Here is a 67,695-nt window from a genome sequence, read left to right on the forward strand (position 1 = left end):
CCTGCTATGTATCGTTTTTGGCCCGATCTCCCAATGGTGAAGAATCACTTTAAAAATTATAGTAGCCGGATCCGAATGCGGATCTTCATCAAAATCTAATCATTTCGTCCTCGTCACATACACTACTTCTCTGTCAAATTTCAACCGAATCCGTCCACAACTTTTTGAGATATTTTGTTCACAAACAAACAAATAAACATACGGACAGACAGACAAACAGGCAGGGGTGAAAACAATCTCCATCCACCTTTGGTGGCGGAGGTAATTACATTGTCTCTCCAAGTTATCATCCATATAGACGTATGAAAGACTATTTCAAGGCAGGATATGCTTTGCTAGATGATGGTAACAACATAAGACTTTCAGACTACCTCCTAGTGGTGCAGGGCTAAATGTCTGGAGGATCTCGGAGTAAGCTGGTACCCTAGAGGTGCAGTGTGCATGGCCCTCCATTGTGAGGACTTCCTGTGACACTCACCATTCCAACCAGGGTAGGTGGAGCTCTTTAGCCTTGGCAGGCAATCTACTTAGGAGAAGGAAACTCTGATTGCTAGCCCCTCCCCCCACCCATGCTGCCTTGCAGAGTATGTCTCTTTAGATAGAGGCCTGGTCCACAGCTGATTCTGTGGCAGCGTCAGGAAGGGCATCCGGCCACAAAAAACATGCCTTTTGGTGAAGCAGCAATTAAGTGAATCACGGCTTACACATGCAAGCATGGAAACGGCCGTAAGACGATGATGATCATCACATATAGCTTGCAGTCTGACCTTGAAGTCTTTCAACCTTTGATGTTGGGCTACATTCATCAATCTTCAGCTCTGGGATTATGTTCAGTCATTATGGTTGAGCAAAAGTAGAAGAGAACGCGAGATGTTTACCCTCTACCCATGGGCTCCACACGTCACGGTTTATCGTGAGGAGCTCAGTTTTCCTCATCTGCTTAACTTTTGGCAAAATGTTGAAGGGACTGAAGATTTATGCTTAGATCAATCTCGTCTGTGACGTCAATTGTCAGGTTTATTATTTACATACGAGAAGCACCTACTCCCAACACGAGCGGCCAGGGGGGATATATTATTATACTTATTCACACGTCTAGTTCACAATACCTCTTGCTGCAAAATTCAAAACATATTGCAGGAATATTGACTGCACTGCAGAGTGAGACTTGTAATACCCTCTCCCACCTGGAGTGGTGCTACCCGATAACCATTCACATAGAGAATTTTGCTTCGCTCCTTTCGCCGCCACCACCCTCCCTCAAGACCACCGGAAAAGATAAAAACATCCTTATACAACAAGCGTTACGCCTAGGTCCCCCGTCAGTGAAGTGATGTGAGTTGACAAAGTGGAAGACGCAAGGCGGCCATCTTGGATTTTGACGTGGCGACCCAATTTTCAATAGCGTTCTTCCTTATGCCTAGATACACCCACACACCAGATTAGAAGTTGATACTTCGCTTATTTTTCAAGATATTCCGCTCACAAGGTTCAGACATACATGGCGGCGGCCATCTTGGATTTTGACATGGCGACCCAATTTTCAATAGCGTTCTTCCTTATGCCTAGATAAACTCACACACCAGATTATAAGTTGGTACTTCGCTTATTTTTCAAGATATTCCGCTCACAAGGTTCAGACATACATGGCGGTGGCCATATTGGATTTTGACGTGGGTTGCACCCACAGACCAAATTAGAATTCGGTCCTTCGCTTACGCACGCACACACGCATGCACGGACGGACGGACGGACGCACACACGGACAGAGGGGAAAACCATAGTCCCCGTTTCGCTCCGCGGTGCGACGGGGGACAATAATTTGAACCGTGCTGATCCTATCTTGCAAGTCTGGATGGAATCGGCCCAGGACTGTAGGAGGAGTAGCGCAACAAACACAGACCACTTCATGAATTATAGTAAGGATATGTCTTAATATACTTTCATGTAAGTGTGTCTGTCCCCTTCTTGCACAAGGGTAACCCAACAAGGTGAAAATAAAACAACCAAGGTGGGGATTTCACTCATAAATTTATTGAAAGCTTCACATGAGGCATTCAAAAAAAATGCTTTTCCAATACAGCTGGTGGATGGCAGAAAACTATGGTGAAAAATGGAGAAAATGGAAAAAGAAGAAATTCAAGAAAAACAAGCAGAAGGAAGTAGGCAAAGTAATAATGAATAGCTTCTTTACTTCGGCAAACAACTGGCAACATGGCAAGGTCAAAGTTTTCAATACATACTTCGTCAGTACCTGGAGCCAGGATCTGACACCCTGCCCTTTATGCCAGAACGCTCGTCAAGAATGGCTCAGCAAGGAATGCAAGTGCAAGATTTGATGTAGATGTAAGACTTTGTCATCTCCGTGCCATTAGGGCATTTCAGCGTGGCCGAACGCTCTTCGACGTCACGTTCCTTGCAGCAGTTACACATGTGTGATATGCGGCCCATGGTTACGTCGTAGCTGCAGACAAGAGGGAGCATACAATGGTTACATCATATTATGGCTTTTTAATTTTATATTGAGATTTCGGGCACAATTAAGGTGTGGGTCAACCTTTTAGCCGTCGCCGTTAGTGAATGCGTATTTTGAGCGGGATTCAATTATTCGGCTTACTGGGTGATTGCATCATATTTAGGCATTGTTGTGCCCATGATGGAATGCCCATGCACATTATGGAGGGAATTTGGAACTTGTTCAGGATGCCGGTGATAACTCCCCTACTCTTTGTGAAAGACACCGTGGGATCTTTAACATCCACCAAGTAACGCGAACAGATGGGTTATCCGGCTTAGCATGAGTTCATTTACTCATGGATACAACACCTGTTTGCAAAACACCACGGTGACAGTTCATGGTCTGGTTGAGGATTGAATCCAGACAAGACAGCTTAAGAACAAGTGCACTACCTCAAAGGCCCTAGTTATTTTGAAAGGTTGATGCTGATGGTGGTGAAGATGATGAGGACGATGATGATCGTGATGACGAAAAGGAGGAGTAAAATAGTAATATAGAGGTACGTACCTGGAGCGAGAGCTACAGAATCCATTGCACTCTTGCAGTGTAACTGACGAGCTCGTCGTGCACAGGTCATCTTGCAACACCTTCTGTATCTGCATCGGTTGGCATTTCTCAGAGATTGGCAGGCCTGTTTGTGATGTGAGGTGGTTAGTAGCATCACCACAATTAATTGTCCCTTTTTTTGGTTCTACTACCAAAATCATTTATTGAAATCATTACTTTTGAGACTTTCTAGTATGAGACTCCCATAAGGGTAACGTACATATTCCATAATTAACGATGGGGCAAAAGTTGATTTCCTTCAGGAAAGGGAGTGGTCTATAGTTCTGCCACGTCGCATACGTAATATGTAAATGGACACCACGTTATACATTGCAGTAACAACTGGACTTTCTGTGATGCAGATGGTCAGCTTGGGAAATTGCAGATTTGAACCCTGAGCCTTTGCCTTTCGGAATAACGATGTAAAATGCTCGCTAAGGTACTCACATGAGATGGGACAGCAGCCGCTTGAATCGTACATAATCGGGCCCTGGGACAACGGAAAGAAACTCATTCATTTTGGATCATTCAACATTGCAGGTTTTATTTCTGTAAATTGGAGTATAGGTCTTATTCATTCAAGATGTTAGCATACTTACTGTACAGTTCAATGTATCCACAGGGCCACAAACGGTTGTGGATTCCGAGATTTTAACCACATTATCAAAAGGGTTGCAGTAGTAGTGCGTGCACTTTGAAGAAGGGTCTGCCCATCTGTCCCCAGGCTGCCACACAAGGAAACAGTTCAAAATAAACAAACATACATTACTTTGGTGTGGTATATCAATCTGATTTATGTCATTTCATTAACTCCTGATTAATTTGGGCTAGCGTTTTGGGCTAATTAATTTGGGCTAATTTGGGCTAGCGATTAGGTTGGGCTAGCGGCTAAGGTTCCGGCTTAGGATCCTAGGATCCTGGGTTCGAATCTCGGTCGATCGCCGAATTAATGCCAGGGGGGTTGACTCAGCCTGTCATCCTTCCGAGGTCGGCTAATTGAGTACCAGTTCACTGGTAATTCCCTGTTTGTCGTTGAAGGCGGCAAAAAGGGTTGGCGTCAGGAAGGGCATCCGGCCGTAAAACATTGCTTCAAAAAGGGGACCGAAAAACAACAACAACCACGGTCCCCGAAAAGGCCAACCCCCGCTTTGCGGGGAAAAATGGCCTCTAAACGGTGGTATTAACTCCTGATTAACCCTTTGAGTAAGCATGACGTCCAGCGCCACAACCCGCGAAAAGGTTTTGTGTACGGATGACGTTACTACACGTCATCGACTATACCTATAAATAGATCGTCAGTACGTGGTTGCATTCCCATATCAAAATGCCAAATTAATCCCGTACCGGGGTATTTTTATCCCCCAAAAAAATCCCGTATTCAAAGGGTTAAGTTAATTGACTTTCATTCATTAAATTTCCATTTCATCAACTAAACAAATATGTTCTCCAAGTCAGGTGCTACTTGCTGCAGGGTCGGGTAGTCGCCGACTAAACCGACCACCCTCACTGGCTTGCCAGTGGGGAGAGTGACCGTGACACCCCGCAGGACTAAAAACATCACCTATCAAAGGGCGGGCGAGCTCCCTTAGTGAGCCAACGGCCATCCAAGTAAGGAGATGGTGTCTCCTAAAAAAAACCACCCATCCAGTTGGACCGGTTTATTCGATAGTAATTTGTTGACAGCAACCGCTCAGAGTGGTACTACCGTTCTGAATTAGGAGCGTTAAAGTGGTGCCCGAAACCACCTTACACTCTCCGTCTCAGGATTGCTGAACTTTCTTCCTGTCTCCCTCAAACTATCACTACTGGGCTAGCTTTAATCTCTCTTTCTTGCTGAAACAAACATTATACACTTTTCATCATACACTTTTCATCATGCACTTTTCATCATGCACTTTTCATCATGCCCTTTTCATCATTCACTTTTCATCATTCACTTTTCATCATTCACTTTTCATCATTCACTTTTCATCATTCACTTTTCATTATTCACTTTTCATCATTCACTTTTCATCATGCACTTTTCATCACGCACTTTTCATCACGCACTTTTCATCACACACTTTTCATCACGCACTTTTCATCACAAACTTTTCATCACGCACTTTTCATCACGCACTTTTCATCATTCACTTTTCATCACGCACTTTTCATCACGCACTTTTCATCACGCACTTTTCATCACGCACTTTTCATCACGCACTTTTCAGCATGCACTTTTCATCATGCACTTTTCATCATGCACTTTTCATCACACACTTTTCATCACACACTTTTCATCACACACTTTTCATCACACTTTTCATCACACACTTTTCATCACAAACTTTTCATCATGCCCTTTTCATCATGCACTTTTCATCACGCACTTTTCATCACGCACTTTTCATCACGCACTTTTCATCACACACTTTTCATCACACACTTTTCATCATAAACTTTTCATCATACACTTTTCATCACACACTTTTCATCACACACTTTTCATCACACACTTTTCATCACAAACTTTTCATCATGCACTTTTCATCACGCACTTTTCATCGCACACTTTTCATCACACTTTTCATCACACACTTTTCACCACACACTTTTCATCACACACTTTTCATCACACACTTTTCATCATGCACTTTTCATCACGCACTTTTCATCACACCTTTTCATCACACACTTTTCATCACACACTTTTCATCATAAACTTTTCATTATACACTTTTCATCACACACTTTTCATCATAAACTTTTCATCATAAACTTTTCATCATGCACTTTTCATCATAAACTTTTCATCATAAACTTTTCATCATGCACTTTTCATCATACACTTTTCATCATAAACTTTTCATCATAAACTTTTCATCATGAACTTTTCATCATAAACTTTTCATCATGCACTTTTCATCATACACTTTTCATCATGAACTTTTCATCATAAACTTTTCATCATGCACTTTTCATCATAAACTTTTCATCATAAACTTTTCATCACGCACTTTTCATCGCACACTTTTCATCACACTTTTCATCACACACTTTTCATCACACACTTTTCATCATAAACTTTTCATCATAAACTTTTCATCATGCACTTTTCATCATAAACTTTTCATCATAAACTTTTCATCACGCACTTTTCATAATAAACTTTTCATCACGCACTTTTCATCATACACTTTTCATCACACACTTTTCATCATGCACTTTTCATCATAAACGTTTCATCATAAACTTTTCATCACGCAATTTTCATCATAAACTTTTCATCATAAACTTTTCATCATAAACTTTTCCTCACGCACTTTTCATCACACACTTTTCATCATGCACTTTTCATACTCATTTTCACTCTTTTTTTTTTTTTTTTTTTTTGTGTATACAAGATCGAGGCTCGTGAAAGAGCTAACATTAATCACACAAAAAGACAAACCGACACACAAAACACAAAAAAACCAGGGAAGTGGCAGACAAGATGGGGAGAGAGGGGGAAGGACACAAAAGAGAGGGGGAAGAGGGGGAAGGACACAAACACAACATTTGAGAGCAGGGACATCGGGAGGACTTGGGGGGAGGTGGGAGAGGAATAAAACATATGAACACTGCAAGGACTCTGGGGTGAATTACCGGGGGTAGAAAAGATCAAGGTTTTCGATGGGGGAAGATAAGAGATGGTGGTGAACAGCTGTTTTAAAGACCTGGAGGGAGGAGTGGGATTGAAGGGAGTGGGGGAGTTTGTTCCAGAGGCAGGAGAAAAGGGGAATGAAAGAGTGAAGGTGAGCAGAGAGCCTAGACTTTGGCAGTTTAACCATAAGAGGGTTGCAGGCAGATCTTGTGCGACCTGAAGGAATATTGGGGGGACAGAGCACAGAGAGAGCTGGGGAAGCAAGGCCGGAGAGGAGTCGGTAGAAGACAGAAAGACCACCAACCTGCCTGCGGTGAGTGAGTGAAAGGCCCTCGGTGTTGACTACATCGCAGGAGATTCCAATGATTCTGAAAGCTTTGGCCTCAACAGCGTGAAGCCGAGCAAGGTGTGAGGCAGGAGCACCAGCCCAGAGGGGGGAACAGTATTCCATTGAGCTGCGGATGAAAGCCTTGTATGTGGTGAGGAGCTCAGGTGTGCCAAGGAAGGACTTCGCACGACGGAGGATGCCCAGTCGGCGACTGGCTTTGGAGGCCAGCTTGGAAATGTGGTTTTCCCAAGAAAGATCATGGCAGATAGTGAGACCCAAAAGCTTGAATGACAGAACTTCTTGGAGAGGATTGTTGAGAAAGTAGATGGGAGGGTTGTCCAGTCGGTCCTTTCGGAGAGACATTGTAAGAGTGTGAGATTTGTCAGGATTGAAAGACATGTTCCACTTGTTTGACCAGTCTGTGATTTTGTCCAGGTCTGCAGAGAGTGAGGAGGCTGCAGACTGCCGATCTGAGGGATGAGGAATGGAGCGACAGAGAGTAGAGTCGTCAGCAAAGAGATAGAGAGGATTTTCAAGAGAGTCAGAGAGATCATTGATGAAGACCAGAAAAAGCACAGGGCCCAGAACACTACCTTGGGGAACTCCAGCCTGAACAGGAAGAGGAGATGAGAGAAACCCATTCAAGGCCACACGTTGACTATGACCAGAGAGGAAGTCCGCCAGCCATGCGTGGAGATTTCTATGGATACCATGGATTTTCCATGGATTTCCATGGATCTCTTCACCTTTACTTTCACTCTCCTTTACTCTGCTTTCCCCTAATTTCCTCAAAACATCCAATGAAATATGAAAACGTCTGAAAAGTTAATGGACCCTAGTTCCTGGCATTATGGGGTGCGAAGAATGTCCGGTGACCTGCCTGGCTCAGCTGCCAACGAAATGGGGGTGGGAGGGGCTGTACGCCTTGAATCTCTCCAAACTCTGGGGAGGTTCGAGCTCCACATACTTACGACACAGAATTGACTCCAAAATAATCCGACTTATCAACTCTCCCATTCTGACCTAAAAATCAACCCGCTCGAATTACGTCGCAAGGTTTGCTCTCTTTCTCTTTTCTACAGATATTACTTCGGTTTCTGCTCCCAATAACTTTCTGCTTGTGTACGTCCGCCATTAGTGAGACCACAGAATACTCGACAAGCCACTACATCTCATGATTACTGTCTGGCCATTGGCAACTCAAGGGTGGGCCGTTATGATGTTTGTTTCTTCCCCTCCACTGCCAAACTCTGTAACTCTTTACATTCTCATGCATTTCCAAACACTTATGATCTTCCCCTTTTTAAAAATCTGATTTTTTACTTTCTCAAAAACTCTTAGACGATTCTCTCTTTTTCACTTTTCTATCAATGCAGCCCTTTTATTTAGGCCTTGCCTGAGGACTATATAGTCCGTGCCTGGAGCCTTCAACATAAAAAATAAAATAAAAACTCCATTGACAATTCAAATGCATTTTGACCATTTGAGGATTCAAGGAATTCCGTCTTTTCAAAAATTGTAACTTATCCCAACAAAATCTGGAGATAATTTTCAGTACTCCAGATAATGGCAGGTGCTTCTGGATTGTATAATATATTGTTTGCCACTTATTGTCATCCTTCAGGTTTCTTGAAGCTTGGTCTTACTTGCCTGTTTGAACCAATCAAAGAGTGTTCGACCTCTTTTGTGAAGTGCAAGCAGAAGAAGTTGACGAAAAATTACTGAATGAATGAATGAATGAATGAATGAATGATCGTTTTAAGGCCATTTTCCCCGCTAGAGCGGGGGTTAGCCTTGCGGGCCCCATGACAATCATGGTTCCCTGTTTGAGGCAATGTTTTTATGGCCGGATGCCCTTCCTGACGCCAACCCTTGGTCGCCTCTTACGATGCGCAGGGATACGGTGTACCTATTCTAAACCGGGGTACACACCGTGATCATTCATCCCAGCAAGCTGGTACTCAATTTGCCGACCTTGGAAAGGTGACAGGCTGAGTCAACCCCTCTGGTGTTAATTCAGCGATCCGACCGGGATTCGAACCCAGGATCCTAGGATCCCAAGCCGCACACCCTAACCGCTAAGTCAACACCAGGCCTCAAAGAAAAATTACTAACGTGTTATAATTTTTAGCTCACCTGCAACGAAGTTCGGGGGTCAACGTGGGTCCAGGTTTGACCCACCCAAAATAGGTATTTGCTTTCTTCTCTGAAACTACACACATAATTTTGATGAAACTTCACCACAACCTTCACCACTTGTGCTGTACCAAAGTTTGTTCACGGCATTTAAAAAAATCTGCCCCTTTGGGGGTCTACAGGGGGGTTGCCCCCCCAAAATAGGTATTTGCTTTCTTCTCAGAAACTACACAAACAATTTCGAAGAAACTTGACCACAACCTTAATCACCCATGATGTATCAATGTTTGTTCAAGGCATTAGAAAAATTGGGGTCTTAGAAGGTATTTGGGGGAGCGGGGTATTGCCCCCCAAAATAGGTATTTTTTTGTTTGTTTGTTTAAAGTCTTATGATTATGTTAGTATGATTCTACATGCTGCCCTGTCTTCCAGCAACCATTGAAATTGGTTTAAAATACCTTTAGTCAGTGCAGTATACTGTTTATTCTACCAGGTGAGCGCCAGGGGTATTGCCCCTACGTTTAATATTACACGTGGTTGTGCAAGCAGAAAATGTATGGGTTGTACATACCTGGTAAGTTACTCCTTCATGAATGCACGTAGCTGCACACATCAGAGGGAAGGGGAGATTCAAGACAAGATTACTGTGATTGATTTTGTTTGGAGGTTTTTCTTATCTGCCGCAGCTTTTGGGTATCTGACATATACAGTGTATCTTAATAGTGCTAATGCACGATTTGGTAGGTGTCAAGTATGTTCGTCAACACTTATATGCAGGAGGGAGGGACATATGATTTACGTAAAGGTGGCTTTACCATTGACTGAAATAAATATTAAGTTAATGTTCAAAGTCTTCCCATACTCTTCACAGAGCACTACGTTTATTCATTTATTTATGTTTTGTATACGAAGTCGAGGCTCGTGTAAGAGCTAACACATAGAACATATAATAAAGGGAGAGGGAGACAAGAGGGGGGGGGGGGGGGGGGGAGAGAGAGGGAAGCACAACAACAGTGGAGAACAGGACCATCAAAGCATACAATATACATTCCTCAAGAGTTGCAAACATTCTCGCTGAAAAGCCAGCCATAGACAGGTCACCACTCTACATTTCTTGTGCTCAATAAACATCTTTCTTCAGCAAACCACATTTCAAAGTTGTCCTCCAGGTCCAATCGATGAATGGGCATCATACATCGTGCTTAGTCCCTCCTTGGCACACTTTAACACTTATCCACCTAAAAACCCTTCATCCGCAGTTTGATGGAGTACTGCTCTCCCTTCTGGGCGAGCGCCGCTGTCTCACACCTTGATCGGCTTGACGCCGTGGAAATCAAGGCCTTCAAGACCATTGGACTCTCCTGCGATGAAGATGACTCTATGGCTCATCACTTTGTCATTGTAAACAGGAAGGTAGTCTCTCTGTATTATATCACCTCCCTCGACTCCTTTTTGCACCCTACGCTCTTTCTTGCACCCTACAGACAGCTGTCCACCAGAATCTCAGATCATCCCCCATCCAAAGCAACGATATTTTCTACCCCCGTTAACCCTTTCCCCCACAAGCCCACCTCCTTCCAAATTTCCAATCTTTCCTTCCTGAGAGTTTGCTTCTGTATCCATCTTGTTCAGCCTGTGTGACCTCCCCTTCCCAGAATTCAAACTTGTATCCTTTGTTTGAGCGTCCCCATCTATTTTGTCCCTCCACCATACTGTTAGTCCTTCCCCCCTCGCTTTCTGCTGTTCCTTTTATTCTGTTGTGTCCTGATCCATTCTGTGTTCTAGCTCTTCCACGAGTCTCGACTTTCCTTCCAAAAAAAAAAAAGGACTCAAAGGTGAGTTCACCACTTACTTATGAGCAAGCCTGCCAGCTGTTAGGGTTTGGGGAAGTGGTGTCTCTCAAAAAGCCGAACTTTGTTTTCTGGCCCCAATTCCATCAACTTGGATGTGTTAGAACAAGTGAATATTCTTTAGTAATTTAAGCCTCTTTGGCAGCTTATGTGTGGTATTTGGGAGGGGAGGGGGGGGGGAGGGGAGGGGGATCAATTTGACAGGTCTAATACAGGCTTATTAAATATTTGCCTTTCTTTTCCGGGGGACATCCATTTAGGTACAGCAGCTTGATCATTATTGTCCAAGATCTGGCATTTTCCAAAATATAGTTCAACTCATATTGTGGGAGTTATTTACAGTGTACAAAGCGTGTTTGAGCAAGGCAAGACATACGACATTTGTAGTCCGGGCAGCATTCTCCTTGCTGTGGTGGGAGTGACCACAAGTGGTAGGTCGAATAGACAGTTCAACGATGGGATGGGGCATGGTGCAATTTCACACGTCGTCTTCTGCCCAGGGTTACAGGTGCACATGGAACAACCCTCTGTCCATCTTTCACCAGCCTGGAATCATAGATTTGTAAAATTAGGTCAAACTTCAAAAAGTCCAAGAACAGAGTCCCAATTTGAAGAAGACAAATCAAGAATAGCAGTTAAAGTTTGCGTTGGGGCTCTCATTAAACAGATTCCATGTCAGGAGATAGAGCATGTCGGGAAGTAGAGTGCATGTCGAGAAGTAGGGTTCGTGTCGGGAAGTGGAATGCATGTCAGGAAATCATGAGTATGAGAAAGTAAGTGTGTCCGGAATTAGAGTGTATGTGAGGAGTGAAAATCTGAGTCGAGATATATTTCGGTCAGGAGTTATAGTCTGAGACAAAGAATAGTGTCTGAGTCGAAATTGATTGAATTTACAAAAAGCAAAGGTTACACATTAAACGTACCACTTTAGGTGTTCCATCACTGCTGTAACACTCTGAGAAACACATAAAAAAACAAGCATTAGTATACCTGAACTGTCACACTTTTATTTATTGCTTTTTGCATGCATATCAGGCTCTAAATGCATTATAATTATGTACGCCAGAAAAGTACTGGTGCGGGATTCAGTAAAAATCTGCGTGATCAATGTAAAATCCCAACGATGAAAATAAATCGATGGATAATCACGAAATTAATTTTATGATATTGGAAAAAAGTTGATCAAGCAAATTCTCAATTTTACAAATCATCAGACGCAGCATTTCAGCTTTCAGCATGACGATGACCTGAAGCACACAGCCAAATCTACACTGGAGCGGCTAAGGAACAAAAAGACAAATGTCCTTGAGTGGCCTCGTCAGAGCCCTAACATAAATCCCATCGAAAATCTGAAGCTTGACTTGAAGATTGCTGTCCATCAATGAATGCTCCCCACACAACTTGACTGAGCTTGAACAGTTTTATACAGAAGAATGGGCAAATATTGCCCAATAAAGGTGTGCAACGTTGGTAGAGACCTATCCCAACAGACTCACAGCTGTAATTGCTGTTAAAAGTGCTTCCACAAAGTATTAACTCAGGGGGGTGGACAATTACCCAACCAAGATATTCTAGTTTTGTATTTTAAATTAATTTTCTGACATTTGTAGAAATTCGTTTTCACTTGGAATTTGTGGGTTACGATGTGTAAATAAAGGTGGGAAAAGTCTAATGTAATGCAATTTAATTCCAGTCTATAAGGCAACAAAAGGTGAAAATTTTGAAAGGGGGTCTAGACTTTCTTTCGGCACTGTATATGTATGTGTGTATTATGTATGTATGTATGTATGTGTGTATGTATGCATGCATGCATGTAATGTATGTATGTATGCATGTATATATATATATATATATATATATATATATATATATATATATATATATATATATATATATATATATATATATATATAAACAGGAATTAAATTCCTGGGGGTGCTAAGTGTGAGGAACTCTGACTCAACACGGGACTCAAACCAAGGGCCTCCATCACTTTCGCAGTGACGGCCCACTGCACTATAGAGCCAGCCAAAATCTCCTCAGAAATTTTCCACACTTAACACTGCGAGCTATGTATATATGTATATATATATATCTGTGCAGTCTGTGGTGTCTTGTCACTGAACCAATCCCTCAAACTTTTGTGAAATCGTCCCAAACTTCTGGTATGCACCTACCTCTACCTCTTCTGGTATGCCCTAAGGGTATTTATTTTGAAAAAAAAAAAAAAAAAGTAACTAAAATCTTCAACTTCACTTGTTTAAAAAATGTAATATCACGTCGTACATTTGTGCAAAATAATTGTTTGTATTATGATTGGTGTAAACCATGACAAAACAGCAACTCAGGTGCAGTCATCTATCTATCAATATATCTACCTGAGTTGCTCTCTGACAGACTGTACCCGAGTTGCTCTCTGCTCACCTTCACTCTTTCATTCCTCTTTTCTCCCGTCTCTGGAACAAACTCCCTCACTCTCTTCAATCCCAATCCTCCCTCCAGGTCTTTAAAACAGCTGTTCACCACCATCCCTTATCTTCCCCCATCCAAAACCTTGATCTTTTCTACCCCTGCTAATTCACCCCAGATCCACGTTTTTGAAATACCAACTTCTTTCCTGGAAGTCCTTGCAGTGTCCATGTGTTTTATACTTCTCCCACCCACCCCCCTCCCATCCAAAACCTTTATCTTTTCTGCCCCCGCGAATTCACCCCAGATCCACTTTTTTGAAATACCAACTTCTTTCCTGGAAGTCCTTGCAGTGTCCATGTGTTTTATACTTGTCCCACCCCCCTCCCCCCCCCCCCCCCCCCGCTTCCTACACCTCCTCCCCCCCAAGCCCTCTCCCTCCTACAGATCTCCTGATGTCCCTGCTCTCAAATGTTGTGTTTGTGTGCTTCTCCCTCTCTCCCCATCTTGTCTACCGCTCCCCTTATTATATGTTTTATGTGTCTGTTTGACTTTTTTGTGTGATTAATGTTAGCTCTTTCACGAGCCTCGATGTTGTATCCAGAAGAAGAAAAAAAATCTACCTATGTGGGCAGTGTCTGTTGTCACTGAACTACTCCCTCAAACATATATTTCCGTGGGTGTGAAGTGTTTTGAATTACGTGGTGGTGAGGCGTTTTGAATTATGTGGTGGTGGTGTTTTGAAATACGTGGTGGTGAGGTGTTTTTAATTATGTGGTAGTGAGTAGTTTTCAATTACGTGGTGGCGAGGTGTTTTCAATTACGTGGTGGTGAGGTGTTTTCAATTACGTGGTGGTGAGGTGAAGTACTTAATATACTCCACATATACAGTCATGTGAAAAAGTAAGTACACCCCATGTAAAGTTTTGACTTCTTCAACATATTTCAACATGCAGCTATTTGATCTTCATTTCAACAATATTGACAGATAAAGGTGATATAATATAACAAATATCATGAAACATTTACATTTTGTAGTCCATTGTATAATTTAAATAAACATAAATGCAAATTTCGCATGTGGAAAAAGTAAGTACACCCCGACATTTATCACCCCTTCAAATACCTAAAATTAGAATCAGGTGCACCAGCTCAGGTGCAAATGATTAGAACATTGTTAGAGAGGATCTTGGAGGAACCTGTCTTATTTAAACCTCAGACATTTCGTTTGGTTTGCTCTTTGTTGTTGAAGTGTGTGGCGTCACCATGCCTAGATCAAAAGAGCTCTCTGAGGCCTTCAGGAAGAAGGTTATAGACGCCTACGAGTCTGGGAAGGGATTTAAAAAGATCTCCAAACAATTTGAAATCAATCATTCGACTGTCCGGAAGATCATCTACAAGTGGAGAAGATTCCAAACAACTGCCAACTTGTTCAGGCCAGGCCGCCCCAGCAAGTTCAGCCCGAGAGCAGGCCGCAAGATGCTGAAAGAAGTCTCTAAGAACCCCAGAATGTCATCACGGGACCTACAGGTAGCTCTTGCCACTGTTGATGTCAAAGTGCACGAGTCTACCATTAGAAAGAGGCTGCACAAATTTGATCTACATGGGAGGTGTGCCAGGAGGAAACCTTTGCTGTCCTGAAAGAACATCAGGGCAAGACTAGTTTGTCAATGAACACCTAGGCAAAGACCAGCACTTCTGGAACAATGTGCTCTGGACAGATGAGCCAAAGGTAGAGCTATTTGGCCACAGTACCAGAAGACATGTTTGGCGAAAACCAAAGACAGCATTCGACCACAATAACCTGATACCAACTGAAAAGCATGGTGGTGGAAATATTATGGTTTGGGGCAGCTTTGCTGCATCAGGGCCTGGGCAGCTCACCATCATAGAATTCACTATGAATTCTTCATTGTACCAGAGGGTGCTTGAGGCTAATGTGAGGCCATCTGTCGGCAAGTTGAAGCTCAACCGAAGGTGGACCTTGCAACATGACAATGACCCTAAACATACCAGTAAATCCACCAAGGAATGGTTGAAAAGAAAGAAATGGGGGGTTCGGGAATGGCCAAGTCAAAGCCCGGATCTAAATCCCATTGAGATGTTGTGGGGGATTTGAAACGAGCTGTGCATGCAAGAAACCCCTCAAACATCGCACAGCTGAAAGAATTCTGCATGGAGGAGTGGGCAAAAATTTCTCCCAGTCGATGTCAGAGACTGGTAGACAGTTGTAAGAAACGCTACTTGAGGTTGTTTTTGCCAAAGGGGGCAATACCACCTATTAGAGCCAAGGGTGCACTTACTTTTTCCACAGAAGGAAATTGCATCTCTGTTAATTTTTTGTTGAATAAATTATTGCAAAGTCAATTATATTCATTGTTTTTTGTTCAATCAGATCACCTTTATCTGTAGATACTGTTTAAATGAAGATCAAATATTGATATGTCCACAAATGTTAAAAAGATTAAAAAACTTTACATGGGGTGTACTTACTTTTTCCACCTGCGAATTTGCATTTATGTTTATTTAAATTATACAATGGACTACAAAATGTAAATGTTTTATGATATTTGTTATATTATATCACCTTTATCTATCAATATTGTTTAAATGAAGATCAAATAGCTGTATGTTGAAAAAGTCAAAACTTTACATGGGGTGTACTTACTCTTTCACATGACTGTATATATACACAAGATAAAATAGATTTTTATATTGACTATCAAGTTGCCCGTGCATGGGATTCTCAACGGTGAGGGGTTGAAGGCACCAAAAATGCAAATCGCCATCGAGCCCGGCAAGCTGGGAGCAGCAATTCACATTTGCTGCCACATCTAATGTAATTTAAATGTTCTAATGTAATGCTGGTGAGGTGCTCCATTTGAAACTGCTTGTTCGATACATGTAGCTTCTTGATGCCTATGGTCCAGAATAAAAATTGTATTGTGTCGAAGCCAGTGACCAATGGCAAATTAAACGTAGGATTAGATGTCGATATGAAAGGCTTAACGGACCAAACACACAAAATCTATTATTAAATTAAATTAACATTTTGATTTTGGCTGTGAGATCGAGACTCATGTAATTGGAAGAGCGAGGTGAGTAAGGGGGAAAAAAAGCACCATGCTGACAGTGGGCCAACGATTAAATGGATGAAGCAAGGGAATGAATGAACAAGAAAATAAGAGAGAAAGAGAAGGGCAGGAAACACAGCAAGCAACAAGTAAGAGGGCTGATGGAGAAATATGGTTTTGCCTCTTTAATTGGGTCTTACCGGGACATTCATCAACACAGATGTCAGAAGTGGTATTCAACTGCTTCTTGTCCCCAGCGCAGAAGCAGCCTTCTGGGACAACTTCGTTTGTGGGCACACTGCAGAAATATACACAAGGAACCAAATTGAGATGCAAGTGTACAGAAAGTCTTCATTAATTGTTATTGTCACTACAAACTGAATCAACCTGACGATCATCATCATTATTATTATTAGTTGTTGTTTTTGATGTTACCACCATCACACTCAATTTGCCTATACACTTGCTCTTGAGAAGCAGTACTTACGTAGAAGTACCACAGATGTTCACAGGCATGGCGCGACATGGACGGTGTACCATATCGGGCGGACACTGGTATGCTGTGAAGACATGCCGCATAGACACAATGTATACATGCCATAATTCGCACACCAACAACAGGATCTCAATGGGTGTTAGGTCCACAAAAGGGTACTGAGAGTGATGTATCGCAGGCACACAATTCGGAGCAAGTACTGTTAATGCCGTGTGTCAATGAAAATAATCAGTCATATACAGCCGGGTGGCGCATTCTTTACGACATAAGCAGAGGACATTTTCTAGGTGTATACCGCAGAATTCTGCCAAAGGAAGCCAGTCCACACAGATGCCCTCTGCACCGCAGGCAAAGGCCGCAGTCTTCAGCAGTTCACAAAGATGCTCCGTTTCATCCACACAAGGGTTCATCTGGCACCCTTGAAGGAAGAAGTCGACATTGATCTTCCCCATGCATTCACTGAAAGCTCTGTGATTAGGTAGAGTCAAGGAAGAAAAAAAAAGAAAGCAAATAATTTTAATTTAAAAGATGAAACTCAATGGCATATTTATAATGATATAATATGTATACATGTATATTGTATATCTACATCTACATATATATATATATATATATATACTATATATATACATACATACATATATGTACATGTGTGTCTCATATGTGCATACATATATGGACTGGAGCCTTCAACATAAATAAATAAAAACTAAAAATAGTTTTATACCCTTCCACAGATCTGTGCCTCCTCAGTTCTATCTTGGAGTTTTACGAACAGTTCCTTCGACTTCATGGTGGAGTTTCTGCTCTGACATGCAATGTCAACTGTGGGACCTTGTATAGAAAGGTATGTTTCTAAATAATATCCAATCAATTGAATTGGCCACAGGTAGACTCCAATCAAGTTGTCGAGACATCTCAAGGATGATCAAAGGAAATTGAATGCACCTGAGATCAATTTGGAGTGTCATAGCAAAGGGGTTCAATACTTATTCACTCGACATTTCAGATTTTCATTTTTAACTATTTTGTAAATAAGTGAAAAAAATCGCTTTAAAATTATGGGGTATTACGTGTTGATCAGTGACAAAAAAAAATCTCAATTCAATCCTTTTAAAATTTACACTGTAACAATAAAATGTGCGGTATGAATACGAGCTGATGGCACAGTACATATACACACATATATACACATATATACACATATATACACGACCGGTCAAAAGTTTTAGAACACCTCAGTTTTTCCAGTTTTTATTGAAATTTACACAGTTTAATGTCTCAATGTACTCTGAAATTAAGCATAGAACAAATAAACAATTGGAGATAAAAAAAGAAATCATAGAATCATTTTGTTTAACAAAATTTAGTTCAAATTTTTGACTCAGCAAAGTAGCCACCTTTTGCAGATATAACCGCCGAACACACTCGTGGCATTCTTTCTGCAATGGAAATCAAATATTGTTCAGAAATCAAGTTCTTCCCAACACTGTTGTAGAAGTTCCCACAAATGTGTTGCACTTGTAGGTTGCTTTGCTTTCACCCTTCTGTCCAGTTCATCCCAAACCAGCTCGATGGGGTTTAAGTCTGGAGACTGTGCGAGCCATATTTTTTTCTTTTTTTGTATACAGAATCGAGGCTCGTGAAAGAGCTAACATTTATAACACAAACAAATCAAACAGACAAACAAACAAAGTCTATAAAAAGGGGAGCGGTAGACAAGATGGGAAGAGCAGGGGAAGCACACAAACACAACATTTGAGAGCAGGGACATCGGGAGATGTGTGGGAGGGAGAGGGCTTGGGGGGAGGAGGTGTGGGCAGGGGGGGGGGGGGGTGGGAGAAGTATAAAACACAAGGACACCAAGGACTTCCAGGACAGAAGTTGGTATTTCAAAAAAGTGGGTTTGGGGTGAAATTAGCGGGGGTAGAAAAGATCAAGGTTTTGGATGGGGGAAGATAAGAGATGGTGGTGAACAGCTGTTTTAAAGACCTGGAGGGAGGAGTGGGATTGAAGAGAGTGAGGGAGTTTGTTCCAGAGGCTGGAGAAAAGAGGAATGAAGGAGTGAAGGTGAGCAGAGAGTCTTGATTTTGGCAGTTTAACCATAAGAGGGTTGCAGGTAGATCTTGTGCAACCTGTAGGAATATTTGGGGGACAGAGCCCAGAGAGAGCTGGGGGGGGCAAGGCCAGAGAGGAGTCGGTAGAAGACGGAAAGACCACCAACCTGCCTGCGGTGAGTGAGTGAAAGGCCCTTGGAGTTAGCTTCATCGCGGGAATCATTCCATGATTTGAATCCTACCGTCTTGTTCTTTTCCTCGAAGGTAGTTTTGGCATAGCCTGGAGGTGTGTTTAGGGTCATTATCTTGCTGTAGGATGAACCCCTGACCAACGAGGCGTATATCAGAGGGTATTGCATGGCGCTGCAAAATGCTGTGGTAGCCGTTTTGGTTCAGGGTGCCAGTCACTCTGTGCAAGTCGCTGACTCTGGATCCAGCAAAAGAGCCACAGACCATCACGCTTACTCCTCCGTGTTTGACAGTTGGTGTCACACACTGAGGAACCATCCTTTCGCCGGCTCGACGGCGTACAAAACCCCTGCGTGATGAACCAAAGATTTCAAATTTTGATTCATCGGTCCATAAGACCTTCTTCCAGTCTTCAGTAGTCCACTGGCGGTGCTTTATGGCCCAGGCAAGCCTATTTTTCTTATTTTGCCATCTTATCAATGGCTTTCTTACTGCCACTCGACCTGTCAAACCTGCAGCTCGAAGTCTTCTCTTCACAGTTGAAACTGAGACTTGCTTACTTCGATCAGTGTTAAGCTGTGCTTGAAGCTGTTGTCCTGTGAGTCGCCTAACATGCAAGCTGTTGACTCTTAGAAACTTGTCTTCTGATTCTGTTGTGGCTTTGGGTCTGCCAGACCTCTTTCTGTCAGAGTTTCCTCCAGTTTCCAATATACTACTTCCTGCAGTGTAATATTGGACAAATAATGCTTCAGAGGGTGTAATAACAGTCTGTTCCAATCCTGCTTTTATACAGACAGGGGTTTGTAATCAAGTAATCAGCAGAGGTTGGGACACCTGCAGGAATTGTTTGCATCAACTTTCAAAGCATAATTTACTTACATTGCTGCAGAACAGCTGTAAGTTGTTAACCCATTACGTGTTCCCTGAAGAAGGCCTTTTTTACAATATAACTGTGCAATTTACATTATTTTCCTGTTTTTGCTAACCTAAACTTTTTTTTTTTAACCTCGAGCAGTTTACTGTAAGCTGTAAGGCGCACAGCTGTAAGGTGAAGGACGGGAACAGTGGTGAGTTTGAGGTGAAGGTGGGAGTGCATCAGGGGTCGGTACTAAGTCCACTACTATTTGTAGCTGTGATGGAGGTGCTGGCTCGGAACGTAAAGGAGGGTTTACCGTGGGAGTTGTTGTATGCAGATGATCTGGTGTTGATTGCAGAAAGTATGGATGGACTGAAGGAGAAGATGAACAAGTGGAAGGAATGTATGGAGACAAAAGGTCTGAAGGTGAATATCGGAAAAACGAAGGTGATGGCAAGTGGTAAAGCATGTGGTGAGGTGGAAAGAACTAGGAAGTGGCCGTGTGCTGTGTGCAGGAAGGGTGTCGGAGTGAATTCCATTCAATGTACAATGTGCGCTGAGTGGGTTCATAAAAAATGTAGTGGTTTGAGAGGGTCAATAACCAGTGTGGCAGCAACATTCAAGTGTAAGGTGTGCACAGAGGGAGCTGCAGATGGAGGAAATGTTGAGTTGGATCTTGGAGATGGCGTGAAGCTGGAAGTTGTGAAAACATTTTGTTACCTCGGAGACATGCTGAATGGAGAAGGTGGATCAGACTCGGCAATGGTTGCTGGAGTGAGATGTGCATGGAAGAAGTTTCGGGAACTGAGTGGCGTGCTGACGAGGAGGGAAGTGTCGTTGAAGCTGAAGGGAAAGGTGTATGCTGCATGTGTGAGAAGTGTTATGATTTATGGGAGCGAGACATGGGTAATGAACGTAGAGCAGCAACGAAGGCTGGAAAGGGTGGAAATGCGAATGGTTCGGTGGATTTGTGGAGTATCGTTGAGAGAGAGGAAGACAAATGATAAATTGCTAAAGATGATGGGAATAGAGCCTGTGATGGATGCTGTGAAGAGAAACAGTTTGAGATGGTTTGGTCAAGTGTTGAGGAAGGATGAAAGTGAATGGTTGAGAAGAGTGATGGAAATGAATGTAGAAGGAAGTAGAGGATGGGGAAGACCGAGAAAGACTTGTCTAAAGATGGTCGAAGAAGAAATGCGGGCAAGGGGGTTAACAAGGGGAGATGCAGAAAATAGGGCAAAATGGAGAAGATTGTCATGGGGACCACAAGGCTAACCCCCGCTCTTGCAGGGAAAATGGCCTTAAAATGCCTGTTGTTGTTTGTTGTTGAGCAGTTTACTGCTTACCTTTATACCATTTCAGGTTATTCACTGGACTTGAATTGCTCAAATTTCAATAAAAACTGGAAAGATTGAGGCATTCTAAAGCTTTTGACCGGTAGTGTATATATACATACATATATATATATATATATATATATATATATATATATATATATATATATATTGTTACTCATCCCAACGTTGGCCTCGGATCCCTTCTCGAGGGGGGATTAGTCCCCTCGTTTGTGACTGACCGACGTGAGTCCTGAAGCTGCACAAGCTCCCTCCAGAGGCAGGTGAGCAGCTTCGTTTGCGACCGCGGATAAGATGTTAATTTGCCGAGCGGATGGCAGCCGCGGCATGAACCGTTAACAGAAACGAGACCCGATTCTCAAACGTTGGCCAAAATCGCGCCACAGGTTTTCAATGAGGGAAAAGACAACAACGACGGATGTAGAGGAAAGAAAGGCAAAGGGTAAGAAATACAAATATGATTTATTTACTATTTACACAATTGAAAGCAACCAAGGAGTAGGAAAAGATAATAAAATAAAAACAGAAGAAGAAGAAGCGGACACAGTGAAAATGCTAGCTTATCTATTACAGTCTTAATTAACCCAGGGACAGCACAAACAAAGGGGAATTGCAGAATGGATTGGCTGGAAGGAGGAATGGGAAGGCCCAGGCCACTTTAGGCGTCGAGGTCCGGCTCCAGGAGTCGACACGCGTTCTTGGCGGGAAAACCTTGGTGTCCAGCGGCGCGTATCGTTCACCGCGAGCAGATGGGCGCTTCGTGCTGGACTCCGGGCTCCTCAGCTCCACTTCACGCTACACTCAACGTCCTTCCCTTACGCAACTCAGCAACTCTCCAGCGCAACTCTCCTTCTTCAGCCACTCTTGAACCCTCTCACTCAACTCTCCTACTTGACGCATCCGCACGCGTTTTATAGCGCGCCTCGACCTCTCTCCGCGAGCGAGCTCGGCACGCCTACTGGGTCGCTTACTGCCATGCCGGTTGGCTCGCACGGCCTCCTTTGGCTCCGCCCTTGATTACGAGGGGCGGCCAACGCCCTGGATTCGGCGGCTCCTCCCCCTTCTACTCCGAGCACACCTCGTGGCTAATGGAGTCGCGGTGAAAACCGCCAAGCAGCTGCGGCGAAAACCACAAGCCCAAAGAACAGCGGAATGCAGCAAACCGCGCAGAGGAATTTGTTAATGCGGCTGACAAAAGGGGAATCCCATGGAGGTTCTGGGGAAATTGAAAGGGGATACTACCTTGTTTGAATTCGATACAATGCAGTGTTAACTCGTTGGAAACAGAGCCTTAACCTAATACACAGAATAAGGAAATAACTACCAACAAGGAGGAAATCTATGATTTGGCTACGTGATGGTATATGACCTAACTAAGGGACGCCCTTTGACCTTTATACACAACAACTGGAGGAAGGAGGGTGATATTTTACAATTTATTACACAATAAAAAAAACACAATTCTCATATCCACAACACTGCACCCTCCTCCTCTTAGGCACGTCCCGGGCCTCTTACTTTTACTTTTAGTGTGGCACGTAGGTGTAGTTCCCTCTACATTTAACCTGACCCTGAGTGTGACAGTTTTAAAACACAAATAAGTATGTCCCCCTGCTGCATTGCACCCTACCTAACAGTTTAACACCCACAGCTAACCGAATTTCGGAATGGTTTTCAAACTAAAACATGAACGATTGGGGAGCATTATTTACAGTTGACGCTATTTTATTTACAAAACGCAACCCAGGACCTGTGATTGTTCTTTTGGGGGGTAGACAGTCTGCCCTGCATCGATGCACCAGAAAGCACCAAAAAAAGCACCCTTTTGTGCACAGTCATCACAGTTCATGAATAAAAATAACCAAACAAACCCTGCTGGTGGTCTCTTGCTCTTCGGCTCCCTCTGCTGGCTAGTGTCGTTTTTCCAGATGTTGTCTTTCTTCATTTTCTTACTGGCGGCCGATTTGGACATAATAAAAGTGCACAACCGTGTCCATTTTTATTTATTTATGGCCCACAGGGCCGACTATTGTGGTTCACCTGTGTGGCATCGGTGCCCTGTGACCAAGGTCCGCCAGCAAGATCTAGGGCCTTCATGGCCGGTTCCAGCAGAGGGGCCATGCCTCAACCCATGGGGTCCATAAGTGGTGCTCAGCCACAGACATGTGGTCCATACGTGGTGCATCGATGCAGACAGCTGTGGTTGCGAGAGTTCGGGCGCACAATGGCGGACTCCCGCACGCTCCCCTCGGCGCCCAGTGGCGCACAGTCCTCGGGTGGGATACAAGGGGGGGGAAGAAGACAGGTGAGCGAGGGGTAAGGTCACAAGGGTACACATCAATAAAGGCAATGCAAGGTGAGGTGCGTCTGGAGACTGAGCGGAGAAAAGCTCGTCCCTACCGTACGTCACCCCCCCGTTACCTACTCTACCCTTGCCCTTACCTCCACCACTCCACCACTGTAGTTGCCTCCGAGCTTACCTGCTCCTCACCCTAACCTATCTAACTGGGGAAGGCCCTCTGGCGCTCTCCCCACTTGGTGCCCTCTCTGGCACTGGGCTACCCGGGTCCGTCCTCCGGATCCTCGGGCCCCATCCACAACTCTACCGACTCCCAGAGCCTACCTGCGGCCTCACCTGGCCGACATCCTAACAGTGGCGGAGTGCTCAACCAACTACACGCACTAACAGGCTACACGCCCAGCCATTTCCACGACACTAATGCACCCATCCAACCATCATTCTTCCACCACGCACCACAGATGCCAATATCCAACCACAATTTACCTGTACCCTCTACCTAACACTTACACTACCCTCCCCGGGTATTCGTGATGGGGGTCCATCCTCCTTTCCCCCATCCACACCATCCACTCCGCTCCACAGTTTCCACCATACTCACTCCACGACCATCCATTCCATACTCCATATATTCCACACAACCATTCTCCATACACCTGCAGTTGCACACCTGTGCAATCTCACCTGGTGCCACCTGCACCCTCCTTCCTTCCTTCCTGGACCATTTGGTCAACACAGCACACATCACCATCACTCACTCATACACTGCTCCATACACCTGTTCAGTTGCACACCTGTGCAATCCCAATCGTTCCTCACTCACTGCTCCATACACTTCCACGCTCAATACACTTTCGATTCTCAACCACACGGCATCATCTTATCTAACTACTCCCCTCTGGAACCTGCGCTTCCCAGTCGCCCCTTTAAACTATTGCGCTCCCTCGTCATTATTATCCAACTACCCTCTCTATGTCCCCACTACCGGTTCAATGTTGCTACCTAACCTTACCGTTACCTATGGTCATCTTCTCTAGATCCCTACACACGATACCCTAACCCTCCCGGGCTAGTTTTCACTGCCAACCCCATAACTCTATCGCTCCTTTGCCCCCGCTGTGAGGGATGGCAGAGTTGCCATCCCACCACATCGGGTATCTCTCACTATAAATTTTGCTCACCAAATTCCAGCCAATTAAAAATTTGCCAATCATTCTACCAATCATTTGCCAATCATCAAATTTTGCTTTTTAATTTCGGGTCCAAAACACTATCATCATTACATGTCTACTCACTTGAGCCTCTCGGTGCGCCAATTCATTTCCAAAGCTCAGCTTCGCAAAGCCGAGCAATGAATGCGGGTTGTTTGGTGCCGGCGGTTGGATCCATCCGGCATTCGGTGCAGGGAAGGAGGTTTACTCGGGCCGAGATCCCACGCACCATCTCGGCACGGAGCCGTCCAATGGCCCGATCTCGCCCTGCCGGAACACCTCAACCAAAAGGGGTCGCCATGACGACCCTTCCTACCGGGCCGCCCGCTCCGCCTAGAGGAGCACGGACGCGGCCGTTCAGAGCGCAGCCCGGCGTGGATCGCGTACGGCGGTTCTGTCGAAACCGCCGCGGTTACGATCCCCGCTGGTCCCCGCGGCACACGAAGCTGCCCGGCACGCACCGAGGGCTCGCTTCGGCTAAACGTCGATCTAACAGCTAACCCGGTTAGCGTCGATGCTTCATTTGCATGCTCACACCCCGCGTTCCGTTCCTTGCTCATACATCCAGCCGTTCCCATGCTCGTCATTGCACCTTCTCTTACACACCCAGGTACACTCATTCTGCTCACAGACTTTGTCACACACCTGACCACCGCACACATTTGCACACACTCGTCGTTCGCACACCTTACCAACACACCTCTTCGCGCCCCCTCCCCGGTCACATCCTCTGTGACAACCACAGGTGTGCTCTCTTCCGCACACCCAATCACGTGCCTCACTACTAACTCCAGTGTGCATTCCCATACGCGCTCTACCATTCCAGGTGTGCATCCGTCCATTCCAGGTGTACATCCTCTCTCACCTGCCACAACCAACTCACGCTTCGTGTCACTCTCACTACTCTTACCACCACACTCGGTCGCGCATTCACCCTTACTTTTGACAGCGCACTCTGTACCCATACACTCCTCTGTTACACACCTTTCTCGCGCATCCTCTTGCGCACACTCTCCCGTTACACCCTCCGTAACACTCACCACAGGTGTGCATGCTTCCGTTACATCCCCTGTAACACTCCCCACTACGCGCTTCCATGTGCCCCCCCGCACACGCGCTACGACCAACTCACTCTCGACAGCACACTCACTCCTCGGCGCGCACTTTTTCCTCACACACCCCATAGTCGGACATTCTCGCACACCTCCTCCTTCACACTCTGCACCTGTCACACTCTTTACCAGCGGCCTCTCACGAACACCCGGGTCCAAACCAACCCCCAAGCAGACTGAATCTCCCCTCACACCATATACATTTCCGCGTATATCGCCACTCACCTTGGCACCTCGTCTCCGCACCTCCTTCGCCAACTGCAAACTCTTTATTTGGTTAGCGAGCACACCATCACGATTTGAGCACCGACCTTGTACATATTCCATCACCTCCTCCTTTATCTCCCTCTTAGTTTCCCTCCGTCTCTTCTTAATTTCACTCACCCCCCTAATTTCACTCACTCTTCCACATCCTCTAACTTTTGCTTCACCTCTTTTATTTCCCGGTTCGTCACCTCAATTTCGTCCTCTAATGCCACCTTGACCATTTCTATATGCGTCCTCACCTCCCGGTCCTTCGTCTCCATTGCCTCTGTCACCTCGTCCAAACGCTTTGTCAACCCCTCACGTACCATCTGACATTCCCTCTTCGTCGCTATTAAGTCATTTTTGATTTCGTTTTGTGTCGCTTTCAACCCTCCTAGTACCGCAGTTTTTTTCCACCTGCTCCACTAGTTCCTTTTGTCCCACTGTTAGCTGTTCCACCTCCTGCGTCAGATCCTCTATGCCCCCTTGTAACTTTGCCGTCCCATTTCTCACCTCTTTCTCCATACGCTTCTCACCTCGCTTTACCTCCTCGCGTACCCCCGAGACATCCTCGCCCACACCTCATCTTATCTTATCTCCTCCCCCATTTATCCCATCTCTTTAGTAGATGCCGCCCTCATTTGTTCTAATTCATCCCTCTGAGCATCCAGTTTACCTTCCAACCCGATTTTCACCTCCTTTATCTGGTTCCCCATCTGTTTGATTTCCCGGGCGGATTGCTCCCCTATTTCCCGCAATTTGCCTTCCATCTTATCTTCTAGCCCCGTTAACCCATTCTTTACCTCTTTTATCCCGTTGTCTAACCCCTCAAATTTATTGTCCAACCCCTCAACTTTACTGTCCAACCCCTCAAATTTACCCTCAAATTTCTTGTCTAACCCCTCAAATGTATTTCCCATATTATTTAACCCGTCTCTCAATTGCTCACTGGTACCCCGCGCTTGGTCCCTCATTCTGCTTTCCATTTCTTTCATTTCCCTGCTTCTTTTTTCGTTGTCGCACTTCGACTCTGCCATATATTCGCTGAACCGCGCCATGAACTGCTGCACGTCAAACGGCTGAGCGGGCTCGGCTACCGCGCGCTTGTGCGAGGCGCCATTTTGCGCCTCTCCAACCACGTGCGCGAGGGCGCCATTTTGTGCACCTGAAACTCCCTCAACCACCTCCTCATTGCTCTCCTCCATTTCTTCCCTCTGGTCCTGGGTTACCCCTAACCCCCCTTCTAGTTCCCCCACCGGCATCCCGTCGCCTTGACCATCCATGGCACGATTTTAAATTTAAGATTTTATAAAACAAAATTTTGGCCCACTCGTAATTTTGAGCGCGCTTTTTGCGCTTCAGGTCTGAATCTTGCTCCCGACACCAAATGTTACTGATCCCAACGTCGGCCTCGGATCCCTTCTCGAGGGGGGGATTAGTCCCCTTGTTTGTGACTGACCGACGTGAGTCCTGAAGCTGCACAAGCTCCCTCCAGAGGCAGGTGAGCAGCTTTGTTCGCGACCGCGGATAAGATGTTAATTTGCCGAGCGGATGGCAGCCGCGGCACGAACCGTTAACAGAAACTAGACCCGATTCTCAAACGTTGGCCAAAATCGCGCACAGGTTTTCAATGAGGTAAAAGACAACAACGACGGATGTAGAGGAAAGAAAGGCAAAGGGTAAGAAATACAAATATGATTTATTTACTATTTACACAATTGAAAGCAACCAAGGAGTAGGAAAAGATAATAAAATAAAAACAGAAGAAGAAGAAGCGGACACAGTGAAAATGCTGGCTTATCTATTACAGTCTTAATTAACCCAGGGACAGCACAAACAAAGACAGACTCACACGGGGAATTGCAGAGTGGATTGGCTGGAAGGAGGAATGGGCAGGCCCAGGCCACTTTAGGCGTCGAGGTCCGGCTCCAGGAGTCGACTCGCGTTCTTGGCGGGAAAACCTTGGTGTCCGGCGGCACGTATCGTTCACCGCGAGCGGATGGGCGCTTCGTGCTGGACTCCGGGCTCCTCAGCTCCACTTCACGCCACACTCAACGTCCTTCCCTTACGCAACTCAGCAACTCTCCAGCGCAACTCTCCTTCTTCAGCCACTCTTGAACCCTCTCACTCAACTCTCCTACTTGACGCATCCGCACGCGTTTTATAGCGCGCCTCGACCTCTCTCCGCGAGCTCTCTCGGCACGCCTACCGGGTCGCTTACTGCCGTGCCGGTTGGCTCGCACGGCCTCCTTTGGCTCCGCCCTTGATTACGAGGGGCGGTCAACGCCCTGGATTCGGCGGCTCCTCCCCCTTCTTCTCTGAGCCCACCTCGTGGCTAATGGAGTCGCGGTAAAAACCGCCAAGCAGCTGCGGCGAAAACCACAAGCCCAAAGAACAGCGGAATGCAGCAAACCGCGCAGAGGAATTTGTTAATGTGGCTGACAAAAGGGGATTCCCATGGAGGTTCTGGGGAAATTGAAAGGGGATACTACCTTGTTTGAATTCGATGCAATGCAGTGTTAACTAGTTGGAAACAGAGCCTTAACCTAATACACAGAATAAGGAAATAACTACCAACAAGGAGGAAATCTATGATTTGGCTATGTGATGGTATATGACCTAACTAAGGGACGCCCTTTGACCTTTATACACAACAACTGGAGGAAGGAGAGTGATATTTTACAATTTATTACACAATAAAAAAAACACAATTCTCATATCCACAACAATATATATATGATATGATATATTATTGTATTATATATATAACTATATTAGCCTGGTGTTGGCTTAGCGGTTAGGGTGCCAGCTTGGGATCCTAGGGTCCTGGGTTCGAATCCCGGTCGATCGCTGAATTAACGCCAGGGGGGTTGACTCAGCCTGTCATCCTTCCGAGGTCAGCAAATTGAGTACCAGCTTGCTGGGATGAATGATCACGGTGTGCACCCCAATTTAGAATAGGTACACCATATCCCTGCGCATCGTAAGAGCGTGACCAAGGGTTGGTGTCAGGAAGGGCATCCGGCCATAAAAACATTGCCTCAAACAGGGAACCATGATTGTCATGGGGCCCGCAAAGCTAACCCCGCTCTAGCAGGGAAAATGGCCTTAAAATGCATGTTTTTGTTGTTGTATTATAATATAAAAATATTATATTGTAATATAATAATATTATATTATAACATAAAAATATTATATTATAATATAAAAATATTATATTATAATATAAAAATATTATATTATAATGTAATAATATTATATTACTAGCCGAAACCCGTGGAACATCCACGGAAGGGAGGATGTGGTGTATGGATAGAGTGTACCATTATGGATGGCATAGGGGGATTTGCTTGTCCGAGTAAGAATTAGGAAGAAAGATGAGAATGCAGAGTGCATATATGAACAACGATCGCCGACACCGGCACAAATGCATGCTCTGGATTGTCCACTCAGTGGACGGCTTGCGTTCGCCTTCGCCTGTCCAATCAGCGGACGGCTTGCTTCGCCTTCGCCCAGCAGACGCCAATACGATGGCGTCGTAAGATGGCGTCGTATCGGCAGTTAATCGGATGCTTTTGGGCCCCAACGTCGGCTAATTCAGATTTTTCGAGTATGTTTGTACGTGATAAACAAAGAGCGCGGTTCGTAGATCGTAAATCCATTAGTGCCTTGGGCATCGGGTCACTGGGTGCGGCGTAAAAGGGATAACAAAGTCGAGTCCTTACGCTATTATTATATAGATAATATAAAAATATATTATAATGTAATAATATTTTATTATAATATAATAATATTATATTATAATAATATTATATATATATTATATATATATATATATATATATATATATATATATATATATATATATATATATATATATATATATATATATAACAAGTATTTCACATTTTAAACTTGTAAAATACAATGGTGTAAAATCCCACAACTTTAGCATTAATTCTCTTCAATCTCATTCTTCCACCAAGGCATTAAAACAGCTGTTTACTATCATCTCAGATCACCTCCTCCCGACCACACGTTCAAAACTATCACATTTTTTACCCCATTTAATCCACCCCAAGCTCCTCTCTTTCCCATTTCCAGTTTTTCCTTCATGAGAGTTTGATTCTATATCAATATTCTCCACCGCTTGCATCCTCTCCTGTCCCTCATTTATCCAAGTCTCCCTCCATTTTGTCCCTCAACCTTTCTGTTTGTGTGTTTTCCCCCTCTCTTTCTACTGTTCCTTTTGTTCTGTTATGTTCCAATTCAGGCTATATGCTCTGTCTCCTCCACGAGCCTCGACTTTATATGCAAAAATAAAACTCCCTCTCCCTACACACATGGAATGGTCATCATGCAAGAATGGACTCTATGGTGGCATTTCTCATCAACGGAGTGATAGATTTATCTCATAGTGTTTCGAGAACTATTTTATTCATGTGAAATAAGCTCTTTTAAAGGAAAAAAACAACTCGGTCCATGATCCTCCGAGGTATCCTTGTCGAAGGTGAATTCTGTGCAATAGTTGTCCTGACATGGGGCGATATGTTTGAAGTCGTGTTTTTGTTAATCATCGCTAATTTCATTTTCGTAAACAGATGTTTTACTCCTGTGCAAGTTCCCCAAGTTCCTGTGTAAGTTGTATCGTGTTCAGTGAACAAGCTTTGAAGGGTTTTTTGTGGACTATAGGACTTTTCTTATTTCTACAGCAGAAATGATTACATCGTGTTATTTATGATTTGAATTTCTGAAAGAGTGAAGGTCGAAATTTTGGCTACAGAGAGGCCTTCATCAGGAACGGTGCAAGTCATGTAGATTAATGGGTGTTATGCACTTCTGGAGCACTGGGGCATTTCTGCACTTCCTCTCATCAGACCTGTGGGGGTAACAAAGGGGGAGTGAGTGGAAAGGGGGCGGTTGCCTCAGGCCCATGGGATTGAGGGATACTTTTTTTTTTTTTGTATACTGAATCGAGGCTCGTGAAAGAGCTAACATTTATTTCACAAACAAATCAACCAGACAAACAAAATATACAAAAAGAGGGAGCGGAAGACAAGATGGGGAGAGAAGGGGAAGCACACAACCACAATATTTGAGAGCAGGGAGAAGTGTGGGAGGGAGAGGGCTTGGGGGCAGGAGGCGTGGGAAGGGGGGGAGGGGGGGGGGGGTTCATTTCAAAACTTAAGTTCATTTCAAAAATTAAATGAGTAATTAATTACATTCGACCTTTTGATTTATCAACTAAGATGAGCACAGGGCTCTGTGAATCATAAAAACAAGAAGACGTCATGCGGAGCACGATACTTGCAAAATCCACCCTCCACCCCCAAGAAAAATAATTCCAATGATACAGTAAATTGTCCATTTCATCAAGATTAAAATTGACAATCTTGATCAAAGCTCGGGTCAATAGGAAGAAAAGTGACGATTTTTCAGATGAAAAATGATGATTTAGGAACGTTGACCTTGAGTTGACCTTTGACCGTTTGACCTCAAAAAGTTAGTTTCCCTATTTAGTGACTCAATGTGCAAATGCTGTTCAATTTTCAAGTCAATCGGATGAAAATTGAGGCTTTTAGAAATTTGGCCTATGTTGACCTTTTGGCCGATGTTGACCTCAAATATACTTGATGGTTGAATTCAGTGACCAGATATGCAAGTCTCTTCAAATTTCAAGTCAATCGGATGAAAATTGAGGATTTTAGAAATTTAGCAAAGTTGATGACCTTTGGCCTGTTGACCTTTTGACCTATGTTGACCTAAAAATACTTGGTGGTTGAATTCAGTGACCAGATATGCAAGTCTTCTTAGAATTTCAAATCAATTGGATGAAAATTGATGCTTTTAGAAATTTGGCCTATGTTGACCTTTTGACCTATGTTGACCTAAAAATACTTGGTGGTTGAATTCAGTGACCAGATATGCAAGTCTTCTTAGAATTTCAAATCAATTGGATGAAAATTGATGATTTTAGAAATTTGGCCTATGTTGACCTTTTGGCCTATGTTGACCTCAAAAATACTTGGTGGTTGAATTCAGTGACCAGATATGCAAGTCCTCTTCAAATTTCAAGTCAATCGGATGAAAATTGAGGATTTTAGAAATTTATCAAAGTTGATGACCTTTGGCCTATGTTGACCTTTTGACCCCAAAAACAATAGGCTTCTTGCTTTTGACCAACTCTACCATTTGGTGAAGTTTCGTGAAGATCGGTTGAAAATTGTGACCTGTAGGCAAGTATAAGTGAGCGGACAGACAAACAAACACACACACACACACACACACACACACACACACACACACACACACACACACACACACACACACACACACACACACACACACACACACACACATACACACACACACACACACACACACACACACACACACACACACACACACAAACCGGAGTGATCAACATACTTGTCCCAAAAAAAAAAAATGCTAAGTAACAAAACAAATTAGTGACGTTTTTGGGAGATTTGTGGCTGGTTTGGATTCTGCATCTCAGCTGAAAGTGCATGAGCATGGAGCAACAACAATACAAGCTGCTTTGAAGATTGCTGCGCTATGTGAGCGCACACAACTTGCTCTGAATATCGCAACTCCATCTCACTCGTCATTGGCTGCTCCAGCCCCCTCAGTGGAACCATCCTCCTGCACCTTTGACCTTTGGCCTATATCCTGATATGTATACAGAACCACAAACGCAACCGACCAATATACTTGAAAAAATCTTCGATTTTGCAAGTAAAAAATGATTAATCTGTTGTGCCCTGTTAAATCTCGTACCCAAGCCAAGGACGACAATAAAACCAGAAATAAATAAACTGTAACTGCTGGAAAATGACAAGTGAAGACAAGATCCAATAGTTGCATGAAATTAATCCTGATAAACACAGAGTATTTATAACGGATTAAAAATGGAGGGACTCACTCATTCCTGATCAATTCGCAATATTGTCCTTCCGGCCAGGTGCATGATGGAGCGGGTGTGGGAGGTGGCACACAGAAACGGTACTCCTCAGGGAGTGCCAGCAGGCATCCAGCTTTGTTGATGTCTGGGACCAGCCAGTCCATTGCTGTATTAGTACAGCAATCTTCGTTCTCCACAGAGCCATCACGCCAGACACAGTCTTCCGCGGTGTTGTTTGTACAGGTTCCTGCGGGGTTGGAGAAGGATGCCGCAAGACAATGATGATACGTAACTGTGAAAAGGATATTTTATGGTGTATGTACGGCAACCTAACATCAAAAGCTCAAAATATGTGATGCACACAAAAATGTTGCAAATTGTAAGGTCAAAATATTATTGCCAAGAGACTTCCAACATTGTGGTATGAGCTACACAGACTGCGAATGAATTGGAAAATGTGCTGGACGTAGATGGGTACAATGATAGTCCAAGACACTTACAATAGTCTGAGTGATCAGGATTCTGGACTGGCATCTCCACAGATGCGAGTTTGAAACTAACCAAAGGCAGCAGCATTTAGCATTTGTATTCCAGGTATCAGGCAATGAGCTGAGCCAGTCCCCAGGAAAAATGAACACGACTATCAGATTGGCAATAGCCTGCCTCATCTGTCCTGAATTTGTCACTGTGGTATCTGCTTACATATCCTCAAGACAACTTTTGCACACACTTTATAGCTGCAAATTGGCACAGTATTGCCTTGCGCTTCGGCCCGAAAACAGTGCCTTTATGGCTTTAAAGAGAGAGCATGATGAAAGGGTTTGCATTTTGTACACAATTGGACCCTTTCCAAAACCTAAATCAATTCCTTTCATTATGATTCTGAGTCTAATGAACTGTAGATGATAAAAAAAATAAAAAAATAATGAATTAAACACATATCTTTTGAAAAATATAAAAACCTTAGCATCGGTTGGAGCCCACCACGAGTCCTTCACAATACACACACACACACACACACACACACACACACACACACACACACACACACACACACACACACACACACACACACACACACACACACACACACACACACACACACACACACACACACACACACACACTATAAATAAAGCCCTTTCTAACCACTGACAATCACTCACTCACTGATATAAATGTTTAATACCTTCGAGGTGGGGTAGAAAGCTGAAATTTTGCACCATGATGAAACTCAAAGACAATATCCCAGGTGAAATAAAAGAAAGTCGAAAAATTATATGCCTGGTGTTGGGTTAATGGTTAGTGTGCTGGCTTGGGATTCTAGGGTCCTGAGTTCAAATCTCGGTCGGTCACTGAATTAATACCAGGTGGGTTAATGAGAGAACATTTACCTGTGGTTAGCCTAGATGAAATAGGAAATCTACACTGTGGAACTTTGTGTAAAATAAGCACTTTTACGTACCACACAGCCCTTCAGTGTTGCCATTAAATACGGCATATGGCAAATCAATGCTGAAACTTTTGCCCATAAGCATGACCGAAGCCTTTATCTCAGGGATGTTGATATAATAGGCATTATTCTTCACAAAACCCACAAAGCTGTCCTCGTTAAAAGGCATCTTCAAAATGTCTTCCTGATTTTTTTGGAACTGTAGGGAAGAGAAGTCGGTTTAGTGAAGTGCGTCACAAAACATAGGGCCTAGAATATCATATGGTCAATAATACCATGTGCAAGACCAGCGTCCAACTCACCTGTGTCTCTCCAGATGATAGAATCAAAGCTTTGATGGAATTCCCCCTGAAGTTGATTGTGAGGCCTCCAGAGCAGACAGTGGTTCGTGCGTCACAGTAATAATTATTCATTTCCACGGACAAGTCAAACATGCTATCGATCTCCTGAACCAAGATGTACGAGCAGAAGTTACCAGGATAATCGAAGATAACGCCGTCAAAGGTTTTCATTTGTGAGTTCTCGGTACTGATGCAGGAACCTGGTCGAGTAAGGGACAATTTGTTTGAATCCAAGTAAAAGGGAGAAGGATTCAGCGCACACTGCAATACCATAAACAAACCACAACTTGTTGCTTGAGGTGGGGCATACCATGTCCAACCTTTGCCCAATTTGTATAAATTGACAATAGGGCGGTGGGACAATTATTCGACACAATAAGCAAGAGAATGAACAAACAAAGGAAGAGAGGAAGGAAGAAATCACAGTGACCGACAAATAAGAGGGTTGGGTGAGGAAGAGTTAATTGAGGTGACAAAGAATTGTGAGTACTTTTGGTGAATGGGTAAATGTACAGGGAGTGGAAGTCAACTGCATATAAACATTCAGGGTGGGATATCTCTTTGTAAAGTCTGTCAAATTATGCAGGCCATCCTGTATGAAACAAAATTTGTACATAACCCCAAGAGATTTGTAACTGGGAAAACCACATTTCCAAGCTGGCCTCCAAAGCCAGTCGCCGAATGGGCATCCTCCGTCGTGCGAAGTCCTTTGTGGAGGAATAAAATATTCATATATATTGACAGTTGTTAATATTGTATCTCAATGTGATATTGTGTAAAGAAGTGCTTTAAACCATGCAGTCTGTCAAAAGCCTTGGAATCAAAAATATAAAGAGGCAAGTTATTGCCCACTGCTAAATTGATATTTAAATATCCCTCATGTGCTTTCAAAACTGCAGCGTGAGCAAAAGCCTTGGGGATGGCCCCCAAAGCGATGACAAGGTGCCTGGGAGATATAACCTTTGTCTTGTAGTGAAAAGAATGTTGACCTGTTTTGGACAAGGAAGAGTGTTGACTTACCCTGGGTAAGTCACAAGAGTCAACTGACTGAGATTAATTTGTCAAAGAATGTTGACCTGTTTTGGCCCAAAACTGACCCTATTCCCTTCTTTCCATGATAGTTATCTTTTGGAAATGTCGTGAGTGAATGAGAATGCTGAGCAGATGTGTCTTGGGGTCAGAAAGACGAAATGCTGAGCTCTGTGTTGATCTTTGAACAAGATTTGACTACATCAAAGGGGAAAAGATATATTTAACGACCATGCTCCGAGAGAGAGAGAGAGAGAGAGAGAGAGAGAGAGAGAGAGAGAGAGAGAATTCATCTGAAGACGCAGGAGGAGAAGGAACTGGACATCAGAAGAAGCAAGACCAGAAGGGAGAAGGTTTCAAGCAACGTGTTAAATCTCAAGTTATTATTTTGTGTTATTTGTGTTATTATTTGTGTTACAAGTATTTGTGTTATTATTAGTTATTATTTTCAAGAATTAAGTTTCCCTCTTAATTCGGAATAAACCTTGGCTCGAGTTGACGTACCAAGCTCGTTGAATCTGAGTTCCGTCTCAAGTTATTTACAGAACAAACCTTCAGGTTTCAGAAAAGGTTCCCTGACAAATTGGTGGCCGAACGGGGAAATCAACTGTGACGTTCGCCAGGAAAAGGTGAGCCTTTACAGAACGATATAAAGAACCTGCTCAGTTATTGTTTGTATTTATTAGAAATGTGGTCGGTGGGCGAAATCCACAACGCATGCAGATGCACAAAGCCCTGTATTAGTATACTACAGATGTACACACATCTCAGAAATGGTGCCATGAATTTTTTTTGGTGTTTTCTTTCTCGTTGTTTTTTTGGAGTCCAAAGATCCACTATTGAGACCTTTTTGTCTCTAGTACAGGTGCTGTGCTCTTGTCCTTTTTCATGAAGAACCACTGAAATGGTATGTGCTGTATAATGATGTAAATAAGGTCCACCTGGGGACTGGGGTGTACATACATTTTATTACGGACAAAATGGCGATTTTTGTTACGTTTAACGTTGTTTGAGGTAAAGTCCTGAGATATCTGCTCGTTCCCTTTTTGTTTGCTGATTCGAAATTACGTTGAGTTCCTATGGTTGAGACTTCTATGGTATTCCTATAGTATTCCTATGGTGAGCTCCCTTTATTTTGATTTGGTCACGGTGGACGAGCGGATAAAATGACGAATGCTGTGGCAGGAGCAATAAAAAGCGATTTTTTTCTTTTAAAAATTTTTTTTCAAACGATTATTCGCTATTTTAACGACTTTTTGTAAACATGTATACTAATTGATCAGGAAGTGCGTGGCTTAAAAAGCCCCATGGGCGGTTTTGATGCGCGTCTGCATTTTATACACGTTAGTGTGTGTGATTGCTCAGATGTGCACAGAACATTAAGCAATTTAAGTGTCGCTGATCTGACCGAGAATGAGTGACGAAGTGCACCGTCAACTCATTTTCTGGACGGTCATGTGAGACTCGTACCCCCCGTGCCCCCTGCTCCCCCTCGTACCCTCGCCCGCACCCCCGCGGCTGAGTCAACTCACTGGGTGTTAATTTAACGACAAATGACCATGTTTCTTCTGATTGACATATTACGTACTGTTTGAGTAGCGCAAATGGTTTTTTTCAATGCAAACTGTCCCTCTGTCCCTCCCTCTTTCTTTCCTTCTTTTCTCTTTCTCTTCTCCCCTCTTTCTCTCTGCCTCTCCCCCTCCCCTCTCCCTCTCCCTTTCTGGTTCTCTTCATTCATCTTCTTTTTCATCTCCCAGCTCCTACCCCCACCATTTGGTACCATACCCCACCATACACCACCCTCATACCCCTCCACCCTCATACCCCTCCATCCTTCCACCCCCCCCCCCCCCCAATCTCGTTTGCTCCCTCTGGGCATATTCGGATGGGAGGTGTAATCCTGGATGCGGCACCCTCCTACCTCCAACCCCAATTCCTCTATCTCTGTTCCTACCTGTCTCTCTTGCTCCCGCCCCTTCCTTCTTCTCCCCTTCCCTCCCTCCCCTTCCCCTCAAACGCTTATCCCAGCTTGTCCCAGCTTCTCTGTCTTGTCTTTGTATCCTCATCCACCCCTCATTCTTCCCACCCCTTCCTCTGCACCCCCCCCCTCACTCCTCTGCCCCCCCCCCCCCTCACTCCTCTGTGTCTTCCCTCCATTCACTCCTTTGTGATAATTAAGTTATCCTCACCTGTCACACAGGTGTTATCACACCTATCTTTTGTCATCAGTATTATTAGAGATCGTCTAATAATAGAATAATAGCTAATAATATTAGACCAAGCTCGTTGAATCTGAGTTCCGTCTCAAGTTATTTACAGAACAAACCTTCAGGGTTCAGAAAAAGTTCCCTGACACCTTCATTGGCACACCTGAGCTCCTCACCACATACAAGGCTTTCATCCGCAGCTCAATGGAATACTGCTCTCCCCTCTGGGCTGGTGCTCCTGCCTCACACCTAGCTCGTCTTCACACTGTTGAAACCAAAGCGTTCAGAATCATTGGAATCTCCCGCGATGACGCTATCTCCGAGGGCCTTTCACTTACTCACCGCAGACAGGTTGGTGGTCTTTCCATCTTCTACCGACTCCTCTACGGCCTTGCTCCCCCAGCTCTCTCTGGGCTCTGTCCCCCAAATATTCCTACAGGTCGCACAAGATCTGCCTGCAACCCTCTCATGGTTAAACTGCCAAAATCAAGACTCTCTGCTCACCTTCACTCCTTCATTCCTCTTTTCTCCCGCCTCTGGAACAAACTCCCTCACTCTCTTCAATCCCACTCCTCCCTCCAGGTCTTTAAAACGGCTCTTGTCTTCCCCAATCCAAAACCTTGATCTTTTCTACCCCCACTAATTTCACCCCAAATCCACTTTTTTGAGGTGACTTTTGTCTTCTTTCCTGGAAGTCCTTGATGTCCTTGCGTTTTATACCTGTCCTGCCTCCCCCCAGGCCCTCTCCCTCCCACACATCTCCCGATGTCCCTGCTCTCAAATGTTGTGTTTGTGTGCTTCCTCCCCTTCTCTCCCCATCTTGTCGACCGCTCCCCTTTTTATATACTTTGTTTGCTTGTTTGTTTGATTTGTTTGTATGATAAATGCTAGCTCTTTCACGAGCTTCGACTCTGTATACAAAAAAAAAGAAGAAAAACAAAAAAGAAGATGGGCTGAATGCAACATGTTACCCCAATATGCCCACCACTGTACAAAATTTCGTAAAAAGTCTCTTTTCTTCCATTGTAAATGTCTCTTTTGAACCTGTGCTCTTGTATTTAACAGGCACACCAAACTTTTCAAAAGTGGACACTTATTATGCAGTCATGATGTGGGACACTCAATCAATGAAAAGCAAACTTACATCCGCATTGCCAATGAAAGCAGCAGCCATCAGCATCCAACACCTTAGTGGCTTTCTTTCCGGAGGCACATGGTGGCTCCACCACATCAGGACAGGACTTTGGTGTCACTGAAACTTCCTTGCCGTTGCCAATGCAAGTGTAGGTATTGCAATTCTCAGTCCATGTTTCTCCAGCCTGAAGGGTGAAGAAGAACCAAAGTCGGTACAAACATGTTGCTCTTTTAATGGCCAATACAAGTGATGTGGGACTTGAGTAAAGCATCTAAACTAAACATTTCCTCCTGTTCGACGAGATGTTTCGCAGTAGTGTCGGTGAAATACTTGTCGACTTCTGGTTCCAGGTTGCTCCACATGTTGGTTGAATCGACAGCTGCTCCTTCCAACTCAATCAAAGCTAAGTTTTCCGAACCTGGTCCGTTGCGTTTTGCTGTTTATATTTTCGTCCATGTTGCTGTTTGTATTTTCATCCAATTTTCCATGTTAAATCATACGTTGTTGTGCTATCATGTCGAACTCGTTTCCCTGTAGCCCAGGCCTACTCCCTGGATAACCTGGAGCAAAGTCATCTCGGTTTTGAGGCCAATTTGCATTCTGACACAATAAACATGATATTTGTTCCATATTGTGTTATGCTGCTGTTAACTTTCTCTCCATTTTTGTTGTTAACACCCAGGTCTTTGCCCCGTAGATACAACAACAACAACATGCATTTTAAAGGCCATTTTCCCTGCTAGAGCGGGGGTTAGCCTTGCGGTCCCCATGACAATCTTCTCCATTTTGCCCTATTTTCTGCATCTCTCCTTGTTAACCCCCTTGCCCACATTTCTTCTTCCACCATCTTTAGCCAAGTCTTTCTCGGTCTTCTCCGTCTTCTACTTCCTTCTACATTCATTTCCATCACTCTTCTCAACCAGTCACTTTCATCCTTCCTCAACACATGACCAAACCATCTCAACCTGTTCCTCTTCACAGCATCAATCACAGGCTCTATTCCCATCATCTTTCGCAATTCATCATTTGTCTTCCTCTCTCCAAACGATACTCCGCACATCCGTCGAACCATTCGCATTTCCACCCTTTCCAACCTTCGTTGCTGCTCTACGTTCATTACCCATGTCTCGCTCCCATAAATCATAACACTTCTCACACATGCAGCATACACCTTTCCCTTCAGCTTCAACGACACTCCCCTCATCATCAGCACGCCACTCAATTCCCGAAACTTCTTCCATGCACATCTCACTCGAGCAACCGTTGCCGAGTCTGATCCACCTTCTCCATTCAGCATGTCTCCGAGGTAGCAAAATGTTTTCACACCTTCCAGCTTCACGCCGTCTCCAAGATCCAACTCAACATTTCCTCCATCTGCAGCTCCCTCTGTGCACACCTTACATTTGAATGTAGCTGCCACACTGGTTAATGACCCTCTCAGAACACTACATTTTTGATGAACCCACTCAGCACACATTGTACATTGAATGGAGTTCACTCCGACACCCTTCCTGCACACAGCACAGGGCCACTTCCCAGTTCTTTCCACCTCACCACATGCTTTACCACTTGCCATCACCTTCGTCTTTCTGATATTCACCTTCAGACCTTTTGTCTCCAAACATTCCTTCCACGTGTTCATCTTTTCCTTCAGTCCATCCATACTTTCCGCAATCAACACCAGATCATCTGCATACAACAACTCCCACGGTAAACCCTCCTTTACGTTCTGAGCCAGCACCTCCATCACAGCTACAAATAGTAGTGGACTTAGTACCGACCCCTGATGCACTCCCACCTTCACCTCAAACTCACCACTGTTCCCGTCCTTCGTCCTTACAGCTGTGCGTGCTCTTTTGTATATTGCATTCACTACTCTGATCAACCATTCCTCCACTCCTAACTTCCTCAATGCCCATGTCAATACTTTGCGTGGAACCCGATCGAATGCTTTCTCCAGATCAACAAACCCAAGAAACAACTTCTTCCTCTTCTCCATGTACTTCTCCTGCAACTGCCTCACAATGAAAAGCGCGTCTGTCGTTCCTCTTCCTGGCATAAATCCAAACTGTATTTCGTCGATCTTCACTTTCTTCCTTATCCTCCTCTCCAACACCCTTTCCAATACCTTCATTCCATGCTCCAATAACTTTATCGCTCGGTACGAGCCACACTCCAGAGGGTCACCTTTCCCCTTGTATAGAGGGACGAGGGTACTCAGTTTCCAATCCACTGGAATGCGGCCTTCTTTCACCACCAGATTACAGATCTTTGTCATTCTCTTCACACCCCAACTTCCTGCTGCCTTCAACATATCTCCCACAACTCCCGTCGGCCCTCCCGCTTTTCTACCCTTCATTGCTTTTATCGCTTCCTCAACTTCCTTCTCAGTTATCTTCTCTGCCGGTCCTAAAACTGGGTTACTCTCTATGTTGCCATCCCATTCATTCTCTGTATTCAACAGCATTTCCATATATCTTTTCCATCTTCCTTTAATTCCATCTGGGTCGACAACGATTTGTCCCACTTCATCCTTCAAGCAGCTCACCCCCATCACATCACACCTCTCTTTCGCTATCTGCTTTGCAATCCTGAATACTGCTTTCTGACCCTCTTCCGAATCCAAACGTTCTCCGAACATTTTCCTACATGCCTCCTGCGCCTTTGCTACCTCTTTCTTTGCAGCCTTCCTGGCTGCCTTATAACTTTCATGCTCTGCTGTTTCTGCTCCCGTACCCTTCGCCTTCTGCCACTCCTTGAACTTCTTCCTCTTCTCGTCAATCCTCTTTCCAACTTCATCATCCCACCACCATGTTTCCGAGTGCCTCGGTGGTCCTTTTGTCCATCCACATACCTCACCAACGGCTCCCAACAGACTAGCTTTCATTGACATCCAACCACTTTCAAGCTCAACCACATCATCCTCGACCCTACTCAGCCTCTCTTTTAATGCCTCCCTTACTGTCACGTCTTTCAACCTCCACACCTTCATTCACGGTTGGTACTTCACCCGCCGAGCTCTTCTCACACCTTTCACCCTTACGTCGCAGACAACCAAGTGGTGCTGTGAAACAGCCTCCTCCCCCGGGATCACCTTTGTGTCTCGGAGGTGCCCCCTATCTCGCCTACGCACCATCAGGTAGTCAACGGTTGTCGTCGACCCACCTGACGTGTATGTAACAAGCTTATTATCCTCTTTCTGGAACTGAGTATTACAAATCAACAAATCAGCTCCATCAGCAAACTCCAAAATCCTTTCACCTTCTCCATTTCTCACACCATATCCATAACCCCCATGAACTCCATCAAAACCATCCATACTCCTTCCCACATGTCCATTTAGGTCTCCTCCTACCACAACAACTTCCTCATCTTTCACGTTTTCCATCAGCTTCTCTATCGCACACCAGAACTTGTCCTTCTCTTCTTCGCTTCGACCAACCTGCGGAGCATATCCCGAGATGACGTTCACCAAGAGCTTTCCAATCATCATTTTCACCATCATCAACCTATCACTCACTCTAGTCACACTCACCACGCTGTCTACAAACTCCTCAGAAAACAGGACACCAACACCATTCACGCCCTCTGGGCACCCTTGCCACACAAACTTGTATTTCTGTCCCTGCCTACCCTTCACCATTCTCACATCCCTTCCCTTCCATCTCGTCTCTTGCACACAACATATGTCCACTCTTCTTCTGACCAATACTTCCACCACTTCTCCTGATCTCCCTGTCATTGTCCCTACATTCCATGTCCCAAACCTCAGAAACCGATCTCCACTTCGGGCTGTACCCTGCCCATATGTAGTTGTAATTGTCATGGTTCTCTTTTTGAGGCAATGTTTTTATGGCCGGATGCCCTTCCTGACGCCAACCCTCTTAGTCGCCTCTTACGACACGCTGGGATACGGCGTACCTATTCTTATCCAGGGTACACACTGGGAAACGTTTAAAACATGGAAATCCTGGGGGGGGGGGGGGGGGGGGGGAGGGGGATCACGGCTGTGGTTTAAACATATTTAAATAGATATTAAAACAAAACCATGAAAACAATCTGGGAAAAGTCTCTAAGTGAGAACGTGGATTTGAGAAAGCAGGAGCAGAGGTGAAAGAACAAACGAGATATAGGGGGCGGGGCACAAGTCGAGACGAGGACGCCGCAAGAGACACCAGGCCGCACGAGGCGCGAACAAAGAAACGACTAATTACACACAAATTTGCAACAACTACAAAACCAAAACCAAATAGAAACACACAATAACACATACACAACAAAATACGCAGCGGAAATTTGACAAAGAAACGAACGGGAAAACACTCAAACTTTGATGCCGTGGAGAGATCGAAGCAAGCCCCGTCGCTCGAGGGACCCGTAGATGACAGTGGGAATAACTCACTGATTGAACACGTTCCTTTTCAGACATTTTGGTAAGCTACCTCTCATGATGTTACTGAGCTTTCCACATTGTCTCCATCCAAGTTTGATTCTTCTCTTCATTTCTTGTTCTTGATTATTTTCCTTTTGACTAAAGCTTTGCCCGAGGTATATTCATCTACTTTCTTTTCTCTTCTCTTTTCTATTCTTATATTTGTTACAATTTTCTCAAAGCTTTCTTCTTTGACAACAATATCATCTGCAAATTTCAGATTGTTTAACTTTTCTCCATTAATGTTGACACCTGTATCTTCCCACCAAAGTGAATGAAATATATATTCCAGTCACAACAAAAAGTGCACTCTTCAGTTGCCACATGGCCTTGATTACCATTTCGTGACATGGTCATGACTTGATGCAACCTTTTTTCTCCTTGTGCAATTGCCGAACATGTATCTAGAAAAGGCCCCTCTGGGTTACCACATTTGCTTCTGCTATTTTGTAGCTGTCAGTAGCTGTCATTGCTTTCTCGTATCTCTCGTTCTTGGGTTTGTTGATCTGGAGAAAGCATTCGATAGGGTTCCACGCGAAGTATTGACATGGGCATTGAGGAAGTTAGAAGTGGAGGAATGGTTGATCAGAGCAGTGATGGCAATGTACAAAAGAGCGCGCACAGCTGTAAGGACGAAGGACGGGAACAGTGGTGAGTTTGAGGTGAAGGTGGGAGTGCATCAGGGGTCGGTACTAAGTCCACTACTATTTGTAGCTGTGACGGAGGGGCTGGCTCAGAACGTAAAGGAGGGTTTACCGTGGGAGTTGTTGTATGCAGATGATCTGGTGTTGATTGCGGAAAGTATGGATGGACTGAAGGAAAAGATGAACAAGTGGAAGGAATGTATGGAGACAAAAGGTCTGAAGGTGAATATAGGAAAGACGAAAGTGATGGCAAGTGGTAAAGCATGTGGTGAGGTGGATAGAACTGGGAAGTGGCCATGTGCTGTTTGCAGGAAGGGTGTCAGAGTGAACTCCATTCAATGGACAATGTGCGCTGAGTGGGTTCATCAAAAATGTCGTGGTCTGAGAGGGTCATTAACCACTGTGGCAGCTACATTCAAATGTAAGGTGTGCACAGAGTGAGCTGCAGATGGAAGAAATGTTGAGTTGGATCTTGGAGACGGCGTGAAGCTGGAAGGTGTGAAAACATTTTGCTACCTCAGAGACATGCTGAATGGAGAAGGTGGATCAGACTCGGCAACGGTTGCTAGAGTGAGATGTGCATGGAAGAAGTTTCGGGAACTGAGTGGTGTGCTGACGAGGAGGGGAGTGTTGTTGAAGCTGAAGGGAAAGGTGTATGCTGCATGTGTGAGAAGTGTTATGATTTATGGGAGCGAGACGTGGGTAATGAACGTAGAGCAGCAACGAAGGCTGGAAAGGGTGGAAATGCGAATGGTTCGGTGGATGTGTGGAGTATCGTTGAGAGAGAGGAAGACAAATGATGAATTGCGAAAGATGATGGGAATAGAGCCTGTGATTGATGCTGTTATGAGGAACAGGTTGAGATGGTTTGGTCATGTGTTGAGGAAGGATGAAAGTGACTGGTCGAGAAGAGTGATGGAAATGAATGTAGAAGGAAGTAGAGGACGGGGAAGGCCGAGAAAGACTTGGCTTAAGATGGTGGAAGAAGAAATGCGGGCAAGGGGGTTAACAAGGAGAGATGCAGAAAATAGGGCAAAATGGAGAAGATTGTCATGGGGACCGCAAGGCTAACCCCCGCTCTAGCAGGGAAAATGGCCTTAAAATGCATGTTGTTGTTGTTGTTTCTGGGAGTACTGTGAGTATCTCGTTCTGAGAATGTTTTGAACTCCCCTGGTATTTGTCCGTTTAGTTTGTGAACTCACCATTCGTGCTGGAACCAGTTCTATACAGTCAGCCGCAGGTGTTCCAATCGTCGGTGGTGCTGGTGGTGGTGCAGTGCTCACAGCTGGCTTGGGTGTTGTCATGCAAGGTACTTGACTGGCTGTGACCTGGCAATTTTCATTGCATTTGGCAATTCGACACAGGCCATTGACAATGGTGCTGTTGTAGATGACATCTCCTAAAAGGAAGATCAATATTAAAATAATAGTCATTGCAGTTGTTGCCGATGCAGCACCGACGACAAGAGCACCACATGGTTATCCAATGATCAAAGTTTTGAATTTATTTTCTTTTCTTACATCATGGACACAAATACATGACGTTTTTGTTTTCCTCAAGGCATTCAAAAATGTCATTTGAATGAGACACAATCGTCCAAGGAATTAGAATGTTTTATATTTTAAAATACAAGTACTGCAGATATAATTGGTATGAAAACTTTTTTTCTTACGAAATATACATACTTATACATTGAGAAAAAAGAAAATCTTGGTGTTTCCTGGACTCGTGAGTATCTCGTTCCAAGAACATTTTCAACTCCACTCACATCTACATGTATAAACACCATTATCTCTCTGTGGCTCTCTGTCTGTCTGTCTTTGCTCCTTCTGCACGGACACATCTTTCAAGTTACACACTCCAAACTTGAGGTACAACACAACTTTGTGTGGGGCTTAACTTAGGATATATGGCCAGGCCTCATGCGGAGGCTTGGGGGCTGTGGAGGGGCGTAAATTCGCGATGTAAATGTGTGCCGTGTCGCTCCACGAAGTGGTGGTGGCAGAGTGTATAAAAATTTGCTTTTTTACGTGTGCAACACTGAGGTCAAAGAACTCTTTGCAGAGGTAAATTAACCAGAGGGAGTCAGGGATATCTTGTGGGGGAAATATATCCAGCAGAAAGGGGAGTGTGGCCGGGGTAATGGGGTATTGGAGGGGGGGGGGGGGTGGGAGAGGAGGTGGGTGAGGGGTGGGAGGGCTGGTTAGGGGTAATGGGGAATTGGAGGGGGGGGGGTGGGAGAGGAGGTGGGTGAGGGGGTGGGAGGACAGGTTAAGGGTAATGGGGGGTTGGAGTAGGGGTGGGGGAGGAGGGGGGGGGGGGTTGGGAAACGCCAATATCTGTCTTTTGATTAAACCCTTCAGTGATGCGACGGATAGTTTTGTTAGTATAATAATAATTACTAGCCGAAACCCGTGGAACATACACGGAAGGGAGGATGTGGTGTATGGATAGAGTGTACCATTATGGATGGCATAGGGGAGCGCTCATGGGATCTTCTTCTTCCGTTAAGCTCCAATTTTTTCTCTTTAAGTTAAGTCCAATCAGTCCTCTCTGCTCGAAGTGCTCAGGCCATGCCTTCCCGCTCTCATACTTTTATTTCCGTTCGGTGTAGAAAGAGATTGACATATCGTTCGTCTGTTTTCAGCTCGTTATCTTTAAGCTTCCTTACGTCTCGCCACCTGCTACACCTCTCTGAGTTTCGAGGATTTATGCAACGCACCCCGAGTATCGCAACGTCACTCCATTTAACTTTATTAAAATGACGATAAAAACGTTTCCTTATATATCCTAATTTAAAATGTTCAAGGGAATAAAAAGACCATTTGGTTCACACCACCCACGTTCACACCACTCGACTGTCCAATCAGCGGACGGCTCGCTTCGCCTTCGCCCAGCAGACGCCAATACGATGGCGTCGTAAGATGGCGTCGTATCAGCAGTTAATCGGATGCTTTTGGGCCTCAACGTCGGCTAATTCAGATTTTTCGAGTATGGCTGAACGTGATAAACAAAGAGCGCGGTTCGTAGATCGTAAATCCATTAGTGCCGTGGGCATCGGGTCACTGGGTGCGGCGTAAAAGGGATAACAAAGTCGAGTCCTTACGCTATTATTACATAGATAATTTATTTTCAATGCCAAAAGAGTAAAATTAAAGACAACATTCCACCAGAATAGGGAAATCATTTTATTTGAAGAAAAAAACCACGAAGTTCAATATAAAATGTCAGTCAAGTTTGTCAAGTCAAGGAGGGTTTACCGTGGGAGTTGTTGTATGCAGATGATCTGGTGTTGATTGCGGAAAGTATGGATGGACTGAAGGAAAAGATGAACAAGTGGAAGGAATGTATGGAGACAAAAGGTCTGAAGGTGAATATCGGAAAGACGAAGGTGATGGCAAGTGGAAAAGCATGTGGTGAGGTGAAAAGAACTGGGAAGTGGCCCTGTGCTGTGTGTCGGAAGGGTGTCGGAGTGAACTCCATTCAATGTACAATGTGCGCTGAGTGGGTTCATCAAAAATGTAGTGGTCTGAGAGGGTCATTAACCAGTGTGGCAGCTACATTCAAATGTAAGGTGTGCACAGAGGGAGCTTCAGATGGAGGAAATGTTGAGTTGGATCTTGGAGACGGCGTGAAGCTGGAAGGTGTGAAAACATTTTGCTACCTCGGAGACATGCTGAATGGAGAAGGTGGATCAGACTCGGCAACGGTTGCTAGAGTGAGATGTGTATGGAAGAGGTTTTGGGAACTGAGTGGCGTGCTGATGAGGAGGGGAGTGTCGTTGAAGCTGAAGGGAAAGGTGTATGCTGCATGTGTGAGAAGTGTTGATTTATGGGAGCGAGACATGGGTAATGAATGTAGAGCAGCAACGAAGGTTGGAAAGGGTGGACATGTGAATGGTTCGACGGATGTGCGGAGTATCGTTGAGAGAGAGGAAGACAAATGATGAATTGCGAAAGATGATGGGAATAGAGCCTGTGATTGATGCTGTGAAGAGGAACAGGTTGAGATGGTTTGGTCATGTGTTGAGGAAGGATGAAAGTGACTGGTTGAGAAGAGTGATGGAAATGAATGTAGAAGGAAGTAGAGGACGGGGAAGACCGAGAAAGACTTGGCTAAAGATGGTGGAAGAAGAAATGCGGGCAAGGGGGTTAACAAGGAGAGATGCAGAAAATAGGGCAAAATGGAGAAGATTGTCATGGGGACCGCAAGGCTAACCCCCGCTCTAGTAGGGAAAATGGCCTTTAAAATGCATGTTGTGTTGTTGTTGTAGTCAAGTCTAGTGCCATCAATGGAAATACTCATCAATCAAGAAATTAATTGTCGGACCTGCGGGAGAATTCCCCATTGGCAATCTCGATTGTTAAACTGGCAAATGGGCAAAATGTTATCGACCTTTCGACAGCCAACCCCGTTTAGACTGTAGATTTTAGAGTTAATACAAGCGGAACTGCTTTGGATGTACCTTCGTTTATTTATTTATTTTTGAGCACAATAACTATGCCTTTGGAAGCAAAATAGAAAGCAAAAGTCAGTTCATGAAATTTTAAAAGGGCATAAAGAATGGGATCGGAGGACACCTCAGACTTCGAGGCTTGTGCACAAGCCTCGGTTAGAATCCCAATCCAGCCACGGCACCAATTATTTCCACCTTGCAAGGTCAGCTGAGAAAATTTTTTGGCAGGGAGTAGGAGGCTAATTTGTTCAGAGTGCAGGCGATAACTCGCCTACGCACCATGAAAGACACTGTGGGATCTTTAACATCCACCAACTAATGTCAGCAGACGGGACATCTGCAAATGCAACGCATCAACGCAAATCACAAATCTGAAAGTGCTGAGTCCCACCAAGGCTAGACAGCTTCCTGTCAGAATTTGCCTGACCTACCTGGAAGAAAAAAATGTTTACAAAACCATTTATGGGGACCAATAGGTAAAACTTAAAGTGCAAGTAGGTGCGTGTGGGATGTATCACATAAGAACAGAGTTGTTTGTGCAAATCAAGTACGGGTGTTTAGCTTTCATTATTCTTGGACTGTTTGCAACCACGTTGAGTCCTTTTTGGTAACCAAAGGCTGATAACAATGCTATTGCACGTATTTCCGATTTGCACAAAAGAATCACAATTTCCTTCCAACTTTTGATGATGGAAACAATTTGGAGTTCATAACACCATCATTTTTTCACATTGTAATGACCAACATTGAGGATCTCAGCATAATCGTATTGTCGATCGATAATATCAGTTTTGTGTTTTCATCATTTCAAGAACAAAAGTAGCATGCTATGCCACTAGCATGCCATGTCGCATGCTACAAAAAGTAGCATGCCATGCTAAAAGTCGCAAAATGTAGCAAAAAGTAGCACGCATGCAGTAGCATGCATGCAGGGAAGCATGCTAAACTAGTTCAATGAAAAAAAAAATCTTTCTCACCCGGTCGCAAAATCTCTCCGCCCGGGAGTTGACAATAGCAACCAGCTAAAATGGGACAAGAAAAGGCAGAATTTCATGAGAAAAGAGGCATTTGTGAAGAAAGACATTTTCTTCCCAAATTGAATTTTTTTATGGTAATAAATTTCAGGATATAGAAAAAAAAGAAGAAAAAAAGACACAAAACCATCAATAGACGTTGAAAAGAGATCTCCACGTAAAAGACACACAACAACATATTCATTTGAAATTGTGAACAATGTTTGCAGAAAACACAAATGCCAATTTCTTCCTTCAACATTGAAAAAAGTATGGCAATAGCAACAGGAGGAAAAGCATGGAGAGAGTAAAATTATCATGATATCCAGACGCATTAACACTTACCTGGTGGAGTTGCAGGTGGAGCTGTAGTTTGTGAAACAGGTGGTAAGGTTGGAGGGACAGGAACGGTTGTAACAGGCATTACTGTCGTCGGTGGAGGTGCAGTTGGAACCGTTGGTGGAACAGGTGGTAAAGTTGGTGGAACTCCAGTTGGTGGTGGAGCTATTGTTGGAACTGCCGTTGTTGGAACTGGAGGTAAGGTTGGGGGAACCGGAACGGTTGGAACAGGCACTACTGTCGTCGGTGGAGGTGCAGTTGGAACCGTTGGTGGAACAGGTGGTAAAGTTGGAGGAACTCCAGTTGGTGGTGGAGCTATTGTTGGAACTGCCGTTGTTGGAACTGGAGGTAAGGTTGGGGGCACAGGAACGGTTGGAACAGGCACTACTGTCGTCGGTGGAGGTGCAGTTGGAACCGTTGGTGGAACAGGTGGTAAAGTTGGAGGAACTCCAGTTGGTGGTGGAGCTGTTGTTGGTACTGCCGTTGTTGGAACTGGAGGTAAGGTTGGGGGCACAGGAACGGTTGGAACAGGCACTACTGTCGTCGGTGGAGGTGCAGTTGGAACCGTTGGTGGAACAGGTGGTAAAGTTGGAGGAACTCCAGTTGGTGGTGGAGCTGTTGTTGGTACTGCCGTTGTTGGAACTGGAGGTAAGGTTGGGGGCACAGGAACGGTTGGAACAGGCACTACTGTCGTCGGTGGAGGTGCAGTTGGAACCGTTGGTGGAACAGGTGGTAAAGTTGGAGGAACTCCAGTTGGTGGTGGAGCTGTTGTTGGTACTGCCGTTGTTGGAACTGGAGGTAAGGTTGGGGGCACAGGAACGGTTGGAACAGGCACTACTGTCGTCGGTGGAGGTGCAGTTGGAACCGTTGGTGGAACAGGTGGTAAAGTTGGAGGAACTCCAGTTGGTGGTGGACCTGTTGTTGGTACTGCCGTTGTTGGAACTGGAGGTAAGGTTGGGGGCACAGGAACGGTTGGAACAGGCACTACTGTCGTCGGTGGAGGTGCAGTTGGAACCGTTGGTGGAACAGGTGGTAAAGTTGGAGGAACTCCAGTTGGTGGTGGAGCTGTTGTTGGTACTGCCGTTGTTGGAACTGGAGGTAAGGTTGGGGGCACAGGAACGGTTGGAACAGGCACTACTGTCGTCGGTGGAGGTGCAGTTGGAACCGTTGGTGGAACAGGTGGTAAAGTTGGAGGAACTCCAGTTGGTGGTGGAGCTGTTGTTGGTACTGCCGTTGTTGGAACTGGAGGTAAGGTTGGGGGCACAGGAACGGTTGGAACAGGCACTACTGTCGTCGGTGGAGGTGCAGTTGGAACCGTTGGTGGAACAGGTGGTAAAGTTGGAGGAACTCCAGTTGGTGGTGGAGCTGTTGTTGGTACTGCCGTTGTTGGAACTGGAGGTAAGGTTGGGGGCACAGGAACGGTTGGAACAGGCACTACTGTCGTCGGTGGAGGTGCAGTTGGAACCGTTGGTGGAACAGGTGGTAAAGTTGGAGGAACTCCAGTTGGTGGTGGAGCTGTTGTTGGTACTGCCGTTGTTGGAACTGGAGGTAAGGTTGGGGGCACAGGAACGGTTGGAACAGGCACTACTGTCGTCGGTGGAGGTGCAGTTGGAACCGTTGGTGGAACAGGTGGTAAAGTTGGAGGAACTCCAGTTGGTGGTGGAGCTGTTGTTGGTACTGCCGTTGTTGGAACTGGAGGTAAGGTTGGGGGCACAGGAACGGTTGGAACAGGCACTACTGTCGTCGGTGGAGGTGCAGTTGGAACCGTTGGTGGAACAGGTGGTAAAGTTGGAGGAACTCCAGTTGGTGGTGGAGCTGTTGTTGGTACTGCCGTTGTTGGAACTGGAGGTAAGGTTGGGGGCACAGGAACGGTTGGAACAGGCACTACTGTCGTCGGTGGAGGTGCAGTTGGAACCGTTGGTGGAACAGGTGGTAAAGTTGGAGGAACTCCAGTTGGTGGTGGAGCTGTTGTTGGTACTGCCATTGTTGGAACTGGAGGTAAGGTTGGGGGCACAGGAACGGTTGGAACAGGCACTACTGTCGTCGGTGGAGGTGCAGTTGGAACCGTTGGTGGAACAGGTGGTAAAGTTGGAGGAACTCCAGTTGGTGGTGGAGCTGTTGTTGGTACTGCCGTTGTTGGAACTGGAGGTAAGGTTGGGGGCACAGAAACGGTTGGAACAGGCACTACTGTCGTCGGTGGAGGTGCAGTTGGAACCGTTGGTGGAACAGGTGGTAAAGTTGGAGGAACTCCAGTTGGTGGTGGAGCTGTTGTTGGTACTGCCGTTGTTGGAACTGGAGGTAAGGTTGGGGGCACAGGAACGGTTGGAACAGGCACTACTGTCGTCGGTGGAGGTGCAGTTGGAACCGTTGGTGGAACAGGTGGTAAAGTTGGAGGAACTCCAGTTGGTGGTGGAGCTGTTGTTGGTACTGCCGTTGTTGGAACTGGAGGTAAGGTTGGGAGCACAGGAACGGTTGGAACAGGCACTACTGTCGTCGGTGGAGGTGCAGTTGGAACCGTTGGTGGAACAGGTGGTAAAGTTGGAGGAACTCCAGTTGGTGGTGGAGCTGTTGTTGGTACTGCCGTTGTTGGAACTGGAGGTAAGGTTGGGGGCACAGGAACGGTTGGAACAGGCACTACTGTCGTCGGTGGAGGTGCAGTTGGAACCGTTGGTGGAACAGGTGGTAAAGTTGGAGGAACTCCAGTTGGTGGTGGAGCTGTTGTTGGTACTGCCGTTGTTGGAACTGGAGGTAAGGTTGGGGGCACAGGAACGGTTGGAACAGGCACTAGCTGTCGTCGGTGGAGGTGCAGTTGGAACCGTTGGTGGAACAGGTGGTAAAGTTGGAGGAACTCCAGTTGGTGGTGGAGCTGTTGTTGGTACTGCCGTTGTTGGAACTGGAGGTAAGGTTGGGGGCACAGGAACGGTTGGAACAGGCACTACTGTCGTCGGTGGAGGTGCAGTTGGAACCGTTGGTGGAACAGGTGGTAAAGTTGGAGGAACTCCAGTTGGTGGTGGAGCTGTTGTTGGTACTGCCGTTGTTGGAACTGGAGGTAAGGTTGGGGGCACAGGAACGGTTGGAACAGGCACTACTGTCGTCGGTGGAGGTGCAGTTGGAACCGTTGGTGGAACAGGTGGTAAAGTTGGAGGAACTCCAGTTGGTGGTGGAGCTGTTGTTGGTACTGCCGTTGTTGGAACTGGAGGTAAGGTTGGGGGCACAGGAACGGTTGGAACAGGCACTACTGTCGTCGGTGGAGGTGCAGTTGGAACCGTTGGTGGAACAGGTGGTAAAGTTGGAGGAACTCCAGTTGGTGGTGGAGCTGTTGTTGGTACTGCCGTTGTTGGAACTGGAGGTAAGGTTGGGGGCACAGGAACGGTTGGAACAGGCACTACTGTCGTCGGTGGAGGTGCAGTTGGAACCGTTGGTGGAACAGGTGGTAAAGTTGGAGGAACTCCAGTTGGTGGTGGAGCTGTTGTTGGTACTGCCGTTGTTGGAACTGGAGGTAAGGTTGGGGGCACAGGAACGGTTGGAACAGGCACTACTGTCGTCGGTGGAGGTGCAGTTGGAACCGTTGGTGGAACAGGTGGTAAAGTTGGAGGAACTCCAGTTGGTGGTGGAGCTGTTGTTGGTACTGCCGTTGTTGGAACTGGAGGTAAGGTTGGGGGCACAGGAACGGTTGGAACAGGCACTACTGTCGTCGGTGGAGGTGCAGTTGGAACCGTTGGTGGAACAGGTGGTAAAGTTGGAGGAACTCCAGTTGGTGGTGGAGCTGTTGTTGGTACTGCCGTTGTTGGAACTGGAGGTAAGGTTGGGGGCACAGGAACGGTTGGAACAGGCACTACTGTCGTCGGTGGAGGTGCAGTTGGAACCGTTGGTGGAACAGGTGGTAAAGTTGGAGGAACTCCAGTTGGTGGTGGAGCTGTTGTTGGTACTGCCGTTGTTGGAACTGGAGGTAAGGTTGGGGGCACAGGAACGGTTGGAACAGGCACTACTGTCGTCGGTGGAGGTGCAGTTGGAACCGTTGGTGGAACAGGTGGTAAAGTTGGAGGAACTCCAGTTGGTGGTGGAGCTGTTGTTGGTACTGCCGTTGTTGGAACTGGAGGTAAGGTTGGGGGCACAGGAACGGTTGGAACAGGCACTACTGTCGTCGGTGGAGGTGCAGTTGGAACCGTTGGTGGAACAGGTGGTAAAGTTGGAGGAACTCCAGTTGGTGGTGGAGCTGTTGTTGGTACTGCCGTTGTTGGAACTGGAGGTAAGGTTGGGGGCACAGGAACGGTTGGAACAGGCACTACTGTCGTCGGTGGAGGTGCAGTTGGAACCGTTGGTGGAACAGGTGGTAAAGTTGGAGGAACTCCAGTTGGTGGTGGAGCTGTTGTTGGTACTGCCGTTGTTGGAACTGGAGGTAAGGTTGGGGGCACAGGAACGGTTGGAACAGGCACTACTGTCGTCGGTGGAGGTGCAGTTGGAACCGTTGGTGGAACAGGTGGTAAAGTTGGAGGAACTCCAGTTGGTGGTGGAGCTGTTGTTGGTACTGCCGTTGTTGGAACTGGAGGTAAGGTTGGGGGCACAGGAACGGTTGGAACAGGCACTACTGTCGTCGGTGGAGGTGCAGTTGGAACCGTTGGTGGAACAGGTGGTAAAGTTGGAGGAACTCCAGTTGGTGGTGGAGCTGTTGTTGGTACTGCCGTTGTTGGAACTGGAGGTAAGGTTGGGGGCACAGGAACGGTTGGAACAGGCACTACTGTCGTCGGTGGAGGTGCAGTTGGAACCGTTGGTGGAACAGGTGGTAAAGTTGGAGGAACTCCAGTTGGTGGTGGAGCTGTTGTTGGTACTGCCGTTGTTGGAACTGGAGGTAAGGTTGGGGGCACAGGAACGGTTGGAACAGGCACTACTGTCGTCGGTGGAGGTGCAGTTGGAACCGTTGGTGGAACAGGTGGTAAAGTTGGAGGAACTCCAGTTGGTGGTGGAGCTGTTGTTGGTACTGCCGTTGTTGGAACTGGAGGTAAGGTTGGGGGTACAGGAACGGTTGGAACAGGCACTACTGTCGTCGGTGGAGGTGCAGTTGGAACCGTTGGTGGAACAGGTGGTAAAGTTGGAGGAACTCCAGTTGGTGGTGGAGCTGTTGTTGGTACTGCCGTTGTTGGAACTGGAGGTAAGGTTGGGGGCACAGGAACGGTTGGAACAGGCACTACTGTCGTCGGTGGAGGTGCAGTTGGAAACGTTGGTGGAACAGGTGGTAAAGTTGGAGGAACTGCAGTTGGTGGTGGAGCTGTTGTTGGTACTGCCGTTGTTGGAACTGGAGGTAAGGTGGGGGCACAGGAACGGTTGGAACAGGCACTACTGTCGTCGGTGGAGGTGCAGTTGGAACCGTTGGTGGAACAGGTGGTAAAGTTGGAGGAACTCCAGTTGGTGGTGGAGCTGTTGTTGGTACTGCCGTTGTTGGAACTGGAGGTAAGGTTGGGGGCACAGGAACGGTTGGAACAGGCACTACTGTCGTCGGTGGAGGTGCAGTTGGAACCGTGGGTGGAACAGGTGGTAAAGTTGGAGGAACTCCAGTCAGTGGTGGAGCTGCTGTTGGTACTGCAGTTGTTGGAACAGGAGGTAAGGTTGGGGGAACAGGAACGGTTGGAACAGGGACAACTGTCGTCGGTGGAGGTGCAGTTGGGACCGTTGGTGGAACAGGTGGTAATGTTGGAGGAACTCCAGTCAGTGGTGGAGCTATTGTTGGTACTGCTGTTGTTGGAACTGGAGGTAAGGTTGGACGCACAGGAACGGTTGGAACAGGCATTACTGTCGTCGGTGGTGGTGCAGTTGGAACCGTTGGTGGAACAGGTGGTAAAGTTGGAGGAACTCCAGTCAGCGGTGGAGCTGCTGTTGGTACTGCCGTTGTTGGAACAGGAGGTAAGATTGGGGGCACAGGGACGGTTGGAACAGGCACTGCTGTCGTCGGTGGAAGTGCAGTTGGGACCGTTGGTGGAACAGGTGGTAATGTTGTTGGGACAGGAACTGCTGTCGGCAGAGTTGGTATTGTTGGTGGTGGAAGGATTGTTGTTGGAGCCATACCACAGCAAACCCTGATTTCATGGTTGAGACAGGGACCTATCCCATTTGCATTTTCTATGCAAACGAGACCAACGTTCACATCACAAGTGCCATTCCCCACCATTTTGTTGAATGGTATATTGGGGAATAATTCAGCATGGCATTCAATATCATTGATCTCCTGGTCTGGTGCACACAAATGTGCTCCTGTGGCTTCAATTGCTTTGATTGTCTCGTATTCCTCTCCATTTGCATCTGGCTTGCTGACATCAAACCATTCTGTCCACTGTCCGGTGCAGACTGCAAAAGATATCATAATAATCATTGCAACAAAATAATATTGAGTCACGAGCAAATATCAACGCTTTAAAGAAGCAGGAACACCTTGAGTTGAAAGATGGCACCATGAGACAACCTTTGATTTACAGATTTTGAGACCGGCAAAACAACAAACCGAGGAAAAGCTGTTTTTCTTCTCAAAATATGGTGAGTGTTGGGGTTATGGTTCAGTTTGGGGTCTCAGTGTGGATCGTCTCATTTTTACAAAGGAAAGACTCAAGAATAGGGGATAAAGTGTTGAAATCGAAATTGCTCTCATCTATAACCTGCACCATAATCCATGAATGCATAAAACTCACATCATAATCCCTTATATCCTACAACATGTCATAATCCTGGTGTGATTGTATCCTGTGAAATGGCATAAATCCCATAACAAATGAAGAGAAATAGGGGCAATAGTCCTGGGCGCTCACCTGGTAGAATAAAGCAGTATATTTCACTGGCTAAAGGTATTTTAAACCAATTTAAAATGTTGCTCGAAGACAGGGCGGCATGGATAATCATGCTGACATAATCATCAGACTTTAAACAAAGAAACAAAAATTCCTATTTTGGGGGGCAAACCCCATCCCTTTTACCTCCTCAGACCCCAATTTTTCTAATGCCTTCAACAAACATTGGTACATCACGGGTGATGAATGTTCTGATGGAGTTTAATCAAAATTGTAGGTGTAGTTTCAGAGAACAGAGCAAATTCCTATTTTAGGGGGTCAAATCCTCCACACATCCCCTGAATCCCCGATTTTTTATGCCATGAACAAACCTCGGTACATCACTGGTGGTGAAGGTCGTGGTGAAGTTTCATCGAAATCGTGTGTGTAGTTTCAGAGGGAAAAGCAAATTCCTATTTTTGGGGGGGGGGGGGGGGGGGGTGTGGTGAAACCGGGATCCACTTTAATCCCGGTTAGACCCCGATGTTTTTAATGCCGTGAACAAACGTGAATTGCAACAAAACAAATATCATTTGTGCCAAGATTGGTCACAATCCCATCAGCGGTCTTGGAGAAGAAGTTGCAAGTGTTTACGGACTGACGAACAACGCGGCGGCACCGTCGCATAAGCTCTCCATACCGACGTTCCAGGTGTGCGAAAAATAAGATGTTATTCGTTATTAACGCACAGGTTGTAAACCTGGTGCGTTATAGCGTTTGCCTGGGAATTTCTGTCTCTCCAAAAGTGAAGCTCCAACAGTGTAGACGTTTCTGTCGCTCAGATGTGTAGACAGTTTCTGTCGCTCAGATGTGTAAACATGACGTCATCAAATCTATATTTAGGCTAACCATGGGCTACCCCTTTGGCTGGTACGCGGCCGCTCGCTAGTACATAATATAGGATATATTTGTTATATGTTATGTTATAGGATATATAGGATATATGTTATATGATATAGGATATATATAGGATAGGTTATAGGATATATATGTTATAGGATAGGAATATAGGACCCAAATGACCCAGAGGACCCAAATGACCCAGAGGACCCAAATGACCCAGAGGACCCAAATGACCCAGAGGACCCAAATGACCCAAATGACCCAGAGGACCCAAATGACCCAGAGGACCCAAATGACCCAGAGGACCCAAATGACCCAGAGGACCCAAATGACCCAGAGGACCCAAATGACCCAGAGGACCCAAATGACCCAGAGGACCCAAATGACCCAGAGGACCCAGAGGACCCAAATGACCCAGAGGACCCAAATGACCCAGAGGACCCAAATGACCCAGAGGACCCAAATGACCCAGAGGACCCAAATGACCCAGAGGACCCAAATGACCCAGAGGACCCAAATGACCCAAATGACCCAGAGGACCCAAATGACCCAGAGGACCCAAATGACCCAGAGGACCCAAATGACCCAGAGGACCCAAATGACCCAAATGACCCAGAGGACCCAGAGGACCCAAATGACCCAAATGACCCAAATGACCCAGAGGACCCAAATGACCCAGAGGACCCAAATGACCCAGAGGACCCAAATGACCCAGAGGACCCAAATGACCCAGAGGACCCAAATGACCCAAATGACCCAGAGGACCCAAATGACCCAGAGGACCCAAATGACCCAGAGGACCCAAATGACCCAGAGGACCCAAATGACCCAGAGGACCCAAATGACCCAGAGGACCCAAATGACCCAGAGGACCCAAATGACCCAGAGGACCCAAATGACCCAAATGACCCAGAGGACCCAAATGACCCAGAATTTCTGTCTCTCCAAAAGTGAAGCTCCAACAGTGTAGACGTTTCTGTCGCTCAGATGTGTAGACAGTTTCTGTCGCTCAGATGTGTAAACATGACGTCATCAAATCTATATTTAGGCTAACCATGGGCTACCCCTTTGGCTGGTACGCGGCCGCTCGCTAGTACATAATATAGGATATATTTGTTATATGTTATGTTATAGGATATATAGGATATATGTTATATGATATAGGATATATATAGGATAGGTTATAGGATATATATGTTATAGGATAGGAATATAGGACCCAAATGACCCAGAGGACCCAAAGGACCCAAATGACCCAGAGGACCCAAATGACCCAGAGGACCCAAATGACCCAAATGACCCAAATGACCCAGAGGACCCAAATGACCCAGAGGACCCAAATGACCCAGAGGACCCAAATGACCCAGAGGACCCAAATGACCCAGAGGACCCAAATGACCCAAATGACCCAGAGGACCCAAATGACCCAGAGGACCCAAATGACCCAAATGACCCAGAGGACCCAAATGACCCAAAGGACCCAAATGACCCAGAATTTCTGTCTCTCCAAAAGTGAAGCTCCAACAGTGTAGACGTTTCTGTCGCTCAGATGTGTAGACAGTTTCTGTCGCTCAGATGTGTAAACATGACGTCATCAAATCTATATTTAGGCTAACCATGGGCTACCCCTTTGGCTGGTACGCGGCCGCTCGCTAGTACATAATATAGGATATATTTGTTATATGTTATGTTATAGGATATATAGGATATATGTTATATGATATAGGATATATATAGGATAGGTTATAGGATATATATGTTATAGGATAGGAATATAGGACCCAAATGACCCAGAGGACCCAAATGACCCAGAGGACCCAAATGACCCAGAGGACCCAAATGACCCAAATGACCCAGAGGACCCAAATGACCCAGAGGACCCAAATGACCCAGAGGACCCAAATGACCCAGAGGACCCAAATGACCCAGAGGACCCAAATGACCCAGAGGACCCAAATGACCCAAATGACCCAAATGACCCAGAGGACCCAAATGACCCAGAGGACCCAAATGACCCAGAGGACCCAAATGACCCAGAGGACCCAAATGACCCAGAGGACCCAAATGACCCAGAGGACCCAAATGACCCAAATGACCCAGAGGACCCAAATGACCCAGAATTTCTGTCTCTCCAAAAGTGAAGCTCCAACAGTGTAGACGTTTCTGTCGCTCAGATGTGTAGACAGTTTCTGTCGCTCAGATGTGTAAACATGACGTCATCAAATCTATATTTAGGCTAACCATGGGCTACCCCTTTGGCTGGTACGCGGCCGCTCGCTAGTACATAATATAGGATATATTTGTTATATGTTATGTTATAGGATATATAGGATATATGTTATATGATATAGGATATATATAGGATAGGTTATAGGATATATATGTTATAGGATAGGAATATAGGACCCAAATGACCCAGAGGACCCAAATGACCCAGAGGACCCAAATGACCCAGAGGACCCAAATGACCCAGAGGACCCAAATGACCCAAATGACCCAGAGGACCCAAATGACCCAAATGACCCAGAGGACCCAAATGACCCAAATGACCCAGAGGACCCAAATGACCCAGAGGACCCAAATGACCCAGAGGACCCAAATGACCCAGAGGACCCAAATGACCCAGAGGACCCAAATGACCCAGAGGACCCAAATGACCCAAATGACCCAGAGGACCCAAATTACCCAGAGGACCCAAATGACCCAGAGGACCCAAATGACCCTCTGGGTCAATAAAAGTTGAAACTGGGCAAATGTCAATGAAAATTTGCCAGACCCAGACCAGAAAATGACCCAGAGGACCCAAATGCCCAGAGGACCCAGAGGACCCTCTGGGTCAAAAAAAGTTGAAACTGGGCAAATGTCAATGAAAATTTGCCCTGTAGACAGGGCACAGGACTTCTGTAGACAGTCCTACTTTGGTGTTGTTGAAATGGACCAAGTCAAGGACTGAGAATCTGGGTACTTATACCGTGCCAATATACTGCTAAGTTGGTGCAACACATCCTGCAGTATCCTGCTGGACACTACGAATGCCAAAGAAACAGTACTTCTCTAGACAGTCTTATTTTAGTGTACTAGCTGCTGGACACTACGAATGCCAAACACACAGTACTTCTCTAGACAGTTCTAATTTGATCTACTGGAGTATTGACTAGGTGCTGGACACTACAAATGGCAAACATGTATGACTCACTGCATTAAGACAGCTTTTTGTTAGCAGCTGTGGCAGGACTCACTACATTAAGACAGCTTTTTGTTAACAGCTGTGGCACGCTTGATGGCGCAACGTGTCTCTTTGAGTGCTTTTCCTACATTTACAATCATAGCACTGTCATCTTTCTTCGCCAGTAGGTTTTTTCACTCAAAGGCTTAATGGTTAACAATATAATATTGTAATAAACACCCAGAGCAGAAAATATGATTTTGTAATATGTCATTTATATTCTTACAAATGTCATTTTTTGTACAAATGCCATTTTTTGTACATTTAATAAATTTTTAAGATTACAAAACTATTTGTTTTGTATTTATGGATGTTTAAATCAAAAGAAAAGTACATAATGTGAATACTAGTAGCAATTTTACAAAAACCATGGCATAATTTCAAATCTTGACCCGAGATGATAATTATGCTACATCATAATTTCCATGTGCCAACCTGGGCGGAATCCAATTGGATTCACTTGTTATGTCAAATGATAAAAAGAGAGGCTGGCAGGATGGCATCAAGATATGCACACACCTCTGAGTCATCTTTCCTGTGATTGAATATGGGCCCAGCGATAAACTGTGATTCTGCTGTCTCGAAGGCAGGACGAGGCATCAATGTGTGTGCTGTCCGTCGGATGGACGGTAAACGGTGTCCATTCTTCCAGCATTAGTTGCCAGATGTTAGATCCCACCCATGGTGTCCTTCTCGAAGAGTAGGTGAGTTACCGCCATCACCCTGGACAAATTCCAAATTGCTGCACTAACCTACAGAGTTAACTGCATCAATAGCACAGCCATGCCCCCCTCAGCCAATTATGCCATTGACAGCCAAGTGCTGCACACAAAGAGGAAGAAGAACCTATACACCAATAGTTTCCTCCATGAAAATCCATAAAGCTCCCAACGTCTGACAATGATCAATGTTGATTCGCCCCTGCTGATCATTTTATTTCGGAAAGCAATGGTTCTTTCACAAACATGAAGCAATATAGGTCCCTCGATCATATATGTTCATTGGGATATTGACCGGTTGTGAAGAACATGGGTATTATGTCTGGATCTTTTTTGCATTTTTATTCTTGGAAAATTGAGATGGCAAAAAATTATTTGGGGTAATTGACTGAGCTGGAGGACAGGCCTTGATCTTATGATTTGTCACAATCATGGGAAGTATCAATGTTTATTGGTATTCCATACCTGAGAAAATCTTCACAAAACATCCCGTAATCTCACTATAATTCACCAAATGTCCGTCTGTCTGTCCGTTCGAAGGGACCGCAAAAACGGCTCAACCGATCACAACGATATTTTGGGTGGGTAATCCGAGGACCTCCTGGAGTAAAATAGGCTTTATTGTTTTTCCAATTTTTCCAAGTTTTCCAAACACGATGGAATAATATTTGCCGATATGAACAGTGATATGGCTTTTGTTGAGATTCTACGTACCAAGAGAGAGTAGATCGACTCCTGACGAACTCTTCCTAAACAAACGTGCGGCTCCGAAGTAACAAGGCAGCGTGTGCAAAGCGACTGAGAAACAGGTGTAGCAGCTGCTTCCGTGTTACAGATTCGGCGCGCACTCTTCACACACAAACGTGCGACTGAGAAAGACGTGTAGCGGGTGCTTCGGTTTTCCACAAATCAATCTTTTTTCAAAATGGTCACCAAGTACTGTTTAGATTTTGATATTTTGCCTTTTCATTTGGGCTTCCCAATTGAAGCCCCGCCTGTAGCGTGGGTGCCGTTGCTGATGATGAAAATATCAAAATGATCGGATCATTCATCTATCGCTTTTGTGGGTTTGTATGGAGCTGAAACTCCAGTCTATTACTTACGTACAATATGAACGTAACTTTTAAACATTTACACCCTTTAGACTGCTGAGAACCCGTGACCATTTTGAGTTTCGAACCTTCACACCCCAGAGATGCTTTCGACCCCTGTATAACCCTAAAGACCCTCACAACTATTGGAACATGACAACAAACATTTTGGATACTTCAGACTCCTTCGACCCCATCGATAAATTTTGACCTCTTAGACCCCATAAAGCATCCACAGGCCTTAGGGTTCAGACCCATTAGAGATTAGACATTTACACCATTTAGACCTGCACACCCTTCAGACCTTTTAAGAACCCAATGACGTATTTGACCGCTTACACCCCTGATAACCCAGAGATCTTTAGACACTTTGGAGCCCTTCGACCCCTTCAATATGATTTGAATCTGAGAACACAAAAATTTTGACAAACCATTTCCCTCCCGAGTAAAGGCAGGTAAAATGCACCAGTTCGTGGAAGAGAATCACTGGGAACCCACACATGGTGCATGCCCGAAGGGCATCATTGGCATTCAAACATCATTTCGAAAGTCCCGAATTGCACATCAACAGTCAAAGAGACTGAGAATTTCATGCAGAATTTGACATGGAAGGGATGCAATGCAACCAACACAAGCAAAATCACAAACAAGAAGTGAGGAGCAGGTGAATTACTGGTACAGGTCTATTAAAATCATCAAACACTAAACATTGCTCAAATATATAATTTTACCTTTTGGAACGGGCGTTGTTCCCACCGCGGCTGGTGTTGTGGGTCGTATTGGCTTCTCTGCAGTTGGCGCAGTCTCTGTAACTAATGTTTCAAAGGTAGTCAAAACTGTAGTGGCAACTGGTGTTGTGGCAGGCACAGCAGTCACGCCTGTTGTTGGAACAGGAGGTAAGGTTGGGGGCACAGGGACGGTTGGAACAGGCATTACTGTCGTCGGTGGAGGTGCAATTGGAACCGTTGGTGGAACAGGTGGTAAAGTTGGAGGAACTCCAGTCAGTGGTGGAGCTGCTGTTGGTACTGCCGTTGTTGGAACTGGAGGTAAGGTTGGGGGCACAGGAACGGTTGGAACAGGCACAACTGTCGTCGGTGGAGGTGCAGTTGGAACCGTTGGTGGAACAGGTGGTAAGGTTGGAGGAACTCCAGTCAGTGGTGGAGCTGCTGTTGGTACTGCCGTTGTTGGAACTGGAGGTAAGGTTGGGGGCACAGGGACGGTTGGAACAGGCATTACTGTCGTCGGTGGAGGTGCAGTTGGAACCGTTGGTGGAACAGGTGGTAAGGTTGGAGGAACTCCAGTCAGTGGTGGAGCTGCTGTTGGTACTGCCGTTGTTGGAACTGGAGGTAAGGTTGGGGGCACAGGAACGGTTGGAACAGGCACAACTGTCGTCGGTGGAGGTGCAGTTGGAACCGTTGGTGGAACAGGTGGTAAAGTTGGAGGAACTCCAGTTGGTGGTGGAGCTGTTGTTGGTACTGCCGTTGTTGGAACAGGAGGTAAGGTTGGGGGAACAGGAACGGTTGGAACAGGGACAACTGTCGTCGGTGGAGGTGCAGTTGGGACCGTTGGTGGAACAGGTGGTAATGTTGGAGGAACTCCAGTCAGTGGTGGAGCTATTGTTGGTACTGCCGTTGTTGGAACTGGAGGTAAGGTTGGACGCACAGGAACGGTTGGAACAGGCATTACTGTCGTCGGTGGTGGTGCAGTTGGAACCGTTGGTGGAACAGGTGGTAAAGTTGGAGGAACTCCAGTCAGTGGTGGAGCTGCTGTTGGTACTGCCGTTGTTGGAACAGGAGGTAAGATTGGGGGCACAGGGACGGTTGGAACAGGCATTACTGTCGTCGGTGGAGGTGCAGTTGGAACCGTTGGTGGAACAGGTGGTAAAGTTGGAGGAACTCCAGTCAGTGGTGGAGCTGCTGTTGGTACTGCCGTTGTTGGAACGGGAGGTAAGGTTGGACGCACAGGAACGGTTGGAACAGACATTAATGTTGTCGGTGGAGGTGCAGTTGGAACCGTTGGTGGAACAGGTGGTAAGGTTGGAGGAACTCCAGTCAGTGGTGGAGCTGCTGTTGGTACTGCCGTTGTTGGAACAGGAGGTAAGGTTGGGGGCACAGGAACGGTTGGAACAGGCACAACTGTCGTCGGTGGAGGTGCAGTTGGAACCGTTGGTGGAACAGGTGGTAAAGTTGGAGGAACTCCAGTTGGTGGTGGAGCTGTTGTTGGTACTGCCGTTGTTGGAACAGGAGGTAAGGTTGGGGGAACAGGAACGGTTGGAACAGGCACTGCTGTCGTCGGTGGAAGTGCAGTTGGGACCGTTGGTGGAACAGGTGGTAATGTTGTTGGGACAGGAACTGCTGTCGGCAGAGTTGGTATTGTTGGTGGTGGAAGGATTGTTGTTGGAGCCATACCACAGCAAACCCTGATTTCATGGTTGAGACAGGGACCTATCCCATTTGCATTTTCTATGCAAACGAGACCAACGTTCACATCACAAGTGCCATTCCCCACCATTTTGTTGAATGGTATATTGGGGAATAATTCAGCATGGCATTCAATATCATTGATCTCCTGGTCTGGTGCACACAAATGTGCTCCTGTGGCTTCAATTGCTTTGATTGTCTCGTATTCCTCTCCATTTGCATCTGGCTTGCTGACATCAAACCATTCTGTCCACTGTCCGGTGCAGACTGCAAAAGATATCATAATAATCATTGCAACAAAATAATATTGAGTCACGAGCAAATATCAACGCTTTAAAGAAGCAGGAACACCTTGAGTTGAAAGATGGCACCATGAGACAACCTTTGATTTTCAGATTTTGAGACCGGCAAAACAACAAACCGAGGAAAAGCTGTTTTTCTTCTCAAAATATGGTGAGTGTTGGGGTTATGGTTCAGTTTGGGGTCTCAGTGTGGATCGTCTCATTTTTACAAAGGAAAGACTCAAGAATAGGGGATAAAGTGTTGAAATCGAAATTGCTCTCATCTATAACCTGCACCATAATCCATGAATGCATAAAACTCACATCATAATCCCTTATATCCTACAACATGTCATAATCCTGGTGTGATTGTATCCTGTGAAATGGCATAAATCCCATAACAAATGAAGAGAAATAGGGGCAATAGTCCTGGGCGCTCACCTGGTAGAATAAAGCAGTATATTTCACTGGCTAAAGGTATTTTAAACCAATTTAAAATGTTGCTCGAAGACAGGGCGGCATGGATAATCATGCTGACATAATCATCAGACTTTAAACAAAGAAACAAAAATTCCTATTTTGGGGGGCAAACCCCATCCCTTTTACCTCCTCAGACCCCAATTTTTCTAATGCCTTCAAACAAACATTGGTACATCACGGGTGATGAATGTTCTGATGGAGTTTAATCAAAATTGTAGGTGTAGTTTCAGAGAACAGAGCAAATTCCTACTTTAGGGGGTCAAATCCTCCACACATCCCCTGAATCCCCGATTTTTTATGCCATGAACAAACCTCGGTACATCACTGGTGGTGAAGGTCGCGGTGAAGTTTCATCGAAATAGTGTGTGTAGTTTCAGAGGAAAAAGCAAATTCCTATTTTTGGGGGTGGGGGGGGGGGGGGTGGTGAAACAAGGATCCACTTTAACCCCGGTTAGACCCCGATGTTTTTAATGCCGTGAACAAACGTGAATTGCAACAAAACAAATATCATTTGTGCCAAGATTGGTCACAATCCCATCAGCGGTCTTGGAGAAGAAGTTGCAAGTGTTTACGGACTGACGGACAACGCGGCGGCACCGTCGCATAAGCTCCCCGAGATACCGACGTTCCAGGTGTGCGAAAAATAAGATGATATTCGTTATTATGTTAACTGATAAAAAGAGAGGCTGGCAGGATGGCATCAAGATATGCACACACCTCTGAGTCATCTTTCCTGTGATTGAATGTGGGCCCAGCGATAAACTGTGATCCTGGTGTCTCGAAGGCAGGACGAGGCATCAATGTGTGTGCTGTCCGTCGGATGGACGGTAAACGGTGTCCATTCTTCCAGCATTAGTTGCCAGATGTTAGATCCCACCCATGGTGTCCTTCTCGAAGAGTAGGTGAGTTACCGCCATCACCCTGGACAAATTCCAAATTGCTGCCCTAACCTACAGAGTTAACTGCATCAAAAGCACAGCCATGCCCCCCTCAGCCAATTATGCCATTGACAGCCAAGTGCTGCACACAAAGAGGAAGAAGAACCTAAACACCATCAGTTTCCTCCATGAAAATCCATAAAGCTCCCAACGTCTGACAGTTATCAATCTTGATTCGCCCCTGCTGATCATTTTATTTCGGAAAGCAATGGTTCTTTCACAAACATGAAGCAATATAGGTCCCTCGATCATATATGTTCATTGGGATATTGACCGGTTGTGAAAAACATGGGTATGTCTGGATCTTTTTTGCATTTTTATTCTTGGAAAATTGAGATGGCAAAAAATTATTTGGGGTAATTGACTGAGCTGGAGGACAGGCCTTGATCTTATGATTTGTCACAACCATGGGAAGTATCAATGTTTATTGGTATTCCATACCTGAGAAAATCTTCACAAAACATCCCGTAATCTCACTATAATTCACCAAATGTCCGTCTGTCTGTCCGTTCGAAGGGACCGCAAAAACGGCTGAACCGATCACAACGATATTTTGGGTGGGTAATCCGAGGACCTCCTGGAGTAAAATAGGCTTTATTGTTTTTCCAAG

General features: G+C 45.4%; 1 protein-coding gene across 1 annotated transcript; it reads right to left on the bottom strand.

Moving 5' to 3' along the window:
- Nucleotides 1-2,014: 2,014 nt before the first annotated feature.
- Nucleotides 2,015-52,259, bottom strand: LOC137427609 (uncharacterized). Its single transcript, XM_068117216.2, has 17 exons — nucleotides 50,282-52,259; nucleotides 49,901-49,945; nucleotides 45,670-45,866; nucleotides 39,401-39,575; nucleotides 34,982-35,220; nucleotides 34,692-34,878; nucleotides 33,248-33,473; nucleotides 17,275-17,447; nucleotides 16,971-17,043; nucleotides 16,684-16,781; nucleotides 11,924-11,955; nucleotides 11,377-11,546; nucleotides 9,722-9,753; nucleotides 3,664-3,789; nucleotides 3,512-3,554; nucleotides 3,026-3,149; nucleotides 2,015-2,464 (listed from the first exon to the last, which is right to left on the bottom strand). Exons 1-13 carry the CDS (start codon nucleotides 52,257-52,259, stop codon nucleotides 9,738-9,740), a joined length of 3,609 nt encoding a protein of 1,202 aa, XP_067973317.2. The 3' UTR covers nucleotides 2,015-2,464; nucleotides 3,026-3,149; nucleotides 3,512-3,554; nucleotides 3,664-3,789; nucleotides 9,722-9,737.
- Nucleotides 52,260-67,695: the final 15,436 nt, after the last annotated feature.

Source organism: Myxine glutinosa, chromosome 5, assembly GCF_964187855.1.
Source record: "Myxine glutinosa chromosome 5, kmMyxGlut1.1, whole genome shotgun sequence".
Taxonomy (NCBI): domain Eukaryota; kingdom Metazoa; phylum Chordata; class Myxini; order Myxiniformes; family Myxinidae; genus Myxine; species Myxine glutinosa.

What these genes read in the sequence shown, in the direction of transcription:
- LOC137427609 (XM_068117216.2), bottom strand. Translation starts at nt 52,259, where the DNA reads ATGGCAGTACCAACAACAGCTCCACCACCAACTGGAGTTCCTCCAACT. An exon ending in AACTGGTTCCAGCACGAATG is followed by an intron (nt 39,576 to 45,669) that starts GTGAGTTCACAA and finishes TTCACCCTTCAG; the next exon opens with GCTGGAGAAACATGGACTGA. An exon ending in GTGATGGAACACCTAAAGTG is followed by an intron (nt 11,547 to 11,923) that starts GTACGTTTAATG and finishes CTATGATTCCAG; the next exon opens with GCTGGTGAAAGATGGACAGA.